At 42.1% G+C, this 72,089-nt stretch overlaps 3 pseudogenes; 1 reads left to right on the plus strand and 2 right to left on the minus strand.

The window, feature by feature from the left end:
* Positions 1–11,149: 11,149 nt before the first annotated feature.
* On the minus strand, positions 11,150–15,154 carry LOC129465070 (wee1-like protein kinase; annotated as a pseudogene).
* Positions 15,155–27,590: 12,436 nt separating this feature from the next.
* On the minus strand, positions 27,591–28,134 carry LOC129464950 (large ribosomal subunit protein uL23-like; annotated as a pseudogene).
* Positions 28,135–52,954: 24,820 nt separating this feature from the next.
* Positions 52,955–54,897, plus strand: LOC129465071 (endogenous retrovirus group K member 5 Gag polyprotein-like; annotated as a pseudogene).
* Positions 54,898–72,089: the final 17,192 nt, after the last annotated feature.

Here is a 72,089-nt window from a genome sequence, read left to right on the forward strand (position 1 = left end):
AGGTGCCACCACAGGAATAGCTGTCATTATCATTGCCTCCTCAACTTACCACAACCCATCTCTGGAACTGACTCATAAAATAGAAACCACTGCTCAAACTCTAACAGAGATACAGCAACAGGTTTATTATCTTATGGCTGTAGTTCTCCAGAAATTGTAGAGGTCTTGACACACTGACTGCAGCTCAGGAATAAATTTGCCTTGTGCTAGGAGAAAAATGCTGTTTCTAGGTTAACAGATTAAGGCAAGTCCAGAATCATGTAAGAGATTTTATACACCGGGCCTCTTCCCTTCAGAAACATGCCACTTAGGTCTAGTTCTCCCGGGGTGCCACCCGGTCCCAGACCTCATTACATCTCATTTTGTTGGGATCCCTGGCCTTTGTCTTCCTTTTTCTCCTTTTTGGGGCTTGCTCACTAAATCTACTAACCAAATTTGTTTCCTCTCACCTAGAAACTCAGAGTTCAAATGGTCCTCCAACAGGAATATTAACCTACTTTTTTCCCTGCTGGAAAACGGTGTCCCTACACCTTTTCTCTGGACATGCAAGTCAAACCTGAGAGAACATGGAGGATATCTGTCCCTGACAAAGAACAAAAGAATGAGACACTGATGAGTTCTTTATCTCACGTCAGCAGGAAGAAGTTACAGAAGACCCACAGTGCCCCTAAACTCAAAGATTTTTAGGGTCTCAATCTATTGAGGGGAGAATGTTAGAGTAGGCAGTTAGACATGAGCAGGAAAAAAAAAAGCCCCTGGGGGAGGAAAATCTCATGCTCCAAAGACAACCCAAAACATGTATGCTAAATTGAGCAGAGAGGACGGGAAATACCTATGAAGAAAGAATACCCTGAAACACCCCTTAAGACACCCTGTAATTGCTCATACTGTGGTTAAACTGTCAGACTATAGCGAGTACCTGCTGACATGTGTACATCTTTGCATACATAGATACCTGAAAATGGGATTGCTGGATTGTATGATAACTTCATTTTTTTTTTTTTTTTTGAGACAGGGTCTGTTTTTGTCACCAGGCTGGAGTGCAGTGGTGCAGTAATGGTGAGTGCAGTGGTGCAGTAATGGTGAGTGCAGTGGTGCAGTAATGGTGAGTGCAGTGGTGCAGTAATGGTGAGTGCAGTGGTGCAGTAATGGTGAGTGCAGTGGTGCAGTAATGGTGAGTGCAGTGGTGCAGTAATGGTCACTGCAGCCTTGACATCCTGGGCTCAAACAGTCCTCCCATCTCAGCCAGCCAAGTAGCTGGGACTACAGGTACATGTCACTACACCTGGCTCATTTTTGTATTTTTTGTAGAGGTGGGGTCTCACTATTTTTCCCAGGCTGGACTCAAACTTCTGAGCTCAGATAATTCTCTCACCTCAGCCTCCCAAAGTGTTAGAATTATAGGCATGCTCCACCACACCCAGCCATATTTGATTTTTAATATTTTGAGAAACCTCTATCCTAATTTTCTTGGAGGCTGCATTATTCTCTTCTACCAACAGTGCATGGGGGTTCCAAATGCTCTGCATCCTCGACAACATTGACTCCTTTTGTGTGTTGAATAGTGGCCATGCTAATGGGTGAGAGGTAAGAGCTCACTGGGATTGTGCTTTGCATTTCTCCCAAAAAATAATTTTGATTAAACTTTCAAATGCCTCTTGGCCATTTGCACAGCCTTTTTAAAGAAATGTCTTTGGAGACCTTGATTCATTTTATTAAAAATCAAGATATTCACTATTGGTTGTTGTGTTTTAGAAGTCATTTATACATAAGGGATGTTAATTCCTGTTGAATGGATTACTTGCAATTTCTTCCCCATCTCCTGGTTACATTGGTACTCCACTAAGTGTTTCCCTTGATGGGCAGAAGGTTTTGAAAGGTTGATATAGTACCATTTTTTATTCTTTTCCTGTTTCTTCTGCTTTTAATGTAATATTCAACAAATTTGCAAAAATTAATGTTATTATGCTCCTCCCTATATTTTCTTCTGAGCGTTGAAGAGGTATATGTCTTGCATTTAGGTATTTGGTCTGTGTAAAATATTTTCTTTGCATGCTATCAAAAGGAAAGGTCCAAGTTCATTATCTTCTATTTAGGTGTTGAATTTTTTCACACCATTTGTTGGAGAGTCTGACCTTTTCTTCACTGTTTGGTCATGATAACCTAGTAAAAAATTATTTGATAATATTCCCAAAAGTTTATTTCTGGGTTCTCTGTTCTGTTCCATCAACCATTTGTTTGTCTTTATGCTAATATCACAATGGTTTTATTTTTGTAGCTTTGGAATCGGTTTTGACATCATGAGGTGTGGTACCTCTAACTTTGTTTTTTTCTAAAGCTGTGTTGGCTATTCATGGTCCCTTGTGATTACATATGAATTTTATGATTTTATCAAATATCTCTGTAAGAGAAGTAACATTGGAATTTTAATAAGGCTGATATGGAATTTGTGCATCAGTGAGTAGTACTGACAGCTTAACAATACTAAATCTTCTGACTGAGAAATGTATGTGTATGCATTTGTGTCTGTGTTTGTAAGTGTTTGGAATTGCATCAGAGATCATGTAAGGTGCAAGAGAAAGAGTACAAAGTGTTTCTATGGCCTGTCTCTGGACTCCTGCACATTCCGAACCATGGAAGGTAGGCAAACCACATGATCTCTAGCTGTTTTATCTTTTTAGATGTATCATTGTCAAGTTGGTATGGCAATAAAAATGTCTTTCAAAAGTTGAAAACAAATGTCCGTCTTTGGCCCAATCTCACACACAAACACCCAGAAAGTTGGAAGTTAAGGAAGGTAAATTCTCAGTGGTGAAATTGTAGGTTATTTTAATTTGCTTTATTGAATTGCTTTTTATTTTCTAATGTTTGGCATTGTGTCATTTAATTAAAATAAACATCATATATGTTTTATCCTTGCCTTTATTTGTATATCCATGTAAAATGAAGAAAGAAAGAACAAAGGAAAGGGAGAAAAAAAGAAACAAAAAGTAAGAATTTGAAAACTAAAAGAGAGGAAGAAATGAAGCAGAGAAAAAAATAAAATTTTAAAAGTGCTATTAATTAGAGCCAAGAAAGCATCTGGATAGTGTCATCACTGTTTTGCTATACAAGGCCCAAGCCAGCAGGGCCTCCTGGGAGAGACAGATATTGGAGACTGCAAATAACTCTTAAACATTTTCCATTTTCATCGCTTTTCATTCATTGTGTAAGTTACATACACTTTTTTTCTCAGCTGAAACTAATTCCAGTTGTCTAAAATATTTTACTTTGTTATTATAATCCAGGTTCAAAAAATAAAAATAAAAGTGTTTTCTAGGCTGGTTGCTTATTTGTACATTAGTCTAGGCAGAATGATCAGTCTAGACAAGAATAATTTATTAGCATTCTGAACAGGGATCCTGGCCAAGAGGAGGAATTCTCCAGAAAGGAGCCAGTGATCTCAGTGTAAGAAAAACTCTTGGTCGGGTTCAGTGACAATCACAAGCAATTTCACTCTGACCAGATGAGACTCTGGCTGGCAGTGTGGAAAAAGAGCCCAACTTTGGGAGAATCAAACCAGGACCTTCCAGGTATTCATTCATTTATCAAGAAAGCATTGATGATGTAAAGTGATGTGCATCACACTGTGTTTAGGGCAATCAAAGTTAAATAAAAATGCATAAGGCATATCCACCCTTCTGGAAACACATTCTACTTGGGTGCGTCTGAATGCCTGCATTTGGTGTTGCTATTCTGGGGAATGTGATGATATTATTGTGATTTTAGTAGCATTTCCTAATGAGTAATAATATTGAAACATTTTACATGCCACTTAGAATTTGTCTATTCAAATGCTTTATTCGTGTTGTATTGGTAAATTATTGTATTATTATTAACTCATAAGCGTCTCTTAATATATTTATTCCTAGACCCAAATCAGATTTAAAACTTAAAATATGTTTTGCCATTAGGTAGTTTGTCTTTTGTATTTATTATGATTCTGTTCAAAAAGCAAATGTTTTTCTGTTTCATGAAGTAGTATTCTTTATTTTTCTCTTGTTTTGAGACAGGGTCTCTGTCACCCAGTCTGGAGTGCAGTGTTACGATTGTGGCTCACTGCAGCGTCAATCTCCTCTCCTGAGGAGCTGGAACTACAGGCCTGTGCCCCAATGCCCAGCTTTTTTTTTTTTTTAATTTTTCATAGACATGAAGTCTCACTATGTTGCCCAGGGTGGTCTCAAACTCCTGGGATCGTGTAATTCTCCCACCTCAGCCTCTCCAAGAGCTAGGATTACAGGCATAAGCCATTGATCCTGGCCTAAGATTTTCTTATTCTTGATTTTGCTTTTGTGTAATATCTAAGATATTTTTTGCCTAACCCAACATTATAAAACTTTACTCTAATTTTTGTCTAGTGAATATGATAATTTTAACTTTTATAATTAGAGATATAATCAATTTTTAATATTTTCTTTTGTGTGGTTTGAGTTGGGGGTTCAGCTTTATTTGTTTGCATGTTGACAACTGATTTCTCAGCATCATTTGTTGAAGAAACTTCTGCTATTAAAATTTCTTGGCATCTTTGGCAAAGTTAATTTTACCACAAATTAATGTATTTATTAATATACCATCAATTCTATTCCTTTAATCTATAAAAATCTATTTTTTTCACTGTATTTCCAACTCTTAAGTCCAGGGGTACATATGCAGGATGTGTGGGCTTGTTACTTGGGTAAACGTGTGCCATGGTGGTTTGCTGCACAGATCATACAGTCACCCAGGTATTAAGCCCAGTATCTGCTAGCAATTCTTCCTGATCCTCTACCTCCTCTCACCTTCCATACTCAGGCCCCAGTGTGTGTTGTTACCCCCGTGTGTACATGTGTTCTCATTAATTAGCTCCCACCTGTAAGTGAGAACATGCAGTATTTGGTTTTCGGTTCCTTCGTTAATTTGCTAAAAATAATGGCCTCTAGATGTATAGATGTCACTGCAAAGGACGTGACCTCGTTCCTTTTTATGGATGCATAGAATTTCATGGTATTTATATATCACATTTTCTTTATCCAGTCTGTCATTGATGGGCATTTAGATTCATCCCATGTCTTTGCTATTATGAATGGTGCTGCAATGAACATATGGGTGTATGTGCCTTTATAATGAAACAATTTATAACCCTATACCCAGTTATGGAATTGCTGGGTCAAATGGTATTTCTTCCTCTAGGTCTCTGAGGAATTTCCACACTGTCTTCCACAATGGTTGAACTAATTTACACTCTCACCAATGGTGTAAGAGCATTCCTTTTTTTCAACAACCTTACCAGCATCTGTTGTTTTGTGACTTTTTTGTTATAGCCATTCTGACTCGTGTGAGATGATATCTCATTGTAGTTTTGATTTGGATTTATATTTATTTAGTTAGTTTTGAGACAGAGGCTCACTCTGTTGCCAAGGCTGGAGTGCAGTGGCATGATCTTGGTTTACTGCAACCTCCACCACCCAGGTGTAAGCAATTCTTCTGCCTTAGCCTTCTGAGTAGCTGGAATTACAACAACCACCACCAGGCCTGGCTAATTTTTTGTATTTTTAGTAGAAATGGGGTTTCACCATGTTGGCCAGGCTGGTGTTGAACTCTTCATCTCAAGTGATCCGCCCACATCAGCCTCCCAAAGTGCTGAGATTACAGGTGTGAGCCACTGCGTTTGGCCTGCTTTTTTCTAATGATCAGTGATGTTGAGCTTTTTTCCATATGTTGGTTGGCCACATGTATGTCTTCTTTTGAGAAGTGTCTGTTAATATCCTTTGCCCACCTTTAAATGGGGATGTTTGTTTTCTTCTTGTAAATTTTTTCAAGCATTTTATAGGTGCTGGATATTAGACCTTTGTCAGATGCATAGATTGCAATTTTTTTCTATCTTGTACGTTGTCGGTTTACTCTGTTGACAGTTTCTTTTTCTGTGCAGAAGCTCTTTAGTTTAATTAGATCTCATTTTTAAATTTTTGCTTTTCTTGAAATGGCTTTTTGCATCTTTGTCATGAAATCTTTGCCCATACCTATGTCCTTAATGATATTGCCTTGGTTTTCTTCTAGGGTTTTTATAGTTTTTGGTTTTACATTTAAGTCTTTAATCCATTTTGAGTTGATTTTTGTATATGGTGTAAGAAAGGGATTCAGTTTCAATTTTCTGCATATGGATAGCCAGTTCTCCCAACACCATTTATTAAACAGGACATTCTTTTCCCATTGCTTGTTTTTGTCAGGTTTGTTGAAGACCAGGTGGTTGTAGGTGTGCAGTCTTATTTGTGGGTTCTCTATTCTGTTCCATTGGTCTATCTGTCTGTTCTTGTACCAGTACCATGCTATTTTGGTTACTGTGGCCCTGTAGTGTAGTTTCAAGTCAGGTAGCATGATGCCTCCAGCTTTGTTCTTTTTGCTTAGAATTGCCTTGGCTATTTGGACTCTTTTTTGTTTCCATATGAATTTTAAGATAGTTTTTTTTCTAGTTCTGTGCAGAATGTCAATGGTAGTTTAATGGGAATAGCATTGAATCTATAAATTTCTTTGGGTAGTATGGCCATTTTCATGATATTGATTCTTCCTAGGTATGAGCATGGAATGTATTTCCATTTGTTTGTGTCACCTCTGATTGATTTGAGCCATGGCTTTTAGTTCTTCTTGAAGAGGTCCTTCACTTCCCTTGTTAGCTGTGTTACTAGGTATTGTATTCTTTTTGTGGCAGTTATGAATGGGAGTTCATTCTTGATTTGGCTCTTGACTGGCCTGTTTTTGGTACATAGGAATGCTAGAGATTTTTTTTTCATTGATTTTGTATCCTGAGACACTGCTGAAGTTGCTTGTCAGCTTAAGAAGCTTTTGGGCTGAGACAGTGGGGTTTTCTAGATATAGGATCATGTCATCTGCAGAGAAGATAGTTTAATTTCCTCTCTTTTTATGTGAATACATTTTATTTCTTTCTCTTGTCTGATTGCTGTGGCCACAACTTCCAATACTGTGTTGAATAAAAGTAGTGAGAGTGGGCATCCTTGTCTTGTGCTGATTTTCAAGGCAAATGCTTCCAGCTTTTGCCTATTCAGTATAATATTGGCTGTGGTTTGTCATAGATGCCTCTTACTATTTTGAGGTATGTTCCTTCAATACCTAGTTTATTGAGTTTTTAACATGAAGGATGTTGAATTTTATCAAAGGCCTCTTCTGCATCTATTGAGAAATATGTGGTTTTTGTCCTTAGTTGTGTTTATGTGATGAACCACATATATCAATTTGTGTATGTTCAACCAACCTTGCATCCCAGGGATGAAACCTACTTGGTCGTGGTGGATAAGCTTTTCAATGGGCTGTTGGGTTCAGTTTGCCAGTATTTTGTTGAGAATTTTTGCATTGTTGTTTATCAAGAATATTGGCCTGAAGTTTTCTTTTTTTGTTGTTGTATCTCTGCCAGGTTTTGGTATCAAAATAATGCTGACCTCATAGAATGATGCCTACATTTGCACATCTGAGCTCCAAACCAAGTGCTGTCACTCAGCTACAGAGCTTCTCTTTCTCAGCCTCAGCTTTTTCTGCTATAAAATGGAACTATGGAAGGCACCAAAAATCTCAGGATAAGGGCAGAACTGCACTCTAAATGCAGGAGAGCCTGGCATGTGGAAAGCATTCATTGACTTTTAGTTGAAGCACATGAGTAATATGTTGCATTTCATTGTGTCTCCTCCATGGTGTTTCATTCATGGCTCCAGATCCTGGGGGCTTCTGATCAACCCTTCTGCTAAGTGATGGATGACTAGATGAATGAATGGGTGGATGAACGTATGGATGGAAACATGGATGGATGGATGAATGCCCAGGAGAGCAGAAAGAAGTAAACAGAGTCAAAATGAGAATGAGGAGATTATTGAAGGATGAAGAGTTGATGCATGACATAGAGGCATGGTCTCCAACCCTCCTATCCCCACCCAGCCTCACCATCACCTGCCTTGGGGTAGCAGTGGCACGTGCTTCAGATGATGTCCCCAGTCACCATGACAGCTGCAGAAGGTGCCATAGACCTGAGGCTGATCATGGCTCATGAGAAACGTGCTGAGAGCCAGCAGAAAAAACCCAGCAGCACGATAAAGTCGATGCTGAAACTCTTCTCCTCTGCCATGGCTGCCTGGCCAGGCCATGACTATGCACTCCTGGCAGAGAGGGTGCATGTCATCCAGCATAAACATCCAGACAGGCTCAAAGGGAGGGATGAAGCTCTGCAATTGCTGCCAATTGAGGCTTAAAGTTAAAGGGAGAACAAGACCCCCTCAGGTCCAGACCCAGTGCCTGGGCCCACAAGTTCAGATGGCAAGAGGCAGCACAATTCAGTGAACAATTGCACCCACCCACCCACTCACCTTCATTCCTCACCCTCCTGCCTTCCCTGCAGGCTAAGCAGTCCTGCAAGGCATGTATGAATCGGAATGAAAGAGTATGCAGGAAAGAGAGAAGGGAAGGTTACCAGGGCTGGGCCTCAGCCAAGGCTTTGACATCACCTTATTTGCCTACTATAGGGATGAACTAGGTGGACAGGTGGCCATATTATTACACTATATTAATACATATACACCTTTCAGCCCTGGGAAGCAGCATACAATTCTGCAGCCAAGAGACGTTAGAATGCTGCTGGAGGATTCCAAGATCTCACAGGCTGGACTTCAGAGTCCTGAATTTTAGACTTTTCAAGGACGTGTGCCCATCTGGGGTTCAGGCATAATAGCCTATATTAACTGATGGTGACTGTGTGCATGCCACCATAACATGTTACACTATTAACTCACTTAAGGGACTCCGTGAAGCAGGTACTGCTATCTTCACTTTACAGAGGACGTTGAGCACAGGCAAGTAACTTGTGCATGGTCACACAGCTGGAAATAGCAGAGCAGCTGGGATGTGAACCCAGAGTCTGTGTACTTAGCCACAGTGCAGTCCTGCTTAACTGCAGAACAAGCTTACGTGTGTGAGCTCTGATGGCAAGGCAAGTTGGCTGGGTTTAGATCCTGGCTCCTCTACTCTGGGGCAGAATGGTTGATCAAGTTATCTGCTGTGCTTCATTTTCCTCCTCTGTAAAATGGGCATAATAACTGTGCTTCCTAGGTTTGGAGCTGTCTTTGAGCCTAGCCTTTCTGTGTTTCCCTGTACCCTTCACATTCTGTGCACCATCCAGGCCTGCTTTTAATGAGCTCCTCCCATTCCCCACCATGGCTCTGATAAATTAATGTCTGTGCAGCATGTGAATGACTGATAGCAACTAACTCAACTTCCTTGCAGCCTAATCCATCCAGAAAAATGCCTTCCTAAGAATAGTATTCTAATTTAGGATTTTAGTCCTGGGGACAAGCTGATGAGAGAAATAAGATTCCTTTACAGGATTACAGGAAAATAAGAACTATCAGTATCTCTAAAAGAGAATGTTCACTTGGAGTATTGATGGGGTTAAGTGGCTGATGCAGGATAAAAGGCTTTCATTTGGCTCAGTGACTTGCTGGGTTTGGGGATTTTCCTCTTCTTGGTCATCACCTCCTGCCTCCTGCCCCCCACACGGTGGTGCTTGTTCCCCTAACCCCACACCTGTGCTCACACCAAGCCTTCTGCCTGGTTGTCCTACCTACAGACCTGTTTTTTTTTCTTTTTCTGGACAATTAAGCTCAGAGTGATCTTTAACATGCCAGTCAATATTAATAAAACACAAGTCAAAGACAAGAGCAAACATATTTTAGATCAAAATTAGTGAGAAAACAATGGACAAATTATATTTCTTTTTGCAAAATCTGCTTGCCAGTATTACTAGTCAAATGGCTAATCACAGATACAATGTATTTTGTGAAAAACTTAGAATGCCAGAAGTAATTCTAGCATTTCAAACAGCTGTGTAGAGGATTACCAAGATCAGTTTATATACAGAAACACTACAGAAAAACCTGGCAAAACATCGAACATCAGACTAACAGTACAATCGGATACAAAACTGGGGAGGAAGGAGGAGGTGCGTTTGTTTGTTTGTCTTTGAGACAGAGTCTTGCTCTGTAGCCCAGGCTGGAGTACAGTGGTGCAATCTTGGCGCACTGCAACCTCTGCCTCCTGGGTCCTGATTCAGGCAATTTTTGTGCCTCAGCCTCCCAAGTAGCTGGGATTACAAGCATGTGCCATCATGACCAGCTAATTTTTGTGTTTTTAGTAGAGACAGGGTTTCACCATGTTGGCCAGGCTGGTCTTGAACTCCTGACCTCATGATCCACCCACCTCGGCCTCCCAAAATGCTGGGATTACAGGCATGAGTCACCATGCCTGGCTGGTATTTTTTTTTTTTTTTTTTTAGAGTCAGACAAGTATAATACCAGAAAAAATTACCAAACTCAGTAAATATTATTTGGCATTAATACAAAATTCCAAAGATGAGGGGAAGGTGCATTTTTTTAATGCACCAGATTTAAAGTTCAAAGGATAAAAGGCCAATAGTTGTTTTCATCAAGAGCAGCTGTACATTTCACATAATTGTTTCAAAAGGAAAGGCTATTAACAACAGTGATTATTTAATGCTGCAAGTTTACAGCAAAGACAAAACTAAATAGCAAATTCACAAGGCAATACTTCCACAGAACTATCATCCCATGTCCCATGCAATGCCTAAAAAGTGCTCTCAATTGGATATACAAGTATAATTAACATTAAAAAAAGAAATATAAATTTGACGCACAGATACATTAAAGGCTGAGTAGTAATGAGTGGTTTTAGCATTGCCTTGTTGAGAGAAGAATATGTTTGTCATCAAGCACTTGAATCCTTTCCCCAGGTCACTACAGGAAAACATATCTTCATTAAAGTGCAACAGCACACTGAGAGCAACACACCACCACAGCGGTTAATTTTGGAAAGGCTGCTGTAACCTCCACTAGTGACTGACATTTTACAGAAGACAGATTAGTAAGTACACAAAAGCCTGAAAAAGCTATGGTCAAAATACAGCTTTCAATTGTAATTCAAAAATAAAAGTCATAATCAGTAAAACTACTGACACCAACAGAGAGAGTAATTGCAAATTGAATTCTAGCAGTGATTTCAACCTAGCTTGCTTTTGTCACAGTGTTATTTTGGTGGGGTGGTTAGGTAGGAAATGAGTAGCTTAGTATACTGGAAGGCTGATAGAGCACTTGATTTTCCTTCTAATAATTCAAGATGTTGTGTTCCTCTGGGTGGTGGACCTAGTGACCTCTGATCAGTGAAGAGTTCTTCTTCCTCAGCTGCAGCTTTCGCTATCTGTGTTTTCATGATTTATTTAGGTAAAAGTGTATTTTCGGACTTCTCAACGTTCAGTTCTATACATAACTGTTCTCTCTCTAGAAGCAGGCAGCAACACTGAATGCTTTATCAGGGCAATTGCTGAAGGTCTTCTCTCTGGATCTGGATGAATCATAAATTTGAGCAACTCTGTAAATTCTTGGAAAAGCCTGTGTGGTATCTGAGGTAGTCTATTCTATCTGATTCCATGCCACTGGTCTCCGTTCCTGGGAAGAGATTCAGCACCAGCAGCACATACCACTGTGAGGGCAAGTACAAGATATCTGCTTTTAGTAGATGATATAGTTCTTCTGTAAAACTTCATTTCCAAAAAAAGGACTATCATCCTGTTCAGTCTGTGGACTAGAGATCCTTGTTACATGCCAAAGATTATCTATTTTAAGTATAACTTTGTTGGATGCCCAGTGACATGCTTTGGCTGTGTCTCCACCCAAATCTCATCTTGAATTATAGCTCCCATAATTCCCATATGTCGTGAGAGGAACCTGGTGGGAGATAATCCAATCATGGGGGCAGTTTCCCCAATATTGTTCTCCTGGCAGTGAATAAGTCTCAATAATTCTGATGGTTTTATAAGGGGAAACCTGTTTCACTTGGTTCTCTCATTCTCTCTTATCTGCCACCACGTAAGATGTGCCTTTTGCCTTCTGACATGATTGAGAGGCCTCCCCAGTGATGTGGAATGTGAGTCCATTAAACCTCCTTTTCTTTATGCATTACCCTGTCTTGGGTATCTCTTTACCAGCAGTGTAAAAATGGACTAATACACTAAATTGGTACAGGTAGAGTTGAGTGCTCCCATAAAGATACCCAAAAATGTGGAAGCAACTTTGGAACTGGGTAACAGGCAGAGGTTGGAACAGTTTGGAGGGCTCAGAAGAAGACAGGAAAATGTGGGAAAGTTTGGAACTTCCTAGAGACTAGTTGAATGGCCTTGAGCAAAATGCTGATGATGATATGAACAATGAAATCCAGACTGAGATGGTCTTGGACAGAAATTAGGAACTTGTTGAGAACTGGAGTAAAGGTGACTCTTGTTATGTTTTATCAAAGAGACTGGTGGCTTTTTGGCCCTGTCCTAGAGATTTATGGAACTTTGAACTTGAGGGAGACGATTTATGGTACCTGGTGGAAGAAATTTCTAAGCACCAAGCATTCAAAATGTGACTTGGGTGCTGTTAAAAGCATTTAGTTAAAAAAAAAAAAAAGACAAGCAAACATAAAAGTTCAAAAAATTTGCAGCCTGACAATATGATGGAAAAGAAAAACCCATTTTCTGAGGAGAAATTCAAACCAGCTGCAGAAATTTGTATAAGTAGAGTAGCCAAATGTTAATCACCAAGACAATGGGGAAAATGTCTCCAGAACATCTCAGAGGTCTTCATGGCAGCCCCTCCCATCACAGGCCAGAAGGCCTAGGGGGACAAAACGGTTTAGTGGGCCAGGCCCAGAGCCCTCCTGCTTTGTGCATCCTAAGGACTTGGTGCCTTGTGTCCCAGCAACTATGGCTGTGGCTAAAAGGGGCCAAGGTACAGCTTGGGTTGTGGCTTCAGAGGGTGCAAGCTCCAAGCCTTGGGAGCTTCCACATGGTGTTGATCCTGCAGCTGCACAGAAGTCAAGAATTGAGGTTTGGGAACCTCTGTGTAGATTTCAGAAGATGTATGGAAATGCCTAAATGTCCAGGGAGAAGTTTGCTGCAGGGGTGAGGCCCTCGTGGAGAAACTCTGCTAGGGCAGTGTGGAAGGGAAATGTAGGGTCAGAGCCCATGCACAGAATCCCTACTGGGGCAGCACCTAGTGGAGCTGTGAGAAGAGGGCTATCATCCTCCAGAACCCAGAATGGTAGATCCACCAACAGCTTGCACCATGCACCTGGAAAAGCCACAGACAATGCCAGCATGAGAACATAGCCAGGAGGGAGGCTGTACCCTGCAAAGCCACAGGGGTGGAGCTGCCGAAGACCATAGGAACCTACGTCTTGCATCAGAATAACCTGGATGTAAGACATGGAGTCAAAGGAGACTATTTTGGAGCTTTAATATTTGACCCACCAGATTTTGGACTTGCATAGGGCCTGTAGCCCCTATTTTCGGGCCAGTTTCTCTCATTTGGAACAGCTGTATTTACCCAATGCCTGTACCCCAACTGTGTCTAGGAAGTAACTAACTTGCTTTTGATTTTACAGGCTCATACACAGAAGGGACTTACCTTGCCTCAGATGACACTTTAGACTGTGTGTTTTTTGCTTTTGTTTTGTTTTTGTTTCTTGTTTTTTTGAGACTGAGTTTAACTCTTGTTGCCCAGGCTGGAGTGCAATGGCATGATCTCAGCTCACCACAACCTCCACCTCCTGGGTTCAATCGAGTCTCCTACCTCAGCCTCCCGAGTAGCTGGGATTACAGGCATGTGCCACCATGCCTGGCTAATTTTGTATTTTTAGTAGTGATGGGGTTTTTCCATATTGGTCACGCTGGTCTCAAACTCCCAACCTCAAGTGATCTGCCTGCCTTGGCCTCCCAAGGTGCTGGGATTACAGGCATGAGCCACCACACCCAGCCTGGACTGTGGTCTTTTGAGTTAATGCTGAAACGAGTTAAGACTTTAGGGGACTGTTGGGAAGGCATGATTGGTTTTGAAATGTGAGGACGTGAGATTTGGGAGGGGCCAGAGGTGGAATGATATGATTTGGCTGTTTCCCCACCCAAATCTCGTCTTGAACTGTAGTTCCTATAATTCTCATGTGTTGTGAGAGGGACCTGGGGGGAGTTAATTGAATCATGGGAGCAGTTTCCCCAATACTTTGTTAGTGAATAAGTCCTCCTGAGAGATCTGATGGTTTTATAAGGGGAAACCCCTTTCACTAGGTTCCCTCATTCTCTCATCTGCTGCCATGTAAGATGTGCCTTTTGTCTTCTGCCATGGTTGTGAGGCCTCCCCAGCCATGTGGAACTGTGAGTCTATTAAACCTCTTTTTCTTTATACATTACCCAGCCTCGGGTATGTCTTTATCAGGAGCCTGAAAACGGACAAATACCCCCAGTCATCTTCATCCCCTTCCTCAGAGGCTGCACTGGGGATTGAGGTTTGAGACATGGAAATATTACCGGTTTCATGTCCATGTGAATCAAAGACATCGAATGAATATACCTCAAGCACTGGCCAACTTGCAGAAGGAGATCCTTCACCTCTGCTTGTTAAAAGTAACTCATGAATCTGTAATTTTTACTTGTAGCATCAACTGACCTTCCACCATCACAATATCCACTCTGTGTAAGCATATGAGCATCTGCCCAAGCAGACAAGTAAGTGTCAAACTATGCAAATGCTGTCCAAGCACTGTTTGAGCATAAACTTCTCTGAAAGCGTTCTGCTCATCAACAGAGCTGGGCAGTGACTTTTCTGATCACTTAATGCACCTATCCAGCCTCTCCACAGGCGGCCCATGGGGTCTGCCAAGGGTGCTGCATCAGGGTGGCCTTGGCACTGTCCCAAGCCCCATTCCCTAGCCCATGCAGTGCCATGAGGTCAGACTCCTGGGTGCGTCCTGGGCTCTGGCCCACCCGTGACGCCAGCTGCCTGTGGGGCCAGACCCAGCGACACCCCGTGGGGCTCTGCGGCTCAGGGGGTCGCCCAGAGGTGCGGTCCCACCTTTGCCCTCGACGCCCACGTGTCTGCCCCGGCCCTGGCTTGGCTGACAGCAGCCGGTCCGGGTGGGGCTCAGGCTTGGGGCATGCCCCTCTCACCTTTCCGGAATCCACATCCTCGCTGCCACTGCCGGGTCCTGCCAAGACCCCTGGTGGCCCCGGCTCCAGCGGCTGCAGCATCACCATTGCAGGGCAGACCCTGGCCAACCTCAAAGCGACTGTGCGGTGGGGCCAGTGAGGACTGGGTCTGTGCAATGCAGCCAGGGTGGGGGTGGCGGGCCACCAGGAGCTGCTCAGAACCAAGGGTCCTGGGGCCATCCTGCCCCACACAGCTCCGGGTGGGCTTGGGGAAGGAGACATACTCTCATCCTACCTTGCCCCACCTGGCAGTGCTCTGAGTCCTGAGTCCCCCACCCCCATTCTACAGACACGAAGCTGAGGCCAAAGACGGGACACTCACTTCCTGAGTATTTGCTGCCTGCTGCATGGACACCACCAACCTATTGTTTACAGCGGTCAGCGACCAGGACCCCCAGGTCCCCACTTCCTGGAAAGGAGGGTGTCCTCAGCATCAGTGACCTGCACCAAAGCGCTCCCCACTCGGGGTCACCGCCCCAGCCGGTGCGAGGCCTGCAGGGCTCTGAGGATGCACGACTGACTCCCCTAAACCTGCTTTTCCCACATCGGAGGGCTGCACGCCCAACTCAGCTCTGTGAGGATGGACTGATGTTGGCATGCGGGCTGCAGCCCCGAAGGGAGGATTTGTGGAGGGGCAATTTGTGAGCCTGGAGGAAGTATGGGCCATGCATGTGTGTGTGTGTGTGTGACTCTGTGTGTGTGAGTGTATGACTGTGTGTGACTATGCATGTGACTGTGTGTGTGACTGTGTGTGACTATGTGTGTGATCCTGTGTGTGACTGTGTAACTGTATGTATGACTGTGTGTGTGTGACTGTGTGGGTATGAGTGTGTGTGTATTCATGTGTGAGTGACTGTGAGTGACTTTGCATGAGTGTGTGTGTGTGACTGTGTGGGTGGTGTGGGAGACTGTGTACACGTGTGGCTGTGTGTGTGACTGCATGTGTGTCTGTGAGTGTGTCTGTGAGACTGAGAGACTATGTGTGTGTGAGACTGTGTGTGTGACTTTGTGTGTGTATGAGTGTGAGTGTGCACGTGTGTAAGAATCCTTCCATGGGAGGGCATCAGAGGTGTCTTAGTAGAGCAGCAGTGGACAGCAGCATCCATGCAGAAGGGGCAGCTTGTGGACAGAGTCACAGGCTGGTTAACTGGTGACAAATTCCTGAAGGTGCCTGACAAATTCAAGGAGAGCCTGTTCCCAGATCAGCTGAGGTCTGGGTTTTGTGTTCACCTTTCCCACTGCTCCAATGAGGCAGGACAGTGGGGCCAGATTTCACTCAACCATGGTCAAGGGCTCCCCTACAAACTGGGGAGGACTAACTCCCTTCCCAGCCCAAGGACGCAGAAGGTTAGAGCAGCCTGTCCAGTGGGGATTTGAGCTCAGAGAGGGGAAGCCACTGTCTCAGAGTCACAGAGCAGGTCAGTGGCAGGCCCAGGTCCTGGATCCTCAAGCTCTTTGTCTCTGAAGATATATTCTACCCCAGAGCATGAGAGTTATGTGAGCACTGACTCCTTGGCAGGTGAGGTCATTTTGCCCGTTCTCTCTTTTCACCTTCATTGTGTGTGTGGTTTGTGTAAATGTCCCCATCGCATGGTGGAAAACTTAGGCTCAGAGAGAGGCAAAGGCCTGTGCAAGGCTACAGAGCTCAGAAGTAGCTGAGCAGAAACAAGGACCAGACAGACTTTCCTTTGACTTTGCTCTGGTCCATCTGGAGGTGGGGCAATTTGTTGGGGGACCAGAGGCCATCAGCAGCCCTCTTGGTGGCCATGTGGGCTCGGGGGAGATGTGCATGAAAATGCTGGAGGCCATGATGCTTTCACCATCACTCATTTCTAAAGGGGCAAGAATCTTTGCATGGCACAGACCCCTCATTTGCCAAAATGACCCTCCCCTCCCTGCCTCTGGCCCCAGAGGTGAGTCACAGGTGGGTGAGGGTGGGGTCAGGTATGGGCAGGGTGATGTTGCTAGCACACTCTTCTGGCCCTGCTTCAACCCACACCACTTGGTCTAGACAGGAAACGGTTTTTCAGGCAAAACCCAGATATATTGTATCAAAATATGGATTTCAAATAATATTTTCAGGTGATTCACATGCACATTGATAATTTTAACTGCCAGTAATTCTGTAAATGAAAGGGAAAAGAATATATAGATATATTGATTGTCAAAAGTACAGTAAAGACTATGTTTCAATGCATATACATCTTATCTCACAAAAAATAACTAAAAACAATAATAAAGAGGGGATAGGGAATGAGTTGAAGTAGAAATTAAACAGAAATAGGGCATAATTAGTAGATGTTGAGGCTGAGCATCATCTCATACTGAAGGGGTGGCCTGCCCCTCCACACTTGTGGGTGGAAAAGAGACACAGAGACAAAGTATAGAGAAAGAAAAGTGGGCCCAGGGGACTGGCGGTCAGCATTCGGAGGACCCACGCTGGCACCAGTCTCTGAGTTCCCTCAGTATTTATTGATCATTATCTCTACCTTCTTGGAGAGGGGGATGTGGCAGGACAATAGGGTAATAGTGGGGAGAGAGCATGAAAACATGCGAACAAATGTCTGTATCATAAACAAGGTTAAGAAAAAGGTGCTGTGCTTTGACGTGCACATATATAAACATCTCGGTGCATTAAAGAGCAGTATTGCCGCCAGCTTGTCTCACCTGCAGCCTTAAGGCGTTTTTCTCCTATCTCAGTAGATGGAATATACAATTGGGTTTTACACTGAGACATTCCATTGCTTAGGGACAAGCAGGAGACAGATGCCTTCCTCTTATCTCAACTGCAAAGAGGCCTTCCTCTTTTACTAATCCTCCTCAGCACAGACCTTTTACGGGTGTTGGGCTGGCGGATGGTCAGGTCTTTGCCTTCCCACGAGGCCATATCTCAGGTATCACCTGGGGAGAAACCTTGGACAATACCTGGCTTTCCTAGGCAGAGGTTCCTGTGGCCTTCCGCAGTGTTTTGTGTCCCTGGGTACTTGAGATTAGGGAGTGGTGATGACTTTTAACAAGCATGCTGCCTTCAAGCATTTGTTTAACAAAGCACATCCTGCATAGCCCTCAATCCATTAAACCTTGAGTCGACACAGCACATGTTTCTTCGAGCACAGGGTTGGGGGTAGGGTTATAGATTAACAGCATCTCAAGGCAGAAGAATTTTTCTTAGTACAGAACAAAATGGAGTCTCTTATGTCTACTTCTTTCTACACAGACACAGTAACAGTCTGATCTTTCTTTTCCCCACATTATACTATTTTGGTTATTGTGTATAAGTTAAAATATTCTCTAATAAAACACTTGTATAAAAAGAAAAACTATAACATTAGCTTTTAAGATCATGGTTAGGTTTGGGGAGGAGGAAAAAAGGTAGTGGTTTGTGGGCAAAAATGGGTAGTTCTATAGTTACACAAATGTATTAGCTTTGTTACAACTATTGAGCATTACATTAATATTTTATTGTGCATATATTTCTGTATGCATGTTATACATCAATAAAATTTTAAATATTAATTATTTAATCTTAATATTTCAGAATAATAGCAATGCTTGGTATCGTTTTGTTTGAAAGTGGGGCATTTACACTCAGTCATCATGAGATGGATATTAATATTCCAAGGTATTTACTCATGGTCTGATCCTTGGGCGTCCCCCTCAGTCTTTCATTTTTTATTTCAATTGAGTAAGTAGCATGGTTTTAGTTTTGGGGAATGTAAGTTTCTTACAGCAAAATCCTTCCTCCACAACAATATTCACCTAGCACTGTGGGCTGCACATAGTGTGCACTCAGTGTGTGTGGAACTGGTTTGAATCAGGAACAAAACAAGTAGCAGAGGTCAGTTTTGCAAAGGAAAGAATGTGGGTAATACAGGTAAGACTGAAAGGCCACAACTCAACAGCAAACACTTTTTACATTAATGAGAAACATTTTCAACTGGTTCTCCTAAAGATGTTGGTTTACAGCAGATATTTGGGAGTATGGTTGCATATTGTAATCACCTGGAAAGCTTTAAATCACACTGCTGCCTGGGTCTCACTCTAGAGATTCTGGCTTAATTATTCCCTTGCAACTTGGGTTTGGGAACATTAAACACCACCACCCACATTCACAGCAGGTTATTCTAATGTGCACACAAGGGTGAGAAGCATTGATTCAGGGTCGAATGCATCGGTTGTGTGTGATTTCTATGTGTGTTCTAGGCATTTGCCGTATAGCTGCTCCTAGATGGGGGTCTTAGAAAACATCTTGGCCCTTCAAAACATACTCTGCTGGTTGGCTAAATTGCAACAGGGAAATATATCAGCAGCTCTATCTCTATGTCGCTTGCCTTCAGAGCAAAATTTGTTTCAGGCACAGTAAGTTGATTTGGTCTATATTAAAAATCACAAGTATCCTACCAATACAGAATAAGGATACAAAGGGTTTGCAGATATGTGGGGTGCATTATAGGTGTTTTCGTATTTATCCTATGATAAGAAATTTAAAATGTAATGTTGGGCCTTAATTTCCTAAACTCAATGCTTAGCCATTTCCTCAAATCGTTTCCAGTTTTTCCAAGAGACTTCAGAAACATTCCCTAGAGTGAATTATTTCCAATGGTGAAGAGTACTGGAAGGATGGAATGAGATTCTCAAAAAAAAATTCTTGCTTCTATTTCAGAAATGTCACTCTTTAGCCGCTTCAAGGACCAGGAAACCTGGCTGAGTAGTGTGGTCTATGGGAGTGCATAGGCTTCAGAGACAACGTTGATCCTGAGTCCAAGCCAGCTGCTTAGTAGATGTGGGACAGTTTTATAAGCCTTAACCTGCAAGAAAAGACAAAACAAAATTGATTGCAAAAACAGAGATTTAAAAAATTTTTCTTAGTGTATTCACGTTCTTGGAAACGGCTTTTATAGTGATTCCCATCAACAGACAGATTCTGTTTCCCAAACCTTGAATCTTTCTTGCTTTATTTGCACAGGCCAAAGCTGTGCATATGACAGTGTGCCAGTTTGGGGCCTAGGCTCAAAAGGTCTTAAGTGCTTCTGTTATCTTTTTCAGAATTTTTCCATGTCCATGAAAACAAGCCCCTTTTAACTTTCTGGAGGAAAAAATAGCATGCTGAGAAAAGCCAAAGTGTGCCGGTTTACAGACAGCTCACGCCCAGAAGCAGAGCCACCTAATTCACCAGCAGCTGACCACTCACACCTGAAGGAGCCAAACTGAGCCCAGAAGAATGGCCCAGCTGAGCCCAGCCTAAATTTCCAACCAGCTCAACCCCTGAGAGAGAAGGCAGTCAGAGGCTGGTTAGGAGAATAGGGAGGGAGGCTCTGGGGAGAGGAAAAGCACCTGCGGGACTGCACCTGCCCGCCCCTGTAGCTAGTAGGAAGAAATGTGGTTAAGAACTTCCTCTTATGCCAGGATGTTGCTCAGATGGGACTATCCCAGCTTAGGCATAGGCAAAATAAATAAACCTAAATTTTCCTTGTCTTCACCCGGCTCATTGTAAAGTCATTAACATGATATTAGCATTGTGGTTTTAGCTTCTCCCCTGTAATTTTCCCTTAGGCACTCATGGATAATAACCAAAATGGAGTCACTGTGGCCAACCCCAGGCATGCGCAGATGCAACACCCTTGGTGAGGAAATTGACCTGTCCCATTTGGGTAGAACCCACAGAAGACTTCCTCGTTCTTGCCACATAAAAGACCCAGAACTCAGCCCCATTTCTGGCAACCTGCTTTCAGGTCCCCTTTTGCTGCTGAGAGGTTTCCTTTTGCTTAATAAATCCTACTCTGCTTTCTTACTCTCTGGTGTCCATGTGCCTCATTTTTCCAGGTCATGGGATGACGGCCTGAACCTGGCTGAACTGAGGAGACCACCACACTGGCACCAAGCAGCAACTAGGAGACCGTGATATTCACGTGGACACTCAGCTTGCAGCCCCTGCTCTCTCTAGGGGCACTATCCCACCCACCCTTGAGCCTGAGAAGAAAAGTTGGTAGAGAGGCTGTTCCCTCACTTCCAGCAGAAAAGAGGTGTCCAGGCCCTCACTTCCCTGAGGTTAGAGCCCTCATGGCTGCACTCAATGTGGCGGCCACCTGTCATATGTAGCTACTGGGTACCTGGAATGTGGCTGATTTGAAGTAATATGTGCTGCAAACAAAAAATGCACAGTGAGTTTAGAAGAATTAGACCAGAAATATACTTTATTTCTAATTACATATTGATTATGTATTAAAACAATAATATTTTGGATAGAGTAGGTTACAATTATAAACAATTTCACTTGTTTATTTTTATTAGTTTGGATATGGCTAATAAATTGTAAATTCACAAACAGCTAACATTTTATTTTTTAGAGACTTGCTTCTCTCTTCAAATCTCAGGTTTCCTACTCAAAAGACCAGAGGCCAGAAAGGTTATGAAATCTAAAATTTTTAAATAATTGTGATTATATTGTTTCCGTTTGTGAACAAGTGTGTCTCTGTGTGTGTGTGTGCGTGCGTGTGCGTACACAATTTATAAATGGATGTAACCTTATACAACAGAAGGTTAAAAATGAACCCCGAACAGAGCCAGGCCTAGCACAGAAAGAAAGCCCGGCCTGAAAGTACCTGGAGACACGAGTCTGTCACTCTTGCCTCAATAAGTGTATGGTCGAATTTCTGTCACTCGAATTCTGTCACTCAAAGCTTGAGGGCGTAGAGCTAGTAGTTGTATCCAATGAGGGCGCTGGACTGAGAACTGCCCAATAAGGCAAAGGAGGCGGCGGCATCCGGGATCTGGCGCGGCTTTTGCGTCTGGCTTCTGCCTGAGTTCTGTTAGGGCCTCACCGCCCTGCTTCCATCCCTCAGGGAGGCCTCAGTGATTCGGCCACAGCCTCAGCCTCCCTCGCTCTGTGACCTGCGGGTATTGGATGATTCGTAGCTAAGACTCTACGACATCCCTGAAGCCGGGAAATGGTGAGTGTGCCTGGCAGGGCGTCCGGAGGCGACTGGGGAGGCTCATCAGAACCGGCGGGAAATGGCGGCGGTGGGACCGAGTCTGCCAAGGGAGTCCCCGCTGCCGCCGCTCAGCCCTCGGTCCTCAGTCCCTTCCGGTGAGGGACCCGCCCTCCTGTCGGGGTCCCCGCAAGGCGGCTCTGGCCCAGCCTGCAGCCCTCCTTGTGCAGCTTTGTGCCCGCAGCCCCGCACCTTCCCCGGGCTGTGGGGCGAGGACGAGCTCATCTGGAAGACGCCGGCGCCCCATGCGCGATGCCGGCGAGGGAGGAGCTGTGGGAGGAGCTGTGGTCCGGAGGGTCCGTCCCTACTTGACCCTGTTCGGAATGAGATCAAGGCCCCATCAAAACATAGAGTTCATGTGAGCAGACGGGGACTCATTAATGGGACAGCGCCGGCGGTGGCTCGTGGTTTGGGGTCTGCCGGCGGGTCTTGAAGGAAAAGCTTTTGTGAGGTGTGTGAAGAAGCGAAGCAAATCACCCGCCCGCTCCAACTTGCCCGCCAGTCCCCTTGCCCTGTGCGCCTCCTCTGCGTGGCTGTTCCTGGGTGGCATCTTTTAGAATACACTAGTGTGGGCTTCCCTGAGTTCTGTGAGTAGTTCAGCCACATTATTGAACTTGAGGAGGGTGTGAGCGCCCCTGGTTTGTAGGCAGGCGTTCAGAAATGAAGACGGGTGTCCAGAGGCAGGGACTGGCGTCTGCAGGGGGTGACTGCGAGAAGAGCGCTGAGCTTGTGGGGTCTGCGCTGACTCTGGGTGGTGTCGTGAGTTGCTGGGCACCGCCTTGGGGTTGGAACATTGACTGGTGTTGAGGAAACTCCGCAAGTTTTTTTGTCAAAAGAAAGACATGGCTGAGCCTGGGCTGGGGGGAGTCGCCGGTGTCCGCGGGAGACCTGGCCGGGTTCTGCACATGCACTGTCCTGCTGCGCACTGTTCTGTTCCTCCAGGTCTCCTCCTGGGGAGATAGGGGACTGAGAACTTGGAGGAAAGGAGTTCTGAGAAACCCCTTCCCTGCACCCTGCTGCCGGCCGCCACCCAATGCTAACCCACTCCTGAGCACGCCCACTGGGCATTCCCACGGTCACACCCATCCTAGGACAGGGTTCTACCCTCAGGAATTGTGCCCATGGCAGCTTTGCTCCTACAGTTTTCTCCTAAGAATACACACAGTGCCCAGAAGACTCCAGGCTCATCTCAACCCCAGATCTGTAGCAGGAATCTGTTTTCTTCACCCACCCAGGCTTCTGGACCACCTGATCCTAATCTCCTCTGCCTTTATGGACTCAGGAATCAGTCAGTGCGTAGCCTTGCCTGGGCCTGTACCTGTAGCACAAACCAGTCCTTTCATCAATCCTGCCCTGCCCCCACCCAAGGCTCTTGATAGCTCCTTTCTCTCTTAGGCGCTTTTCTTCCCCACAAATCCTCTTTCCTGTACACACAGTTTGCTCAAGTGCATCCCTCATGTGCTACAAGAATTCAGACGTTAGTGAGTTCAAGACCATGCCTTTAGACCTGCCTGTTGTAGGACCAAATACAAATCAGAAGAGGCTTAATCCTTTCTCTTTAGAATGAGGGAAGAATTTTTGCTCTTCTCTCTTTTCTTAAAGCATTTAGTTAGAAAACTTTTATATTTAAACATTTTCTCTGCTTCTTTGAAAAATATGTAAGTCATTTTTGTCAGTTAACTAGGTCATTTGTCGTTTTTGACTCAAAACTGTCTTTAGGACCTGGGAACTATTGTTATGAAATGCGAATAGCAAGAATATACACCCTATGCCACAGTTTCTGTAGGTGAGTAGGAGGCTGCCTTCAGCAGGTACCTGGCTCCACATTTCAAAACTATGTCCTATAATGAAGATATGGGAAGTGTTTTTTGTTTGTTTGTTTTTAATGTTACCAATTAGAAAACCCAGATGACCTCCCAAATTACTAGTTGATGTTATTATAAACTGTGTATGACAAATGGTGCTGTCATGTCTTGTACTCGAGTACTAATGGTAACGTTCTTTCTGTATTTGCAAGCTATTAGTAGATTGCCTGTGATTTACATCATATTTTGGTTTGATTAAATAACAAATCATTATCTTGCTCTCCTATTATTGTGGAGACTGTTTTAGAATTGGAGATGATTTTGCTTTTAGTTATATTTTCCAAACACTGTCCAGAATTACCAGATAGTATACACAAGGTGCCCACCAGGCTTCCCTTTAGAGAAAACCTTCCTTCTAAGGATTCCAGCCACAATCCACAATCTTGTGGCAAAGTGCAGCAAAGTGCTCCACAAATCTGCAAACAAAAAGGTCTCTCTATTTGGGACCTACAGTCACTTCTAGAGCAGTTAGACTAGATTTCTACAAAAATAACTTTTCAGGACAGCCATCAGTTACTCCATTTCCATCCATGCTCCTGGCATCTTCAGATCTGACACTGGTTCAGACATCATGGGGCCCATACACCCAACCAGGATCACACATGTGCATTGATTAAACCTGATAACTTCAATTCTGTCCCTTCTCCCCTTGCCCAAATTCCCACAAATGTCCATAGCTCACCAGCCCTCCAGGACCTAAATGTGCAGTTCCAAATTCTGAATTTATGTCCTGGGATTTGAGAGAAAAACGGCACTTTTTTCTGAGAAATACAAGTTCTTTTAATTATCAGACCCAGAGACTTGTTAAAATGAGACCACAGTCCTACTGTTCCCCTCTTTGAACAATTTGTTTTTTGAAATTCCTTGCTATTGCCATCAGTGGCTATAAAGTAACCTAATAATACCACAATGGATACTATAACCCACACTCTATGGCTTAACAATATATAGCCAGCCACTAACCAATTTTAATTCTATAAATCAATAGGAATGTCTAACAACTTTGTATCAGTCCCCTCTCTGCCTTCTTTTTTGCCTTTAAAAATACACTTGTAACTGCTTCTAATTGGAGTGTATATTCAGGGCAGCTTTATATTCCAAGGTTGCAATCTTCAAGCTTTGGCCCAAATAAACTCTCTACTTATGTTTACCCCAGGTTTTTCCTTTTAGGTCAAAATATTCTTCAGAATGTGTTGAAGGAGCCTCCATGAGAGGCTCTCTCTGGTTTTACTGTGTTTGCTGTAATCCCCAAGAATGCAGAGGCACATTGATCCCACTTAGAATCTGCACATAAAAGCTGGCTTCTGCCTAGGAGTCACAAGACAGGGCCAGATTTTGGGTTGAAGACATAAAGAAAACTCACAGAAGGCATTTTCTGCATCATGAGAGGTCAACATAGTCTTCTTAAACCCCACTTTCAGAGTGGAGCCCCTTGAGTTTTCCAGGTCTTGTCACCTGTGTGAGAGGCTTCTGGTGTGAACAGAATCCTGTGGCAGAATCTGTAAGTGTATAACAAGCACCTTAGCAGTGGGAGGTCAGGGCCACAAAATATCCAGAGCCATAATCACAACCATAATCACAAGTATGCCATTCTGTATACTGGGGTACTGGAGTACTTTCATCTTTCTTCTTGTCTCAGAGTTAGCTGATCAGGGACAGTGCATATGACACCTGGATCTGGGATCTGCAGCTCTACCAGGGCAGTTCTGTTTTCTGTTTGCACTCCACAAAGTCAGTCTCGGTCTCTCTTGCCTGGATCACTATGGGGGCTTCAGCCCAGGGTCACTGAGGACACTCTCACCAGCATCAGTGAGTATTTGAGACATTTGAGGATGTCCTGTGCAGACTGGGGTCAGTCTGACAACAAAGTCTAATTCTGGTTCCATTTCAGAGAAAGAGAAATGACTTATCAAGGGTTTGTTCATCCCCTCACAGAATCCCATTGGTTCATAATCAGATAAGAGTTGCTCCAGTTTTCTGGTTCTGGAGACTCAAATTGATCAATAAGCTAATTGCTTCTGTTTTGTATGGTCATTAGAAAAAGAGACGAAGCAGTCATGATCCCTACCATCAAGGAACTTGCAGTCCAAAGCACATGAATAAATGGTTGAATTCAGCATCATGTGTTCAGTAGAAAGATGGAAACTGCATGGGCAGCTTAAGCTTCATTTGGGTTACTTCCCTTTTATTGTTTTGTGAGTTTTGATGCCTCCACCTGAAGGGCTATTCTGGACAGAAGAGAAGTTATTATTATTTGTATTGTTTTTAGCTTGCTAAGAATGAGTATTTAGCTTCTAATATAATTGGTCTAGAAAAACATTAGAGTTTTGGTTAAATTCCTTCTTATTGTATGTTGTAATATAGACAGGGAAGTATCTAAAATAGATTAAAATTACACAAACTCCGGGAATAAAATCTCTCTTGGGCAGGCTTAGAAAAAACAAAACTGAAAATACTTAGTGGCCTAGCGAGCAGAAGCCTAGGGCCCACTTTCTGTCCCAACCCTGCCCAGATCCACCCTCTGCTGAATCTTGTCCAGGTCTAATCCACACTGAAATCTCTCACAGAACTGCTTAGAGATCAGAGTTTGGGGTGGCTACTCCTACTGCCTCTCCAGAGGTGGTGCTCCCAATTTCCTGAAACACAAAAGCAGATAAAAGGGAAAAGCAATATACTTTTGTGCTTTAAATTCTTTTTTATAAAATTAAAACCAGTGTGTTCGAGAGACACCCAGCAATCCGTTTTCCATCCCTACAGTTTTAGTGTTTTGTTTTTTTTTTACAATTCTCTAAGTAAATACAAATACAAAAATAAATTCCTCTGAATTGCACTTAACACTTCCATTCTGTTTCTCTCCCATCTATTTATATTGAACTATTAGTCTATACATTTTTTAAAAAAAATCAATGACAGGGAAACAGAAGAAGAAATAGAAATGCTGGGTCTTGTATTTAAATCTTAGGAATTACGGGACACTTAGTACCCACCTCCCAGGATGTTATGAGAATTAACACACATAATGTGAGCTTCCCAGCAGAGTGCTCTGTGACATACTCCTGCACATAGTACATGTTCCATAAAGATCACATTAATGCATGTGCATGTTTTTCAAATGCAGACTTACTCAGACATTGCCACCATCTCCAGCCTCTGTAACCTTTGAAGGGCCTGCAGAGAATGCCATGTTTCAGGATGATGATCGGTGGTCTTCAGATGAAAAGAATTTGTGTTGGGATAAGGGACCCTGTTTGCTATGCCTGCTTTCTCTAGCTGAGTGGTACTGTAATGGATCTAGGAGGAAGAATATCAGCATTAACAGGAGACTTGCTATAAGAAGCTATATAATTCGTGGACCCTTTTCAAACCTGCAGAATTTTGTCACTTACAGTGAGGTCTAGAATAGCAAATAATTTATATGCACATTGAAGCTTGAAAGCCAGTGCTTAGCTAAGTGACTCTCAGCTGAGTCTTCTGATAGTATCACATGGACTGTTTGAAGAGAAACAGGATCTGTGGGGAGGGAAAAACTGACTGTCTATTGTTCTGGGTGGAAACATCCCTGTTTTTTAAATTAAAACATGATTCTACAGTGAGGGCAGGGTCAAGCATGAGGGCTTCCAGATTTTTTTTTTTTTTATGGTGAAAAGATATATATATATATATTTAGAATTAGGCAGCTGGACTCAGTTTAGATGATCCCAATTTTGTTGGCAACATCCAAAGCATCGTAATCAGGAGCCAGTCGAACATAGTAGAACATGCCTTCTTCTCTCCATCAGGCCGAATCAGGGTGTTGACCTTGGCCACATCAATGTCATAGAGCTTCTTCACAGCCTGTTTAATCTGGTGCTTGTTGGCTTTAACATCCACAATGAACACAAGTGTGCTGTTGTCTTCTGTCTTCTTCATGGCAGACTCAGTGGTCAGCGGAAACTTGATGATAGCATAGTGGTCAAGCTTGTTTCTCCTGGGAGCGCTCTTCCGAGGATATTTAGGCTGTCTCTGGAGTCTCAGTGTCTTGGGCCGCCGGAAGGTGGGTGACGTGCGGATCTTCTTTTTTTTGTGGCTGTGGACACCTTTCAACACCGCCTTCTTGGCCTTTAAAGCCTTCGCTTTGGCTTCGGCTTTAGGAGGGGCAGGAGCTTCCTTCTTCGCTTTCGGCGCCATCTTGTGAAAAGGCGGCTTCCAGATACTTAATGAGAGGTGAGTTCACCTTTTGTTCCAGGAGGTCACAGGGTCTACTCTGCTTGGTTTTCATAAGGGCAGGTCAGTGTAGCCCATACTTCCATTACAGCAACAGTAATTGCTCCCATGCCATCATTTTTCCTAAGAGTTATAGAATACTTTAGAGAACATGACTGTGTTGAAAGTTATTTTATCAGATAATTACAGTGAGAACTAGCTCCCTTAACTCATTTCTCCTGTAGTCAAATTAAGAACTCTGTCACTGGCCAGGTGCGTGGCTCACGCCTGTAATCCCAGCACTTTGGGAGGCTGAGGCAGGCGGATCACGAGGTCAGGAGATCAAGACCATCCTGGCTCACAAGGTGAAACCCTGTCTCTACTAAAAATACAAAAAAAAATTAGCCAGGCATGGTGGCAGGCGCCTGTAGTCCCAGCTACTCAGGAGGCAGAGGCAGGAGAATGGCATCAACCTGAGAGGCAGAGCTTGCAGTGAGCTGAGATGGCACCACTGCACTCGCCCCTGGGTGACAGAGCAAGACTCCATCTCAAAAAAAAGAACTCTGTTACTTGATAAATTCGTGTTTTCAGGAACTCTTAACATTCAGGGATGTGGCCATAGAATTCTCCCCAGAAGAGTGGAAATGTCTGGACCCTGTGCCCAGCAGAATTTGTTTTTTTTTTTTTTTTTTGAGACGGAGTCTCGCTCTGTCGCCCAGGCTGGAGTTCAGTGGCGCAATCTCGGCTCACTGCAAGCTCCGCCTCCCGGGTTCACGCCATTCTCCTGCCTCAGCCTCTCCGAGTAGCTGGGACTACAGGCGCCCGCCACCACGCCCAGCTAATTTTTTTTGTATTTTTTAGTAGAGACGGGGTTTCACCGTGGTCTCGATCTCCTGACCTCGTGATCCGCCCGCCTCGGCCTCCCAAAGTGCTGGGATTACAAGCGTGAGCCACCGCGCCCGGCCTCATGTGTAATTCCTAATATTCCTGCAGAGTTTTATTTTTTTCCTTTGTAGAATGTTTCTTGGGAGCTTCTGCTTTGCGCTAATTAATTTCAGTTTGTTTCTTCATGAAAAAATTGGGAGTTTGCTGATGTAAAAAAAATCTTGAAGATGTTTCACCTTTACCTAAACCTTCTCTTTTATTGAGGTAATTTTTGTCCTTCACTCTAGATTAGTGGTAATTTTATAAATTCAGTGTTGTAAAATATTGTTTTCCACATCTTAAAACCCAATTTTTTTTTGATTCAGTAGTACTGGGTAGTGGAACTTAGAACCTACAGATTTAAAACACTTAAATATTCTAAAGAGCCTATCAGGAAACAATTTTTGGATATTTTTTAGAATCTTCCATACTTTCTCTTTTCTTCTGGAAATTATTGCTGGAGAATCCTCAGCAATAGTCATGTTACTTTTTTTTTTTTAATAAAACAGGTGTTGCTCTCTTTAACTCAGACCTGATCACCTGTTTGGAGCAAAGAAAAGAGCCCTTTAATAGGAAGACGCATGAGACGGTAGCCAAAGCCCCAGGTAGGTGAGAGTGAATGAAGGAGAGGACACAGGCAAGGGGACCAAAGGTGAAGAAGGAAGTCAGGCCTTAAAATGTAGTTTGGAAAGCTCTTCTTCAATGCAAATAATTTCTGAAAAGGGTTCATTTTTTCTCATGTTCACAAATAGGGGCATCTTCAGCCCCATGCTGTTAAATCTTCTAAGAATTCTCCTTTTTCTTTTTTTTTGAGATGGAGTCTTGCTCTGTCACCCAGACTGGAGTACAGTGGTGTGATCTTGGCTCACTGCAGCCTGTGCCTCCCAGGTTCCAGCAATTCTCCTGCCTCAGCCTCCTGGGTGACTGGGATTACAGGCATCTGCCAATACACCTAGCTAATTTTTGTATTTTTAGTAGAGACAGGGTTTTGCCATGTTGGCCAGGCTGGTCTCGAACTCCTGACTTTAGGTGATCCACCTGCCTCGGCCTCCCAAACTGCTGGGATTATAGGCATGAGCCACTACACCCAGCCCTCTTTTTTCTTTAGACATCTCAATTCAAGTTTACAGGGAGAGCCATGTCCACTTTATCACTTATGAGGGGCTGCATGATCTGACTGCTGTTCCATTGCTTTTGGAGACATGGGAATATTTGTGTTATTGAGGAGCTCTATGTTAATGTATTTTTTTCAAATATTGATTTTGTATCATGCCTAAATATGTAAGGCAAGTAGTGGACATATTGGAATTTGGTTCAGAAATCCCAGGAACACTAGGGACAGATGTTGCACCTTTTCTGCTTAGTGATTTTTAATCCTATTGCAAATGTAATTCTACAAAAATTCTTTCTTAGCAATTTTATAAGAATGATAAGCATTTTCCTAAATATGAAAAAGGTATTGCTGATTGTACTTCAAAATGTTATCGTTTTAGTATAAACTGAGATTTGTAATTTAAACTCTATATGTGTAAATTTTCAATGTATAATATAGTTTAAAGCATGGTTTTCCAACCTTTTGGCTTCCCTGGGCCACATTGGAAGCAGAATTATCTTGGGCCACACATAAAGTACACTAACACTAATGATACCTGATGAGCTTTAAAAAAAAAGTTCATAGTTTTTATGATATCTACTGCAACAGATAAGCCAAATGTTCTTACATTCATAGGATTGGACACCACTAGATTAAAGTGTCTACTCACCTTCAAGATTTCTTAAATGCACTGTCATTAACTAGCTTAGAAGACTGCTAAGTGTATATTATTATTTCTTAATAACTATTATCTTATACTTTTAGTAAGAAGCCTACTGGGGGCTGGGTGCGGTGGCTCACGCATGTAATACCAGCACTTTGGGGGGCTGAAGTGGGCGGATCACCTGAGGTCAGGAGTTCAAGACCACCCTGGCCAACATGGCGAAACCCCATCTCTACTACAATTACAAAAATTAGTCGGGTGTGATGGCAGGCGCCTGTAATCCCAGCTACTCGGGAGGCTGAGGTGGGAGAATTGCTGAACCCGGGAGGCCGAGGTTGCAGTGAGCCGAGATGGCACCATTGCACTCCAACCTGGGCAACAGAGTGAAACTCCGTCTCAAAAAAAAAAAAAAAAGAAGCCTACTGGGATTCTGTCATTGAGATCTATCTATATCTAAATAAAAATGTGGGTCTCACACATACACCACTCATATAAGTTATATGTGTATTGTAAATTCTCACTTAACATTGTTGATAGTTTCATGGAAACTGTAAGTGAAGCAACATACTGTTTAAGAAAACTAATTTTGGCTGGGCACGGTGTCTCACGCCTGTAATCCCAGAACTTTGGGAGACCAAGGTGGGCAGATCATGAGATCAGGAGTTTGAGACCAGCGTGGCCAACATGGTGAAACCCCATCTGTACTAAAGATACAAAAAATTAGCCAGGTGTGGTGGCACGCACCTGTAATCCCAGCTACTTGGAAGGCTGAGGCAGGAGAATTGCTTAAACACAGAGGCAGAATTACTATACTTGAATTGATAGAAACAAGGGCTGTGTCTGAATGGCATATAGCAACACTGTTTTATTTAAAGATGCACTTTTCAAGAACCTATTTTGAACATTAAGTGAGTACTTACTGTACATCTGTGTTTTTGTGACATGGATTTTTCTGATAAAAATTGTATAACTATATATTTAATGTGTACAATGTAATGATTTATATGCATATACATTGTGAAACAAAATACAGTCAAGTTGATGAGCATATCTACTACCTCAATTTTTTTTGTAGTAAGAACACTTAGGATCTACTGTAGTAGCAAATTGTAAGCATACATTACAGTATTACTAACTATAAACACAACACTATTTGGCTAATCTAATGCTAATTTACATTAGATTTCTCAGACTTACTCAACTTACAACTAAAAATTTGTACTCTTTGAACATCTCCTCATATTTCTACCCTCAGGCACTAACAAACACCATTTTACACTCTGCTTCTATGAGTGTACTTTTTTAGATTTCTCGTCTAACTTAAAACAAGGAGTTTCTTTGCCTTTCTGTTCGGCTTGTTTCATTTAGCATAATGTCCTCCAGGTCTATCCATGTTGTAAATGGCTAGATTTCCTTCTCTTCTAGCGGAATAGTATTCTACTGTCTATATATACACACACACATACCACATTTTGGCTATTGTAAGCAATACTACAGTGAACATAGGGCTGAAGATCTTTCTTCAAGGTACAAGTTTTATTTCCTTTGGTAGGATGCCCAGAAGTGGTATTGCTGGGTTGTATGATATTTCCATTTTCATTTTTTATTGGTTTTTATGATGACTTTATTTATTTACATCTCACCAACAGCATACAGATTTCCCTTATATGTATGGTTTGTCTATTTTTGAATGGGTTATTATTATTATTTTGCTTTGAATTGCAGAAGTGTCTTATACATTTTGGATATGAACTTCTTATTAGATATATGGCTTGCAAATAGTTTCCTATGTTATAGGGTTAAATTTTTTTTTTCTTTGCTGTGTGGAAGCTGTTCAATTTGATGCAGTCCCATTTGTTTGTATTTTTTGTTGCTGTGCTTTTGATGTCATATCAAAAAAGTTACTGCCAAGACCAATATTAACAAGATTTTTTTTCTATTTGTTTTCTTCAGGAGTTTTAAGGTTTTATGTCTTACATTTAAGTGTTTCATTTTGAGTTAATTTGGGGGTATGGTATAAGCAAATATTCTACTTTTATTCTTTCACTTGTGGATACCCAGTTTTTCTGGCACCATGTATCAACAAGACTGTATTTTCTGCATTGTATATTCTTGGTGGCCTTTTCAAAGATTAGTTGACCTTGTATTCTGGTTTAGTTTCTGGGCTCCCTATTCTGTTCCATTGGCTTTTGTGTCTGTTTTTATGCACATACCATACTCTTGATTACTATAACCTTTACATAAAATTTGAAATTAAAGAGTATGCCTGCCTGCCTGCCTGCCTGCCTGCCTGCCTGCCTGCCTGCCTGCCTTCCTTCCTTCCTTCCTTCCTTTCTTTCTTTCTTTCTTTCTTCTTTCTTTCTTTTTTGAGACGATCTCCCTCTGTTGCCCAGGCTAGAGTGCAGTGGCGTGATCTCGGCTCACTGCAACCTCCCTGCCTCGGGCTCCCGTGATTCTCCTGCCGCAGCCTGCCGAGTGCCTGGGATTGCAGGCGCGTGCCGCAACGCCTGGCTGGTTTTTGCATTTTTGGTGGAGACGGGGTTTTGCCATGTTGGCCAGGCTGGTCTCCAACTCCTGACCTCGAGTCATCTGCCCGCCTCAGCCTCCCTAAGTGCTGGGATTACAGACGGAATCTCACTCACTCAATGCTCAATGTTGCCCAGGCTGGAATGCAGTGGTGTGATCTCGGCTCGCTACAACCTCCACCTCCCAGCCGCCTGCCTTGGCCTCCCAAAGTGCTAAGATTACAGCCTCTGCCCGGCCGCCCTGTCTAGGAAGTGAGGAGCGTCTCTGCCCGGCCACCCCATCTGGGAAGTGAGGAGCGCCTCTGCCCGGCCGCCCCATCTGGGAAGTGAGGAGCGTCTCTGCCCGGCCACCCCGTCTGGGAAGTGAGGAGCGCCTCTGCCCAGCCGCCACCCCGTCTAGGAAGTGAGGAGCGTCTCTGCCCGGCTGCCCCGTCTGGGAAGTGAGGAGGGCCTCTGCCCGGCCGCCCCATCTAGGAAGTGAGGAGCATCTCTGCCCAGCCGCAACCCCGTCTAGGAAGTGAGGAGCGTCTCTGCCCAGCCGCCACCCCATCTAGGAAGTGAGCGCCTCTGCCTGGCCGCCCCATCTGGGAAGTGAGGAACGCCTCTGCCTGGCCACCACCCCGTCTAGGAAGTGAGGAGCATCTCTGCCCGGCCGCCACCCCATCTGGGAAGTGAAGAGCGTTTCTGCCCAGCCGCCCCGTCTGGGAAGCGAGGAGCGCCTCTGCCCAGCCGCCCATCATCTGGGAAGTGAGGAGCGTCTCTGCCCAGCTGCCACCCCATCTGGGAAGTGAAGAGCGTTTCTGCCCGGCCGCCCCATCTAGGAAGTGAGCGCCTCTGTCCGGCCGCCCATCGTCTGGGAAGTGAGGAGTGCCTCTGCCCAGTCGCCCCGTCTGGGAAGCGAGGAGCGCCTCTGCCCAGCCGCCCATCATCTGGGAAGTGAGGAGCGTCTCTGCCCAGCTGCCACCCCATCTGGGAAGTGAAGAGCGTTTCTGCCCGGCCGCCCCATCTGGGATGTGAGGAGCGTCTCTGCCCGGCCGCCCCATCTAGGAAGTGAGCGCCTCTGTCCGGCCGCCCATCGTCTGGGAAGTGAGGAGCGCCTCTGCCCAGTCGCCCCATCTGGGAAGTGAGGAGCGCCTCTGCCCAGCCGCCCCGTCTGGGATGTGAGGAGCGCCTCTGCCCGGCTGCCACCCCATCTGGGAAGTGAGGAGCGCCTCTGCCTGGCTGCTGTGCAACCTTCCAAGTGTGAAGTGACAGCCTTTCTGCAGGTGTACCCAACAGCTCCGAAGAGACAGCGACCATCGAGAATGGGCCATGATGACAATGGCAGTTTTGTCGAAAAGAAAAGGGGGAAATGGGAAAAGAAAGAGAGATCAGATTGTTACTGTGTCTAAGTAGAAAGAAGTAGACATAGGAGACTCCATTTTGTTCTGTACTAAGAAAAATTCTTCTGCCTTGGGATGCTGTTAATCTATAATCTTACCCCCAACCCCGTGCTCTCTGAAACATGTGCTGTGTCAACTCAGGGTTAAATGGATTAAGGGCTGTGCAAGATGTGCTTTGTTAAACAGATGCTTGAAGGCAGCATGCTCGTTAAGAGTCATCACCACTCCCTGTCTCAAGTACCCAGGGACACGAACACTGCGGAAGGCCTCAGGGACCTCTGCCTAGAAAAGCCAGAGACCTTTATTCACGTGTTTATCGGCTGACCGTCTCTCCACTATTGTCCTATGACCCTGCCACATCCCCCTCTCCAAGAAACAACCAAGAATGATCAATAAATACTAAGGAAAATAAATAAATAAATAAAAATAAAGAAGAGTATGATGCCCCAGCATTGTTCTTTTTCAAGATTGTGCAGGTTATTTAAAGTTCTTTAAGGTTACACTTAAATTTTACAATTGTGTTTTCTTTTTTTTTTTTTTTTTTTTTTTTTGAGACGGAGTCTTGCTCTTTCACCCAGGCTGGAGTGCAGTGGCGCGATCTCGGCTCACTGCAGGCTCCGCCCCCCGGGGTTCACGCCATTCTCCTGCCTCAGCCTCCCGCGTAGCTGGGACTACAGGCGCCTGCCACCTCGCCCGGCTAATTTTTTGTATTTTTAGTAGAGACGGGGTTTCACCGTGTTAGCCAGGATGGTCTCGATCTCCTGACCTTGTGATCCGCCCGCCTCGGCCTCCCAAAGTGCTGGGATTACAGGCGTGAGCCACCGTGCCCGGCCGTGTTTTCTATTACTGTGAAAAATGCCACTAAAACTTTGATAGGGATCACATTGAATCTGTAGATCATTTTGGATAATATGATACTTTGACAGTGTTAGTTATCCTAATGGAATGTTTCCTTTATTTATGTCTACTTCAATTTGTCATCAATCTTATTGTATTTAATGTATAATTTTTTTACTTCATTGGTTAAATTTATTTTAATTAAATTTCTTATTTTTATACTATTGCAAATGGAAATTGTTTCTTCTTTTGGAAAGTTTGTTGCTACTGTATGGAAATGCAACAAATATTTGTATGTTGGGCCAGGTGCAGTGTCTCATTTCTGTAATTCCTACACTTTCAGAGTCCAAGGCAGATGGATGACTTGAGGACAGGAGTTTGAGATGAGTCTGGGCAACACAGTAAGACCATGTCTCAAAAAAAAAAAAAAAAACCCTACAAGTATTTGTATGTTAATTATGTATCCTGATACTTTAACGAATGCATTTATTAGTTCAAATAATTTTTCTTGTTTTACTCTAGGGTTTTATATATATATGCATGATCATATTATCTACAAACAGTAACATTTTTACTTCTTTTCCAAGCTGGAGAGCTTTGTTGTCCTTTTCCTTGTCCAATTGTTCTGAAAGAAACTTCCAATAATATGTTAAGGTAGAAGCTGTGGCCCTGCAGACAGGCCTGCATATCTTGGCCTCAGCTGTAGTCTCTGAAGCAGCCCTGTGTCTGTACATTTGAAGGATCTAACAATGATTACAGTTTCTATAAACTTTTTGACAGGTAAAGATCTCCCATTTGTTGGGTCCCCAGGCTGATGAGATTACCTCTGGGGTTGCAGAGGAGAAGGGTTGTAGCTGAGTCAGAAGAGTGCTTCTGGGTCTGCTGTGGGGTCTGCCTTTGATGGTTGTATTACCAGAGATTTGGACAGTCATGGATTCTTTCTGGGCCATGGAAACATTAAATATCCTTGAGGACATTAATCTATATGGCAGGCAGTAGGGTAGGGTTTGAAGTTTGTCTGCATATGATGGGCCAAATATCAGGTGTATGAATGGGTTTGGCTTCTACTGACTACCTGGGAACAGTTTTCAAAGTCTCTATGTGGGTCCCTGAGTCTGTACAACTGGCCATGGCTTGTGGCTCTGAGGGTTAGAACTGAGTCACGGGGCTGCTTCAGGGAGCACAGCAGAGGCCAAGATATACAAGCCTGCCTCCAGGGTTATGGCTGGGTGTGTCTCCCTGCAGGTCTCTTAATGGGAAGAACTACTTGTGGACCGTAGCTGAGAGGAGTTTGAGAAAGTTTGCAGAACTGCTTCGTAATCTTCAGTAACATCTGGCTCAGTGTGCCATTTCCTTGTCTGTAGCCATGTCTATGGGCCCTTGAGTTAGCCACCTGGGTGAGGGCCTGCTTTTTCTAAATAACCCTCCTTGATCTCTGGCTCCACTAAAGTTTCACAACCCTAACCGTAGGCAAGCATGTTTCTACTTCTATTTCCTAGTTTACTACTCAAAATATTGTATAAAAGTGGAATCATACACTGTCACTTTGTCAGTGTCTTATTTCACTTTAAATAATGGCTTTAAGATTTATCCTTATTGTAGCATCTCACAAGATATTTTCATTGAAGGCTAAAGAATATTTCATTGTATGTATAAACCACATCTTTTTAAATCATTCATCCATTGAAGGATGTTTGAGTTTTTTCAGTTTTTGGCTTTTGTAAATGATATGGTTTGGATCTGCATTTTCATTCAAATCTCATGTCAAATTGCCACTCCTAATGTTGGAAGTGGGGCCTGGTGGGAGGTGGTTGGGTCGTAGGGTTGGCTTCTCATGAATAGTTTAGCTTAGCCCCTTTGGTACTGTCTTTGCCATAGTGAGTGAGTTCTCCTGAGATCTCATTTTTCAAAAAGTATGTGGCACCTCTTCTCTCAGTCTCTCTTACTCCTGCTCCCACCATGTAAGATGACTCACCATCTCTTTGCTTTCTGCTATGATTGGAAGCTTTTTGAGGTCTCCCCAGAAGCAGAAGCTGCTGCACTTTCTGTACAGGCTGCAGAACCATTACCCAATGAAACCTCCTTTTAAAAATAAATTACCCAGGCTCAGGTATTTCTTTATAGCAATGCAGGAATAAAGTAATACAGTGAATATTGCTGCAGTAAACATGGATAAGCAAATATTTCTTTCAGGTATAGTTTGCATATTTTGAATAGATGCTCAGAATTGGGGCTGGGCACCATGGCTCACGCCTGTAATCCCAGCACTTTGGGAGGCCAAGGCGGGTGGATCACTTGATGTCAGGAGTTCAAGACCAGCCTGGCCAACATGGTGAAACCCTGTCTCTACTAAAAATACAAAAATTAGCCAGTTGTGGTGGTATGCACCTATAATCCCAGCTACTTGGGAGGCTGAGCCACAAGAATCACTTGAACCCAGGAGGCGGAGGTTGCAGTGAGCTGAGATCACACCACTGCACTCCAGCCTGGGCAACAGAGCAAGTCTCTGTCTCAAAAAAAAAAAAAAAAAAAGGAGTGGGATTACTGGGTCATATAATTATTTCATTTTTAATTTCTGGAGGAACCTTTATACATTTTTCAGATGGTTGTATCACATTTATTTCCACCAACAGTACGTAAGGGTTTCAAATCCTTCAAAAGGATTGGCATTTGTCATTGTTTGTTTGCTTGATATTGGCCATCCTAATTAATGCACAATAATACCTCATCATGGTTTTGCTTTACATTTTGCTAAAGATTGGAAATATTTTTCAATAACTGTTTGCTGTGTGCATTTCATCTTTGGAGAACCATTTTTATCTTGTTCATTTGTTAATCATGTTACTATTTGTTGATTTTCTTGAAGTTGTTTATTCTGGATGTTAGCTTCTGTCAAATATATGCTTTTTAACTTGTTTTCTTCTTAGGTGGGACTCCTACAAAATGTTTATTTTAATATGCAAAGATAAATTTAATGTAGTCCCATTTTTCTGAGTTTTTTAATTTGTTGCTAGATATTTGATGTTGTATGCAAGGAAACATTGCTGAGACCAAGGTCATAATCTTACTGTACTTTCTTCTAGAGATTGTATAGGTATAATTCTGACATTTAAATATTTAACTCATTCAAGACAGTTTTTGTATATGGTTTCGGGGAAGGACCCAACCTCAGTTTTTCCCATGTAGTTACAGAGTTTTCAAACACCATTTATTGAAGAGACTGTCTTTTTCTTGTTGTGCAGTCATAGCAACCTTGTTGAAGATCATTTGAGCATATACACAAACATGGTTTGGCTTTAAGTTCTGGGTTCTGTTCCATCACTATTTGTCTTCTTTCAAGTACCACACTGTTTTTATTTATGTAGCTTTGTAATCTGTTCTAAACAAAGGAAGCATTGTGCCTCTAACTTTGTTCTTGTTTTCTAAGAATGTTCGGGCTAACAGTGGTCCTTTGATGTTCCATGTAAATGTAAGAATTTTAAAAAAGATTTCTTTAAAAAGTATCACTTGGATTTTCATCAGGATTACATTGAATTTGAATATCACTGTGGGTAGTATTGTCATTTAAAAATATTAAATCTTCTGACAGAAGAATATGTTCAAGAGTCTGTTAAGTTTCACATAATTTTGGATTTCACAATTTTGCTTCTGCTTTGGATTTCTAGTTTGATTCCATGTGGTATGAAAGGATGCATTGTGTAATTCAATCTGTAATGCGTACCAGGCTTAATACCTTGATGACAAAATAATCTGTACAACAAACCTTCATGACACAAGTTTACCTATATAACAAACCTGCACATATACCTAGATCTTAAAAGTTTTAAAACATGAGTTATTTTGCATTCTAACAGGTTGTCTGTGAAACAACAACTACTCATTTTCTTCTCCACTTAGCCCCAACACAGTTTAGTCTACTTTCTGTTTCTAGCAGTTTAACTACTTTAGGTATCTTACATAAGTGGAATTATATAGTATTTATCTTTTTGTGCCTGGCTTCTTGCACATAAACAGAGTCTCAAAAATGCATCCTTAGGCTGGGCACAGTGGCTCATGCCTGTAATCCCAGCACTTTGGGAGGCCTGGGTGGGCAGATCATCTGAGGTCAGGAGTTCGAGACCAGCCTGGCCAAAGTGGTGAAACCCCATCTCTACTTAAAATACAAAAATTAGCCGGGCGTGGTGGCAGGCACCTGTAATCCCAGCTACTCAGGAGGCTGAGGCAGGAGAATTGCTTGAACCCAGGAGGTGGAGGTTGCAGTGAGCCAAGATTGTACCATTGCACTCCAGCCTGGGGGACAAGAGCAAGACTTTGTCTCAAAAAAAAAAAAAATGCATCCTTATTGTGGATATAATAAAATTTTCTGCTTTTAAGAAGCTGAATAATATTTAATTATTGGTACATTCCAAATTGTCTTTATTCATTTATTAAGAAAACTTGGCCAGGCACCATGGCTCAAGCCTGTATTCCCAGCACTTTGGGAGGCTGAGTTGGGCGGATCACGAGGTCAGGAGATCGAGACTATCCTGGCTAACATGGTGAAACCCATCTCTACTAAAAATACAAAAAATTAGCCGGACGTGGTGGCGGGAACCTGTAGTCCCAGCTACTCGTGAGGCTGAGGCAGGAGAATGGTGTGAACCTGGGAGGCAGAGCTTACAGTGAGCCAAGATCATGCCACTGCACTCCAGCCTGGGTGACAGAGCGAGACCCTGTCTCAAAAAAAAGAAAAAAGAAAACTTGGTTCTTTCCACATATTTGCTTTTGTAGATGATGCTACAATGAATACGGATGATGGATGTGTAAATTACTCTTCATTTGATAATATATGCAAGGGATTATTTACGTGCTCTATTCTGTTTCACTGGTATTGTCTTTTTTTGATCCAGTTATAAAGTATTGCAGTTACCGTAACTTTATAATAGGTTTTCAAAATCAGGATGTATGATGCTTCTCATGTTCCTCTTTTTGACAATTTTTGAGCACCTCTGGCCTCTTTAGTTCTCATATATCTTTAGGATTGCTTCTTTCAGTAATGTAAAATATGCATAGCTGCTGTCATCCAAAGTATACCACCTTTTCCTTCAGCACTTTGTGTCAGGAGAGACAAAACCCATCTTTGACAGCCCCCCAAAAACCAAAAATGTGGGCACATATTCTGTTTTATCTTTCTCTCCTGACGAAGCATAGAGTTGGGAGTTTCTCATTGTTGACCATGCTGTTTTGGCAGGAGGTAAGGCTGTGCCGGACATAATAAAATTTTAATAAAATTTTTCTTCTGTATGTTTTTGGCATTTTGCTAAAGTGAAGTAGTACACATTCTTAACTATGTTTTGGAATTCCCACAAAGGCAATGTGATCAATATGATGTTAAGGTCATATACCTATGAAGAAATGAGGACCAGGGATTTTTATTTTTAAGCCTTGCAATTTAAATTGATATTTTTATTATTTTAATTTTTAATTTTTGTGAATACACAGTAGCTATATATATATATATATATATCTGTGGGTTACATGAGATTTTTGATGTAGGGAAGAAATGCATAAAAATCACATCAAGGTAAATAGGTATTCATTATCTCAACTATTTGTCCTTCGTTTTACAATCTGATTTCATTCTTTTAGTTATTTGGAAATGTACAATTAAATTGCTTTTGACTATAGTCCCTCTGTTGTACTAGCAACTACTAAATCTTACTGTTTCCAATTATTTTGAACCCATTAACTTTCCTCACTTCCTCCCAGCCCCCTACTATATTTTCCAGCCTCTGTAACAATCATTCTTCTAGCTTCATGAAATTAATTTTTAGCTCCAACAAATGCGTGAGAACATGCAAAGTTTGCCTTTATGTGCCTGGATTATTTCTGTAAACATAATGATCTCTAGTTCCATACATGTTGTTGCTCTTTTTTATGATTGAAAAGTACTCCATTGGCAGGATGTGGTGGTTCACACCTGTAATCCCAGCACTTTGGGAGGCCGAGGCAAGGGGATCACCTGAGGTCAGGAGTTCCAGACCAGCCTGGCCAACATGGTGAAACCCCGTGTCTACTAACAATACAAAAACAAGGCCGGAAGCCGTGGCTCACGCCTGTAATCCCAGCACTTTGGGAGGCTGAGGTGGGCAGATCACAAGGTCAGGAGATCGAGACCATCCTGTCTAACACGGTGAAATCCCATCTCTACTAAAAATACAAAAAATTAGCTGGGCGTGGTGGCGGACGCCTGTAGTCCCAGCTACTCGTGAGTCTGAGGCAGAATGGCGTGAACCCTGGAGGGGGAGCTTGAAGTGAGCCGAGATCGCGCCACTGCACTCCAGCCTGGGCGACAGAGTGAGACTCCGTCTCAAAAAAAAAAAAAGCCAGGCATGGTGGTGGGTGCCTATAGTCCCAGCTACTTGGGAGGCTGAGACAGGAGAATGGTGTGAACCCAGGAGGCGGAGGCAGAGCTTGCAGTTAGCCGAGATCGCGCCACTGCACTCCAGCCTGGGCAACAGAGGGAGACTCCATCTCAAAGAAAAAAAAAAAAAGTACTCCATTGTGTATATGTACCATATTTACTTTATCCATTCATGTGTTAATAGACACTTAGGTTGCTTCTAAATGTTGGATAATGTGAACAATGCTGCAATAAAAATAGGGTTACAAATATCTCTTTGATGTTCTGATTTCCTTTCTTTTATGTAGCTACTTAAGAGTGGGATTGTTGGATAATATAGTAGCTCTATTTTTCATTTTTTGAGGAACCTCTAAACTCTTCTCCATAGTGGTTGTAGTAATTTACATTCCCACCAAGACAGTGCCAGAGTTCACTTTTCTCCACATCCTCATTGGCATTTTTTATTGCCTGACTTGGATAAGAGCTGTTGTAATTGGAGTAAGATAATATCGCATTGTCATTTGGTTTGCATTTATCTGATGATAAATGATGTTGAGCACCTCATCATATGCATTTTTGTCATTTGTATGCCCTCTTTTGAAAAATGTCTACTCAAATTTTTGCCAATTTATAATCAGATTGTTCAATGTTATCCTATAGAGCTGTTTGTGCACTTTACGTATTCTCATTATTTTTTTTCTGATGGGCAGTTTACACATATTTTCTCTCGTTTTATGTGTTCTCTCCTAACTTTGTTAATTGTTTCATTTGCTGTTTAGAAGCTCTTTAACTTGATGTGATTCCATTTCATTTTTCCTTTGGTTGCCTGTGCTTGTGGGATATTATTCAAGACATCTTTCCCCAGTTTCCTGGGCTTCACCTGTAGAGCTTCACCAGTGTTTTCTTGTAGGAGTTTCATAGTTCCAGGTCTTAGATTTGTCTCTAATCCATTTTGATTTAATTTTTTTATATGGCAAGAGATGAGTTTTAGTTTCATTCTTCTGAATATGGATATTCAGTTTTTGTAGCACAATTTATTGAAGACTCCTTTTCCCAGTATATATTCTTGACACCTTTGTCAAAAATAAGTTGGTTGTAGATATATGGATATCTCTCTGCATTCTCTCTACTGTTTCACTGGTGAGTTTCATGCTGTTTTAATTACTGTAGCGCTGTAGTATCATTTAAAGTCAAATACTGTGATTTCTCCAGTTTCTTTTTTCTTACAATGGCTTTGGGTATTCTGATTCTTTTGTGGTTCTGTTTACATTGTAGGATTGTTTTTTCTATTTCTGTGAAGAATGTCACTGATGTTTTTCTAGAGATTGTATTAAATACGTAGATTGTTTTGGGTAGTATGGACATTTTAAAAATGTTGATTCTTCCTATTCATGAACATAACATATTATTCAGTTTTTTTGTCTTTTTAAATTTCTTGTATCAGTGTTTTATAGTACTAATTGTAGAGATTTTTCACTTCTTTGCTTAATTCCTAGGTATTTAATTTTAATTTGTGGCTATTGTAACTGGGATTATTCTCTTGATTTGTTTTTACATATAGACCCACTTTTAGCATATAGACCCACTTTTTTTTTTTAGATGGAGTCTCACTCTGTCGCCCAGGCTGTACTGCGTTGGTGCAATCTCCGCTCACTGCAACTTCTGCCTCCTGGGTTCAAGCAATTCTTCTGCCTCAGCCTCCCACATAGCTGGGACTACAGGCATGGGCCACCACACCCGGCTAATTTTTGTAGTTTTTTTTAGCAGAGACGGGGTTTCACCATGTTGGCCAGGCTGGTCTCGAACTCCTGACCTCAGGTTATCTGCCTGCCTCAGCCTCCCAAAGTGCTGGGATTACAGGTGTGAGCCACCATGTCTGGCTGACTTTTAATCTTATATCTTGACTAACCAATTCTAGTAGTGTTTTAGTGAATTATGTTTTTCCAAATATAAGACCACATCATCTGCAAACAAAGATAATTTGACTTCTTCCTTTCCAATTTGGTTGCCTTTTTTTTCCTCTTTCTCATTGCTCTAGCTAACACTTCTAGTAGTACTATGTTGAATAACAGTGGTGAAAGTGTGTGTCCTTTGTGCCTCTTCTTTTGTCTTCTTCAGATGCAGACATCTTAAGAGAATGTTTTTGGGTTTAGGTTCCCAACTTTACAAGGTAATTTGTCCTCAGCCATCCCGTTGTCTTTTCATGGTCCTAGGCTTCAGAACTCTCTGGGGAAGATCCCAGATGCCCACGGTAGCCGTGTCTCTTGGAGTGGTTAGGGCATAACAGTTACTGCAGCATCTCATCATAGTGGACTGCCTGAGGTGTGGGGTGGACCCTCTCAGAAGCAGCTGGGTGCCCTGGTGCTCAGAGCACTCTTGTGGTTTATGCTTCATTCAAAAAGCCACATCCTTGTGGCATTAAGATTTTCTTTCTTTTTTTTTTTTTTTGAGACAGAGTCTTGCTCTGTTGCCCAGGCTGGAGTGCAGTGGGACAATTTGGGCTCGCTGCAACCTCCACCACCTGGGTTCAAACGATTGCACTGCCTCTGCCTCCTAAGTAGCTGGGACTACAAGCATACGCCACCATGCCTGGCTAATTTTTTGTATTTTAGTGGAGACAGGGTTTCACCATGTTGGCCAGGATGATCATGACCTCATGATCCACCCACCTCAGCCTCCCAAAGTGCTGGGATTACAGGCGTGAGCCACCGTGCCTGGCCAAGATTTTCTTTCTCCCAATCCAGTTTCCATTTTTTGGAGACACATTGCTGTTCAGCCAATGGAATTCTGATACTGAGGGGAAAGTCAAATAATTTCTATCATCTGGATTTTTTCAGAATTGTGAAGGGAGAAAAAGATAGTATCCCCAAAGACAATGAAAGTCCATTCTGGCAAGATGGTGCATGGATCTGCACAAATAAATAAATAAATAATAGGCACTCCAGACACACACAGGCACACAGTGCAGAGGCTCTTGGTCATTGAGTATTTCAAAGAGAAAGATGAAGGTGGGAGGACGTACATCATAAGACATTCAGCCCGATTTGACACTTGAGTCAGACATATCATTATTCCAGCCAGTACTGCCACTCCTTGGGTTTGTCATCTTGAAAAAATGTTTACTTATTTCAACTTCCACTTTTAGTAACTACAATGCATTTTATTAGTAGTGCTTGAAAAGTAGGAATGTGAATTTTAAAAATGTCTAGTGACATATTTGTTAAAAATTCTTTCATTTTTCCCTTGAGAGTGTAATAAGTTTTTGAGATCTATACATTTTAGGAGTGGCTTCATACAGAACCTCAGGGCTTAGTTATGGGAATATTACTGGATAAACAAAAGTAGGAAACAGTTCTCTTCCTTTATGGCTGTGGGGAAGTGAATACATTTTTAGAAGAAATTTTGGTAGATAAATTGGTGATTTACAGAGATGTGCCAAAATATCCATTTTTCTGCACGATAGAGAATTTGTGATAATAAGTCTACTCTGTATCTTGTTATCTGGATGTCTGAATTTAATGTTAAATTTTATGGAATAGGACTTGACATTCCTTAATGTTAATGTATGATTTCCTATTTGTTATTATGGAAATAATACCTAAATGACATGTTTATTGTCTGAAATAGATATTTTGGCTTTTCTTGTTGAAGTATAAAATGTAAGTGCCTTACAATCTCCTTTCCTCCTATAAACATAAGCAATGAGTTTGAGGAATTTTGCTGGATTTTTTAAACACCGAGTTCTTTTATATAAAACTAAGTGACTAATCTTGACTGGGAATCAGAGACCTAGGCCTGTTGACTGCAAGGTAAGGCCGATCTTGACCCTGCCAAAGGAGGTCATCAACAGCCCCGTAGTTTCTTCTTGGGAACATTTTCTACAGGTGTCCCAGCCTGGCTCAAATTAGACATGAAAGGAGCCTTTATGCTGAGAAGCTATAGAGCCCTGGAAAGCTGTGGATCCACAGGCAGATGCAGTGAGAGTTGGGATGGGAGGAGGGTTGTGATGTCCTCTGAGAGGGTGTAATTATTATTGTCATCAGGCTGTTTCTAGATATCATCAAATAAAACAAATTCCGATGTAGGTAACAAGTGACTTTATTTTAAGGAGTATTGCAATGGAAAAAGCACCAAGCATAAGATCCGCAAGCATCTCCAAAATGAGGCAGATAAAGGCTATTTTTCCTATGGAGGAGCAAACAAGATTAGAAAGAAGATGGGAGAGGGCAGAATGGAGAACAGCAAAATCAGATTCAAGATTAGAGAATGTTTCACCCTGAAGTCAGCCTGTTCTTGGGAGGGGCATCAAGAGGGTTGTATGCTGGCTCAGACTGAAGGTGGAGCATAGTCTAGGGGCCTGGGAGGAGAGAAAAATTGAGCAGTTTGGTTAACAAGTATTCTGTTCTGAACACTGAAGACAAAAATATTTAATTGTTTATGAGAGAAAAATGAGAATATAGAATCTGTGAATTTGTGATATATAAAGAGGGAGCATCATAAAAGTCATAATGAAAAGGGCATTTCTTTGCAGTAAGCTTTTCTTGCAGAACACAAAGGATTTGAGAGATGTTAGTTATAATTACCATGATTCACTGCCTGCCTCATGTTTTCCCTGCTTTCCTTTGTCCTATACATTTTTTCCTTTTGGCTTTTACTGGGTTGTATCCAATATAATAACCTGGTAAACATAGGTAAAGTGTTTTTGCCAAGTTCTGTGAGTAGTTTTATCAAATCCTTTAACTTGAGGGAGGGAGTTATGGAAGCCCATGATTTATAGACAGTTGCTCTGAAGTATAGATGGGTCCCTGGGGCTTGTGACTGGCACATGGAGTGGAAGCAGTGTTGTGGGCCTAAGCCCTGAGCTGGTGGGGTCTGTGCTGACCGTGGTGTTGTCAGAATTGTGTTGTTGGACACCCAGTTGGTGTTGGCGGATTCGTTGGTGTTCAGCAAACTCCATATATTTGGTGTTAGAATAAAGATGCCAGGCCAGGTGCGATAGCTCACGCCTGTAATCCTAGCACTTTGGGAGGCCATAGAGGGCAGATTGCTTGAGCTCAGAAGTTCAACGCCAGCCTGGGCAACATGGTGAAATCCCATCTCTACCAAAAGTCCAAAAAAATTAGCTGGGCAAGGTGACACACACCTGTATTCCCAGCTCCCTGGGGGTGTGCTGAGGCAGGAGGATTGCTTGAACCCTGGGTGCTCGATGCTGCCATGAGCCAAGATCACACCACTGCACTCCAGCCTTTGTTTACAAAGTGAGACCCTTTCTCAAAAACATTAAGATATCATAGCAGCCTTGGTTGGAGGGAGACACTGGGTCTGTTGTAGAATGGAGAGGCTTTTTTGTTTTGTTGTTGTTGTTTGCACACAAGCTGTCACACAGTGAATTGTCCTGTGATTCTAGGTCTCCTCCAGGGGTCGAAGGGGACTGAGGACTTAAAGTGAAGGGTTCTGAGGACAGACTCTTCTCTCCACCCTGCTGCTACAATGTGATTTCTGCACATTCACATACATACATGCTAAGCAACGGTATGGCCATGCTTCTCTCGTGACAAAGCTTCACTCAGGAATTGTGCTGAGAAAACCTGTTTCTAGAGTTTTCCACTAATAGGCCACATAAGTGTCCAGAAGATTCATGGCTTCTTTCTACCTCCCAGATCTTGAATCTGCACCAGTAACCTCTTTCCTGCAGTAGCCTAGGTTTCTGGATCACCTGACCATCTTATCTCCCTGCACGGACAAATTTATGTCAGAGCTGTCCTGCCTGGGCCAGTATCTGTAGCACTAACCAGTTCTTTCACCAACTGTGCACCAACCCTCACCCATGGGTTCTTGATAGCACCTTTTCTATTCTGCATTTTTTCCCCCACAAACCCTCTTTCCTGTGAAGACAGTGTGTCCATGTTTACCCTGCAGGTGCCTAAATTCAGGCCATGCTGGAAATCAGATGTCCATCAGTTCGAAGCAGAGTTTTCAGATGTGGTTACTGTAAATATAAGTGCAAAACAGAAATGAGAGACTTAGTCCTCCAACTGGAAAATAAAGGAAGAGCATTTACTCTCCTCCCTTTTCTAAAACCCTTTGATTTAGAAACTTTTTATATGTAGATTATTTCTCTGCCATTTATCTTTTTTGTTGTCTTTTAAGTATCTAATTTATTTCTATTAGAGGTCTAATTTTTATTATTTTATTATGCTAACATTGGGATTAGTTATTTTTCAAGTGTTTTGAGGATTAAAGTTTCATTATTTGAGGTCTTTTTTCTAATATAAAAATATATTACTATAAAATCCTTAGAACATCTTTTGTTACATTTCAGTTTTGATATGTCCTGTTTCTATTTTCAGTTTTCTCAAGATACTTTGTGATTTTTCTTTCTTTTTCTTCTTTGACCCAGTGGTTGTTCAGAAGCATGTTGTTTAATATACACATATTTTTAAGTTTTTTACTTTTCCTTATATTCATTTCTAGTTTTACTAAATTGTGATTTAAAAAACATGATTTCAATCTTTTTAAAAATGAAAAGACTTGTTTGTTTTTGTTGTGGGCCAGATTTATGATGTGTCCTGGAGAATGTTCCATGTGTGTTTAAGAATATAAATTATACTGTTGGATGAAGTGTTCTATACATGTCTGTTAGGTGCAGTTTCATAGTGCAATGCAAATACATTGTTTTTTCACTAGTTTTCTGTCTGACTGATGTATTAAGTAGGGCAGTAAAGTCTCCTATTATATCTGTCTGTTTCTTTCTCCAGTTTTGTTAATATGTGTTTATATATTTATGTGCTCCAATGTTTGGTACATATATGTATTTAATTATGTTTTGACAAATTAGACTCATAATATAATAAAGTTCTTTTTTTCTGACAGATTTTTTCTACAAGTCTATTTAGTGTGATGTAATTATAGCCACTCCTACACGCTTTTAATTATTATTGGCATAGAATATTCTTTTTCATCCTTGTACCATTAAGCTATATATGTCCTTAAATCTAAAATAAGTCTCTTGTGCACAGCATATTGTGGACTTTTTAAATCTATTCAGACATTCTGTGAATGTTTTCATTTATTTTTTGCTTCAATAACAGAATATCCCGGAGTTGGTAATATATAAAGAATAGAATTTACTTAGCTCAGAATCCTGGATGCCAAGAAGTCCAAGAGCATGTCATTCCCATCTGATGAGAAACACATTTCCACATCACAACATGACCAAAGGCTTGAGGATGATGGAAGGTGTACACCAGAGCTCACTTTTATAATACAACCACTCTCATGATGACTAACCCACTGTGGAAATGATGATACTAATCCTTTCATGAGAGTAGAGCTCTCATGAGGCGAGAGAGCCAAGATGGCTGAATAGGAACAGCTCTGGTCTACAGCTCCCAGCGTGAGTGATGCAGAAGACGGGTGATTTCTGCATTTCCATCCGAGGTACCGGGTTCATCTCACTAAGGAGTGCCAGACAGTGGGTGCAGGACAGTGGGTGCAGCGCACCGTGCGCGAGTGGAAGCAGGGCGAGGCATTGCCTCACTCGGGAAGCACCAGGAGTCAGGGAGTTCCCTTTCCTAGTCAAAGAAAGGGGTGACAGATGGCACCTGGAAAATCAGGTCGCTCCCACCCTAATACTGCGCTTTTCCGATGGGCTTAGAAAAACGGCACACAAGGAGAGTATATCCCGCACCTGGCTCAGAGGGTCCTACGCCCATGGAGTCTTGCTGATTGCTAGCACAGCAGTCTGAGATCAAACTGCAAGGTGGCAGCGAGGCTGGGGGAGGGGTGCCCGCCATTGCCTGGGCTTGCTTAGGTAAACAAAACAGCCGGGAAGCTCGAACTGGGTGGAGCCCACCACAGCTCAAAGAGGCCTGCCTGCCTCTCTAGGCTCCACCTCTGGGGGCAGGGCACAGACAAACAGAGTAGAGTGCTCATGACCTAATAACTTCTTAAGGGCCTCATTTCTTAATTTTCTCACAATGTCAGTTAAATTTTAACATGAATTTTGGAAGGGACACTCAAACTATAGCAATGTGTTTTTATTGGATAACTAAATCTTTATATATTTAAATGATTTACTGATTGATAAGAACTTATTGCCATTTTCTTACTGTTTTCTGACCATTTAGTAGTTTGTTTTTAATTGTTTCATGCTGTCTTCCTTTGTATTTTCTTGATTTTTGTTGTTTTTGTTGTTATATGCTTTTTCTTTTGTGTATAACCACTACAGTGTTTTTTGTAATTTCCAAGAAACTTATGTAAAACATCTCAGTTATAAAATCTAGCTTCAGATAAGAATTTAGCTTTTTGTTTTGTATAGATAGGGTCTTGCTTTGTTACCCAGGCTGTAGTGCAGTGGTACATTCTTAGCTCATTGCAGACTTGACCTCCCCAGGCTCAAGCAATCCTCAGTCTCCCAAGTAGCTGGGACTACAAGCACATGCCACCATGTCTAATTTTTTTAGTATTTTTTGTAGAGACAGGGTTTTGCCAAGTTGCTCAGGCTGGTGTTGAACTCCCAGGCTCAAGCAATCCACCTGCCTTGGACTCCCAAAATACTAGGATTACAGGCATGAGCCATCAGGCCCAGCTGCTCCTTTTTTTAAAAGACTAAATAGCTTTCTGAGATCTTTATTTAATTTTATTTATGTACTTATTTAAGAGACAGGGTCCTGATACATTGACCAGACTAGTTTTGAACTCCTGGCCTCAAGCAAAAGTTAGCTTCTATGTATAGAAAAATTAAACAATTTTACTCCCTTCAACATAGTATTTATGTCACACTCTACATCTTTTTATGTCGTATACCCTGTAACAAATTATTGAAGCTATATGTAGTTGTAATAATTTTTTCTTGTAGCTTTTATACCAGAGTTAAATGTGATTAATTCATTCACCATAATTACAGTTTTATAGCCTTCTAAATTTGACTATGTATACATGACTTTCAGTAAGATTTATAATTTTGTTGTTAGTTTGGATTCCATTACAACTTAAATTCTCATTAGCATTTGTTGTAAGTCAGGTATAGTGATTAAAAATTTCAACTTTTTTTTAATCTGAGAAGATTTTGATACTTCATTTCTAAAGAACAGCTCTGTCAGATATAGTCTTCTTAGTTGTCAAGGTTTTTTCTTTTTCTCCCTTCATTTGCATTTTAAATATGTGGTTTCACTCCTGTGTGGCTTGCATGGTTTTTGCTGGGCAATCTGCTGATAACCTTATAGGAGTTCCCTTGTATGTGAAGAATCTCTTTTCTCTTGCTCCTTTAAGAACCTCTCTTTGTCTTTGAATTTTGGCAGTTTAATTATAATGTGTTCTGGACAATTTTTGTTAGATTCTTCTTGCTATAGACATTTTGAGCTTTTAAATTTAATATCTATATTCCTTCCAAGATTGGGAATAGTTTAAGACATTATATCTTTAAACAATTTTAAAATTTTTTTCTTTCTCATGAACCTCCTAAAATATTTACATTCTTACCATTGATTATGAAATATGGGGGCCAAATACTTTATTCACTCTTGCATACTTTTTTTAAATTCTAACTAGGAACTTTCAAATAACTTACTTTTACGTTTGCTGATTTTTTTTTTCCCGTATAATGGAGTCTCCTGTTAAAGCTTTCTCTTAAATATTTTAGATCTCCTATTGTGTACTTCAGCTCCAGCATATCTAACTGGTTCTGTTTTAATGGTTTCTCTTTCTTTATTATAATTGTGATTTTGTTCATACATTGTTGCAAAAAAATATAGTAATATGTGGTTTTTTTGCATCTCATTGAGATTCTTTAAGATAATTATTTTGAATTCTTAGCCATTTTTTAGATCTGTGTTTTATTGTAAGTGGTTACTAGAGCATTTTTAGTTTCTTTTGGTGATGTTATGTTAGCCTGATCCTTCATGATCTGTGATGCCTTGTTTTTATGTCCTTGCATCTGAAGGAGTAAATATCTCTTGCAGTCATTATAGATTAGTTTGGGGTGGTAAATATTTTCTCCTATTGGATCTCTGTGCTGATGAGATTTCCAGTGAGTTTGCAGTAAGGTGCATTGGATCTGGATCACAGTGAAGTTCATGCTTGGCAGACCTGCTACTAGGGCATCAGACTTGTGGATTCTATTTTCTGGGAAGACTGAACTTTCTTCAGGATCTTGATCAGTGAGACTGGTGCTGAGAAAAAAATGTCACCAGTTATATATGCAGATGACAGAGCTGATACAATCCATGTGAGCAGGTGTGGCTTCTGTTGTGTGGCTTTTGCTGGGTTTTTGAAAAATCTTCTAACCCAGTCATTGGACAGATTCCTAGATGAGAAGTACTGACCCTTGGTCACAGCTGAGAGGGTGTGGAACTGATTCATAGGGCTGCTTCAGGATACACAGCTGAGACCAAAGTCTTCAGGTTTGTTTCTGGGTTCACAGCATTTCTCCCTCCAGATTCCTGGGTGGGCAGGACTGCTCCCAGACTTTAGCTGACAGGGACTGGAGATAGGTTTTGGGACTGAAGCTGGGTTTTGGGACTGGAGGTAGATTTTGGGACTGGAACTGGGTTATAGGACTGCTTCAAGATTCACAGTGGGAATAAAGTCAGCCAGCATGCCTACAGGGGCACATATAGTGTGCTTCTTGGCAGGTCCCAGGTTAGGAAAAACTGCTTCTCGACTCTGGTTTCGTGGACTGGGAGCCAGATTATAGTGCCACATCAAGATCCACCATTAAATAAATATTGGCAAGCCTACATCCAGGGGCACAGATGGATGTTTCTGTCTGTGGGTTCCTGCATGTGCAGGATTTCTTCCACACCATGATAGATGTGTGCAAGGGGCTAATTAGGAGACCACAGAGAGGACCAACATCTAAATTCCTTTCACCTGAGACACAGGACATTATGAATCCTCCTTGGTGTCTTGGCAGATGGTGCTAGTGGCATAAACAAAGCCAAATGGTCTACAGCTGTATTTACAATGACAATTAGTCATATTTTATTTTGTAGCTGGGACTATGATGGGCAAGCATGCCACTCAAGCAGACCTCAAGCTGTGTGCCCCGTGCCAAACAGCACCATACCAGCAACCCACGGTGGTGGCGCTTAATCGTACCTCACCACCTAGTGGACAATGTAGCACACTGCATGAAATCATTGATAAAGCCAGAAAACAGGGAGATCTTGAGGCATGGCAGTTCCCGGTAATTTTACAACCGGTACTGGCCGGGAAAGAGACTCAAGTAGGAGTGCCTACCCGAGCTGAGGCTAGATATGAATCTTTCACCATGAAAATGTTAAAAGATACGAAGAAAGGAGTTATAAACAATATGGACCCAACTCCCCTTACATGAGAACATTATTAGATTCCATTGTTCATGGAAATAGACTTATTCCTTATGATTGGGAAATTTTGGCTAAATCTTCTCTTTCACCCTCTCAGTTTTACAGTTTAAAACCTGGTGGATTGATGGAGTGGAGTACAAGAACAGGTACGAAAAAATCAGGCTACTAATCCCACTGTTAATATAGATGTAGACCAATTGCTAGAAACAGGTCCAAATTGGAGCACCATTAACCAACAATCAGTAATGCAGAATGAGGCTAGTGAACAAGTAAGGGCTACTGCCTCAGGGCCTGGGAAAAGATTCAGGACCCAGGAACCACCTGCCCTTCTTTTAGTTCAATCAGACAAGCCTCTAAAGAGCCATATCCGGACTTTGTGGCAAGGTTGCAAGATGCAGCTCAAAAATCCATTGCAGATAATAACGCCCAAAAAGTTATTGTAGAATTAATGGCCTATCAAATGCAAATCCAGAATGTCAGTTGGCCATAAAGCCATTAAAAGGAAAAGTTCCAGCAGGAGTTAATGTAATTATAGAATATGTGAAGGCTTGTGATGGGATTGGAGGAGCTATGCATAAGGCAATGCTAATGGCTCAGGCAATGACGGGGGTCACTTTAGGAGGACAAGTTAGAACATTTGGGGGGAAATATTATAATTGTGGTCAAATCGGTCATCTAAAAAAGAACTGCCCAGTCCTAAATAAACAGAATATAATAAGCTATTACAGCAAAAAATAAAGAGCCACCTGGCCTGTGTCCAAGATGTGGAAAAGAAAAACATTGGGCTAATCAATGTCGTTCTAAATTTGATAAAAATCGGCAACCATTGTCAGGAAATGGGAAGAGGGGCCAGTCTCAGGCCCCACAACAAACTGGTGCGTTCCTTATTCAGCTGTTTGTTCCTCAGGGTTTTCAGGGACAACAACCCCCACAGCAAATACCACCACTTCAGGGAGTCAAGCGAGTACAACAAAACAACAGCTGTCCCCGCCACAGCAGGCAGCACAGTAGATTTATGTCCCACTCAAATAGTCTCTTTACTCCCTGGAGAGCCCCAACAAAAGATTCCTACAGGGGTATATGGCCCGCTGCCAGAAGGGATGGTAGGCCTTATTTTAGAGAGATCAAGTCTAAATTTGAAGGGAGTCCAAATTCATACTGGGATAATTGATTCAGATTATAAAGGGGAAATTCAGTTAGTGATCAGCTCCACTGTTCCCTGGAGTGACAATCCAGGTGATAGAATTGCTCAAATACTGCTTTTTGCCTTATATTCAAATTGGGGAAAAGAAAACAGAACAGGAAGGTTTGGAAGTACCCACCCTGCTGGAAAAGCCACTTATTGGGATAATCAGATCTCAGAGGATAGACCCCTGTGTACAGTCACTATTCAGGAAAAGCAGTTTGAAAGATTAGTGGATACCGGGGCTGATGTCTCTATCATCGCCTTAAATCAATGGCCAAAAAATTGGCCTAAACAAAAGCCTGTTACAGGATTTGTCAGTGTGGGCACCGCCTCAAAAGTATATCAAAGTGCCATGATTTTACATTGTCTAGGACCTGATAAGAAAGTACAGTTCAACCCATGATCACTTCTATTAAAATCAATTTATGGGGCTGAGACATGCTGGCATGCAGAGATTACTATGCCAGCCTCCCTATACAGCCCCACGAGTCAAAAAAATCATGAGTAAAATGGGATATCCCCCTAAAAGGGGACTAGGGAAGAATGGAGACGGCATTAAAGTCCCAATTGAGGCTGAGGGAAATCAAGAAAGAAAAGGAATACAGTATCCTTTTTAGGAGTGGCCACTGTAGAGCCTCCAAAACCCATTCTGTTAACTTGGAAAACAGAAAAACCTGTATGGGCAAATCATTGGCCGCTACCAAAACAAAAGCTAGAGACTTTACACTTATTCGCAAAGGAACAATTAGAGAAGGTACATAGTGAGCCTTCATTTTCGCCTTGGAATTCTGTTTGTAATTCAGAAAAAATCCGGCAGATGGCGCATGCTGACCGACTTAAGAGCTGTTAATGCTGTAATTCAACGCATGGGGGCTCTCCAACCCGGGTTGCCCTATCTGGCCAGGATCACCAAAGATTGGCCTTTAATTATAATTGATCTGAAGGATTGCTTTTTTACCATTCCTCTGGCAAAACAGGATTTTGAAAAATTTGCTTTTACTACACCAGCCATAAATAATAAAGAACCACCCACCACATTTCAGTGGAAAGTGTTGCCTCAGGGAATGTTTAATAGTCCAACTATTTGTCAGACTTTTGTAGCTGAAGTTCTTCAATCAGTTAGAGACAAGTTTTCAGACTGTTATATCATTCATTATGTTGATACTTTGTGTGCTGCAGAAACAAGAGACAAATTGACTGTTACACATTTCTGCAAACAGAGGTTGCCAACCCAGGACTGACGAGCATCCGATAAGATTCAAACCTCTACTCCTTTCCATTACTTGGGGATGCAGGTAGAGGAAAAGAAAATTAAACCACAAAAAATAGAAATAAGAAAAGACACATTAAAAACATTAAATGAGTTTCTTTTTCTTTTCTTTTCTTTTTTTTTTTTTGAGATGGAGTCTCGCTCTTGTCACCCACGCTGGAGCGCAGCAGCGTGATCTTGGCTCACTGTAAAAACATTAAATGACTTTCAAAAGTTGCTGGGAGATATTAATTAAATTTGGCCAACTCTAGGCATCCCTACTTATGCCATGTCAAATTTGTTCTCTATCTTAAGAGGGGATCCAAAATTGAACAGTAAAAGAACATTAACTCCAGAAGCAACTTAAAAAATTAAATTAGTTGAAGAAAAAATTCAGTCAGCACAAGTAAATAGAATAGATCACTTGGCCCCACTCCAACTTTTGATTTTTACTACTGCACATTCTCCAACAGAGAATTTTGAACATCATTATTCAAAATACAGATCAAAATGGAGTTTTTATGTCTTCCTTTTCTACATAGACACAGTAAACGGTCTGATCCCTCTTTCTTTCCCACATGAAACATTTTCAAGCATACAGTCTAGTGGTGTTAAGTACGTTTACTTTTTTTTTTGCAATGGATCTCTAGATTAATTTTATCTTACAGAAGTAAAATTTAATGTTATAAACAATAAACTGCCTTTTTTTCCTTTTTCTTCAGCTCCTGAAGAACACCGTTTTACTTACTGTTTCCATAATTTTGGCTGATTTCCATATTCTTATTAGTGTAATTATATAATGTCTGTTTCTTTTTGACTATTTTATATAACGTAATGTTCTCAGGCTTTATTTGTGTAAGATGTGTCAGAATATCTTTGTTTTAAAATGAAATAATATTTCATTGTATGTATATGTCACATTTTAAAAATCTAATACTGATCTCTATAGGGACATTTGTGTTGTTTCCGGGAATTGACTTTTGTAAATAATAATGAAGAACATGCATGTGTAAATATCTGTTTAAAGTCCTGCTTTAAATATTCTAGGAATAGTTTGGATATAGTGATGTAGTCCTATGTGTATGTCCATATTTTTGTCTCCTGAGCCTTTGATGTCATATCCAAAAAGTGACTGCTAAGACCAGTTGCATGAAGACTTCATCATCTATGTTTTTATTACATTCCACATATGTGTAAGATCATGTGGTATTTGTCTCAGTGTATCTGGTTTAATTTCTGTAACATATGATCCTGCAGTTTGAATTCTTTTTTTCTTACATGGTCATCAATGTTTTATTCTTAGAATCAAAAAAACCATCTTAAATTACGATGTTTGTTGCTTAATATATGTCACCCTGTGGTACATTTTTTTCTATAATGGCTGTACTAACTTACAATCTTACCAGCTGTATATGTTAACTTTTCTGTACATTCTCACTTGTAGGGACCAGCCCCTCAGGGTCAGTGGGTCTCTCCCTGTGTGCGGCGACGAGAGAGTGTAGAAATAAAGACACAAGACAAAGAGATAAAAGACAGCTGGGCCCGGGGGACCACTACCACCAATGCGCAGAGACCGGTAGTGGCCCCGAATGTCTGGCTTCGCTGTTATTTATTGGATACAAAGCAAAAGGGGCAGGGTAAAGAATGTGAGTCTTCTCCAATGATAGGTAAGGTCACGTGGGTCACGTGTCCACTGGACAGGGGGCCCTTCCCTGCCTGGCAGCCGAGGCAGAGAGAGAGAAGACAAAGAGAAAGACAGCTTATGCCATTATTTCTACATATCAGAGACTTTTAGTACTTTCACTAATTTACTACTACTATCTAGAAAGCAGAGCCAGGTGTACAGGATGGAACATGAAGGTGGACTAAGAGCGTGACCACTGAAGCACAGCATCACAGGGAGACGGTTAGGCCTCCGGATAACTGCGGGAAAGCCTGACTGGTGTCAGGCCCTCCACAAGAGGTGGAGGAGCAGAGTCTTCTCTATACTCCCCCGGGGAAAAGGTGACGTCCTTTCCTGGTCTGCTAAGTAGCGGGTGTTGTTTCTTGACACATTTTGCTACCGCTAGACCATGGTCCGCCTGGCAACGGGCATCTTCACAGATGCTGGCGTCACTGCTAGACCAAGGAGCCCTCTGGTGGCCCTGTCCAGGCATAACAGAAGGCTCGCACTCCTGTCTTCTGGTCACACCTCACTATGTCCCCTCAGCTCCTATCTCTGTATGGCCTGGTTTTTCCTAGGTTATGATTACAGAGCAGGGATTATTATACTATTGGGATAAAGAGTAATTACTACCAACTAATGATTAATGATATTCATAATCATATCTAAGATCTATATCTGGTGTAACTATTCCTGTTTTTTATTATACTGGAACAGCTCGTGTCCTCAGTCTCTTGCCTCAGCGCCTGAGTGGCTTGCCGCCCACATCTCCCCCCTTTTTATTGACTAGGATCGCCATTGCCATCATTGCTTGTCGTTGACTTCGGACTTGGTTTCGGATTCCTTGGAGGCATCTGCACATTAAAAGACTACAGAAGCGTACCAATATTAACGATGCCAGAAACAACAATGATCCTCCAAAGGGTTTGAGCCATTCGAAGGGATTAAAATCAGTTAATTGTTTAGTTATGCCTTCAAATATGTCTGAGCCAGGAAGTGGATAAATGGGCTTGTGAAGCCTCAAAAGTTTGCTCTTTAAGTTGTGAAATATCCAAGGTTAAGTTATCATCCCAGGCTTTTAAATGTCTTGAGACCTTTTCCCAGCTATATTGATCTTGATTATAAGCATAAGGCGTTATGCAGTAATCAGAAGTATTCCACTCACACTGTAATTGCATACGGTGTTCCAAATTCATAACTATCTCCCACCCATGTTACACTTTGGCAGAGATCATTAATTTGATTAGCTAATTTTTGATCAGTTTGAGCCTGAGAATTCCAAAGTCTGGAGGAGTTTTTTTGCCATGCTTCAACATAGCGGTTTGAACAGAATTGTGAATGGCAACTCCAGCAGTTGCTGCTGTTGCAGTAACCGCAATTAGTCCTGCAAGGACTGCAATAAGAGTAAAAATAAATCTCTTTGTTCTTTTGAGGATACCTTTAAGAACCTCATTGGCTATGTGAATAGAGGGGGAAGATTCCCATGGACGATGTAAAGAAACTGGTATCCATACCCCCTCCCTAGCCCTTACTAAGAGAATACTTGTAGTGGGATTAAAAGTTGCATCAATGCAAGTGAGCAGCTTACAGTTATCACATTCTATAGTTTGTGCATTAGGAATAATAATTATATTTCCAATCAACAGCATGTAAGGGGGTTTGACACAGCTCCTGATGGGTATCACCCATTCAGAAATGAGGGTGATGTTGAATGTGGGTGTTTTGGTATTAGTACGAAGGAGTTGATAGGTAGCCTTCCATATCCTTATTCCTGTCAGGGCTGCAGCTAATTTCCATAGTTCAGGATGTTCCGGGGTGACATAGGGATGAATCATCTTTGGTCCAGGAGGAGCGATGCCTGCATCCTTCCATTTAAACGGGTAAGGAGACACCGATTGTCTCAGCATGTAAGACTGCCATCCATGCTCTTTATAATTTAAGGAATAAATAAACTCCGAGCATAAGGTAGTTTTGCCAGAGCAATCTTGCCAATAATATCCTTTTGGAGCCCAATCAATAACAATACCCGTGGCTAGACTTTGAACTATAACGGCCTTAGGAGCATTACAATCATCCCATAAAATTGAAATCACTTTAAAAGGCCCCTTTGTAGGTTCCTTTGGACAGTCTTGCAGTCCTTTTGTTTTATTAGCTTTGGTAGTGAGAGGAATTCTCTATCCCTCATGTGGATTACGTTTGACAGTGAAAAGTTGAAAAGAGTTAGTACTGAACACATTATGCAATTGATAAGAATCATTTGTAAAGGACGGTACAGTCCACATCCAATTCTGGTACAAATAAGCTAAACAGCCAGGCGTCTTCCCAATGCATAGTGGTGGATATTTATAACCAATTGACAGATTTAAGTGCATACCTTCTTCTTCCGGTTGAGCTGGAAACCGATCATCATTAGGGACCGGCATGAATGCACTATTGTTAGTGTAAACTTCTACTGGGGAGTCCATCCAGGAGACAGACCGAATTAGAGGAGGAAAAGGAACATATGTCCGATAAGTATAATTTTGAATTGCCCCAACTGGTGGTATACTTACCGCTGCACTGACTACCATAAAGGCAGCCAGAATTATATTACGGGTCGTTTTTGAGATTCCTTTTTCTGTTAAGAAATTTTCTGTTTGATGAGATAAAACCTTTATTTGACCCCATGTTGGTGGAGTTGAACGAGAGGTGTTGTAGGTCACACGGCGAGATTTTGCCTCAATGTCGAGGTCCTGAAGTGTATGTGTTAGGCGGTGAAACTTGCTCTTTTGTTTCCAATGGGTCTTTGCCTTTAGTTTCTGGGAGCGTTTCATCTTTGGAGTTATGGTGCAATTTTAATTGTCAGGAGGGCACCCACACGGGCTGTAGTCCTTTTCCTGGGGAAACACAAGCAAAACCCCTACCCCAGTTATGACCGTGCCTAATTCCCATGTGTTAGTTTTTACGTCCTTCCACCGTACCCGCATTCCTTTTTGTGGATCAAATTTATTTCCAGTGAAATGTTGTTCTGCAGCTGTGAAAGGCTGATTTCTTGTTAAGTTTAAGAAATTTAGTGTGAAAAGAGCCAGATTTAATTGGGCATGAGGAGTAAGAGCATCTCCGTTTTATTTAGTTGCTTGTTTTCGAAGTTGATCTTTGAGTAGTTTTATTGGCTCATTCAACTAAAGCCTGTCCTTGAGAATTATAGGGGATGCCAGTTGTGTGAGTCATTGCCCAGGTCTGAGTAAACTGTTTGAAAGCAGCACTAGTGTGGCCGGGGCCATTATCAGTTTTTAGTTTCTCAGGACAGCCCATAACCGAGAAACAGGAAAGGATATGTCATTTAACATGAGCTGTACTTTCTCCTGTTTGACAAGTGGCCCAAATAAAATGAGAAAAGGTATCAATAGTTACATATATAAAAGAAAGCTTGCCAAAAGGAGGATAATGAGTCACATCCATTTGCCAGAGAGCGTTCTGTGAAAGTCCTCTAGGGTTAACTCCTGAAGACAGTGGCTGTAAAATTAACACTTGACAAGTAGGACAGTGACATACAATGGTTTTAGCTTGTTTCCATGTAAGGGGGAACTTTTTTCGGAGTCCCGCAGCATTGACATGGGTTAAAGCATGAAAGTTTTCTGCATCTGTAAAAACGGGAGTAACTAATGTATCAGCTCTGGCATTTGCTGTCGAGAGGGGTCCAGGGAGAGGTGTGTGGGCCCGAATGTGAGTAATGTAGAAAGGAGAAGACCTTGCTCTGAGCACAGACTGAAATTTTTGAAAGGAAAAAATAGGTCATCATCGGGCAAAAATTTGATTAAGTCAGTTTCAATGTTGCGAGCAACATGTACTACATATGCTGAGTCAGAGACGATATTAAACTGGTTCAGGAAAGTCTTCAAGGACAGCCATAACAGCAAGCAGTTCAGCTTGTTGTGCTGAAATAGCTCCTGTGTTAAGAACACGTTCTCTTGGTTCTGTATATGCTGCTCGGCCATTAGAGGAAGCATCAGTGAAAACAGTGACAGCTTCAGGTAATGGGGTGTTTCTAGTAATGTTAGGTAAAATCCAAGAAGTGAGTTTAAGGAAATGAAATAATTTTACATTAGGATAGTGATTATCAATTATACCCGGGAAACCTGCCAAATGTACTTGCCAAGCGATGCAAGTAGCAAAAGCCTGTTGAACTTGTAATCGGGTAAGGGGAACAATGATTTTTTGGGGCTCTGTTCCTGAAAGATGAAGGAGACGAGAACGAGCTTGACAAATTAAGGTAGAAATTTGATCTAGATATATAGTTAGCATCTGTAAAGAGTTGTGTGGAAGAAAGCACCATTCAATTAAATTATGTGCCTGAATAATGAGTCCTGTTGGAGAATGTTCAGTGGGAAAAATTAGTATTTCACAAGGTAAATGTGGATTCACTCTGGTAACCTGAGACTGTTGAATGCATTATTCTATAAGTTGTAATTCAGAATCTGCCTCAGCAGTCAAAGACGTTTTACTGCATAAATCAGGATTGCCCCATAGTGTTGCAAAAAGATTAATCAGAGCGTAAGTAGGAATGCCTAAGGAGAGACGAATCCAATTAATATCTCCAAGTAATTTTTGGAAATCATTTAGAGTTTTTAAGGAGTCTCGTCTGAGTTGAACTTTCTGAGCCTTAATGACCTTGTCCTGTAGCTGCATTCCTAAATAGTAATAGGGGAATGAAGTCTGAATTTTTTCTGGAGCGATAACCAAGCCAGCTGCTGTGACTGCTTGTTGTAATGCAGAAAAACAAGATATCAATACAGAACGTGAAGGTGCTGCACAAAGAATATCATCTGTGTAATGAATAATATAACATTGGGGAAATTTATCTCTAACTGGCTTTAATATGCCTCCCACATAATATTGAAAAATAGTAGGGCTATTGAGCATACCTTGAGGTAGAACTTTCCAATGGTAACGTGCTGCAGGAGCGATATTATTAAGGGTTGGAACAGTGAAAGCAAATTTTTCAAAATCCTGAGGGGCCAGAGGAACAGTAAAGAAGCAGTCTTTAAGGTCAATGATGATAAGTGGCCAATACTCAGGAATCATAGTGGGGGAGGGTAAACCAGGTTGTAATGTCCCCATAGACTGAAGGACAGCATTTACCGGTCTAAGATCAGTAAGCATTCTCCACTCACCAGATTTCTTTTGGATAACAAAAACAGGTGAATTCCAAGGAGAAAAAGAAGGTTCAATGTGTCCCAGTTTTAATTGTTCAAGAACCAAAATATGAAGTGCCTCCAGCTTATTTTTTGGAAGAGGCCACTGATCTACCCAGACAGGTTTTTGAGTTTTCCACATCAAAGGGATGGGGTCTGGAGGCTTGATAGTGACCGCTTCTAAAAAGAATAACCAAGTCCTGTAGAGTCTGCTTTAGGAGTAGGTATGATAGGCTCAGTGATGCCTTGTGCTGATTTTCCTAAACCCATACCTTGAACGAATCCCATTTTAGTCATCATATCTTTACTCTGCTGGCTGTAATCGCCTTTAGGAAAAGTAATCTGAGCCCCCCATTGATATAAAAGATCTCTTCCCCACAGATTAACAGGAATGGGTGTAATAAGGGGGCGAATAGTTCCAGTCTGTCCTTCAGGGCCTGTGCAATGTAAAATTGTGGCGCTTTCATATACCTCTGAAGCCTGACCGACACCCACTAATGCTGCGGAGGCATGCTCCTTTGGCCAGTGTCAGGGCCATTGATGTAAAGCTATAACAGAAACATCAGTACCTGTATCAATCATTCCCTCAAACTTTTTTCCCTGAATATGCACAGAGCACACAGGACGAGTGTCAGAAATTTTGCTGGCCCAGTAGGCCGCTTTACCTTGATAATCTGTGCTACCCAAACCTCCTTTTCTTGAACTAGAACTGGATCCCAAAGGAATGTAAGGAAATATCAGGAGTTGAGCAATGCGGTCCCCTGCTGCTGCATTCCAAGGGACTGCAGAGCTAATGACAATATGAATTTCACCTGAATAGTCAGAATCAGTTACACCAGTATGTACTTGAACACCTTTTAAATTTAAACTTGAATGTCCTAGTAGCAAACCTACACTGCCAGCCAGCAAGGGACCAAAAACACCTGTAGGAATAGCAATAGGTGGCTCTCCAGGCAACAAAGAATTATCTCTAGTACAACAGAGATCTACTGCTGCTGAGCCTGTGGTGGCAGGGGACAAGCATTGTACTGAGATTCCTGCTGGGGCTGAGCCATTAGATCCTGTGGGACAAATTGCTGAAGTGGGAATTGGGGCGGAGGTTGAATAGAGTGAACTGGGAAGGCTCCCATCTGGCTGGACGCCCGGGGCTGAGAGTTGAGGAATGCCCCATTGTTTAAAGGGGCCTGGGGCCGGCCCCTCATCCCGTTTCCCTGATTTTTAGAAGGTCGTAAAGGATTGCCATTAATATCAAATTTGGAATGGCATTGAGATGCCCAGTGAAAGCCCTTTCGGCATCGTGGGCATACAGTAGAAGGTGGGGTGTCCCGCTGCTGAAAAGTTTTTTGTTGTTGTTGGTGATGTAAGGGACGGCGACCTGCACGCCGAGGGCAATTTCTTTTTGCATGTTCCTTCTGGCCGCATATGAAGCATTGGCCAGAGAATTGTCCAGGCATTCGAATAGAGGCCATAGCTTGTGCCATAATCATTGCTGTATGCAGAGTTCCCCCCACCCCTTCGCAGGCTTTAATGTAGGAAGTGAGTACATGACCACCTGGTGGAATTTTGCCTTTGATGGGGCGAATAGCCGCCTGACAATTTGGATTTGCTTGTTCATAAGCCATAAGTTCTACAACAAGTCTTTGGCCATGGCTATCAGGAATAGCCTTTTCTGCTGCGTCTTGAAGACGAGCAATAATGTCTGGGTAGGGCTCATGTTGTCCCTGTCTGACGGCTGTGAAAGATGGGCATAATTTACCATCATCTTGAATTTTGTCCCAAGCATCTAAGCAACATATTTGCAGTTGTTCAACAACCTCATCATTTAGTATAGTTTGGTGTCGGATTGCAGCCCATTGACCCATTGCCAGTAACTGGTCAGCCATAACGTTAACAGGAGGATTAGAGCCCTGATTAAGACAAATGCATTCCTGGACAGCATCAACCCACCAAGTCCTGAATTGTAAATACTGAGATTTAGATAAGACTGACTTTGCTAAAAGTTCCCAGTCATAGGGTACCAAACGTTTATCTTCTGCTAAGGCTTTTAATGTGGAACGGACAAAAGGAGAATCGGTGCCATATTGTTTCACTGATTCCTTAAAATCTTTGAGGAATTTAAAAGAAAAACTTTCCCAAGTAACAGGGTGTAGCTGGACCTGGCCTGGACGAATGGGGTCAGGCTGAACTACCGCCTGAACAGCGGGAATGCCAGGTATCGGCTGTGCCCCAGGAGCAGGCAATTGCAGAGCCTGATTATTTCCCTGAGCAGCCTGATTTTCGGGCTGAGGGGCTTGATTATCAGCCTCTTGATCTTGTTGAGCTGCGGGGTCAGCCGCCTGCTGGGCAGGATAAAAAACAGGCTGTGGGTGGTTTTGCACTCTTGGGGTGGCCGGTACTGGAGGTTGTAAAATTACAGGAAATTGCCAGGCTTCGGGATCCCCATATTCCCTTGCCTAAATTATAGCCCTCATAAGCGGAGTGTCATTTTCAGGGATGTATGTAATTTGTTGTTTATGAGCGGCAATAGTAGTATTAGCAACAGCAGTTGTGACTGGACCAGGAGCAGGAAAAGGTGTAGAATTTTGAATAAAAGGAGAATTGAGAAACTTAGAGCCAGATTGAGACCAGATTACCTGCTGAGCAGGTCTTTCCTGGGCCTGAAAACCAGGCTGCCACGGCAAGTGCAGACCAGGCTTCACAGGGGCCTGTGACTCTATCCGAGTCTGATTTATAGGAAGTGGACCAGGCTTCAAGGGAGCCCGTGACTGTAACTGAGTCCGATTTGCAGGAAAGGATCCAGGCTTCAAGGGAGCCTGTGACTCTGAGTCCAATTTTCAGAGAAGGAGCCAGGCTTCCAGGGAGCCTGTGACTCTGAGTCCGACTTTCAGAAAAGGATCCAGGCTTCAAGGGAGCCTGTGACTGTAACTGAGTCCGACTCTGAGTCCGATTTTCAGAAAAGGATCCAGGCTTCAAGGGAGCCTGTGACTCTAACTGAGTCCGATTTTCAGAAAAGGAGCCAGGCTTCCAGGGAGCCTGCGACTCTAACTGGGTCCGATGAGAAGAAATAGGATTGAGGGCCTCCTTACCGGGCCAAGAATTGTGAGCCTCTTTTCCTGGCTGTTCAGATAGCAGAGCCTCTGTACCAGGCTGCATAGGAACATAATTTATAGACTCATTTTCAGGCTGCCTGATCTTATCCGCTATTTGCACAGCGGCAGCATTAAAAGAGGGAGGAGAGACAGGAGGGTCTGGCCGCAATGGCTGTTGATATGTTTCAGCTAAGTTTTGCTGCCTGGGGGAAATGAGTGCATTTAGGTCAGTTAAAAGCTCATCGTAAAGCGACAATGGGGGTGCGGTAGCCTCTGGTGTGGGTGGCGGCGGCACAGGCACGTCAGAGTGAAAGTCCTCCTGTGAAATAATGTTCTCAATTTGTGCAGTATCCTCAGGGGAAAGAGAACTGAGAACTTCCTCGACCTCCTCAGAGGAGGTAGGAGGGATCAGTCTCCATTTTGTCCTCCTGAGTCTGTAAGGAGTCTAAGACAGAACGAACCGAAGCCCAGATTGACCAAATGGTGGGTGGAATAAAATGTCCCCCTTTATGAGCAATTTTGAATTGTTTGCCAATCTCATCCCAATCTTGAAGTTCTAAAGTTCCCTCGGTTGGAAACCAAGGGCAAAGAAGATCTACAACCTCAAATAGTTCAATTAACTTTTCAGTAGAGACTTTAACACCTCCTTCTTTAAGAAGAGTTTTTATAAAATTTAAATAAGCCAAGTACTTTATACTGGCCTGTCCCATGGTGTCCCCAGAATACTCTGAGTGCTGTAGCTTACCACCAAATTTATTGACCGCAATCCTCAGGAATCTCTCGTTGAACTCCTCTGCTGATCCCGCACTGGGTGCAACTTCACACAGCAAGGGAGACGCCCACGTCGGAGCGCCAGATGTAGGGACCAGCCCCACAGGGTCGGTGGGTCTCTCCCTGTGTGCAGCGATGAGAGAGTGTAGAAATAAAGACACAAGACAAAGAGATAAAAGAAAAGGCAGCTGGGCCCGGGGGACCACTACCACCAATGCGCGGAGACTGGTAGTGGCCCTGAATGTCTGGCTTTGCTGTTATTTATTGTATACAAAGCAAAAGGGGCAGGGTAAAGAATGTGAGTCTTCTCCAATGATAGGTAAGGTCACGTGGGTCACATGTCCGCTGGACAGGGGGCCCTTCCCTGCCTGGCAGCCGAGGCAGAGAGAGAGAGAAGACAAAGAGAAAGACAGCTTATGCCATTATTTCTACATATCAGAGACTTTTAGTACTTTCACTAATTTACTACTACTATCTAGAAAGCAGAGCCAGGTGTACAGGATGGAACATGAAGGTGGACTAAGAGCGTGACCACTGAAGCACAGCATCACAGGGAGACGGTTAGGCCTCCGGATAACTGCGGGAAAGCCTGACTGGTGTCAGGCCCTCCACAAGAGGTGGAGGAGCAGAGTCTCCTCTAAACTCCCCCGGGGAAAAGGTGACTCCCTTTCCCGGTCTGCTAAGTAGCAGGTGTTGTTTCTTGACACCTTTTGCTACCGCTAGACCATGGTCCGCCTGGCAACGGGCATCTTCACAGATGCTGGTGTCACCGCTAGGCCAAGGAGCCCTCTGGTGGCCCTGTCCAGGCATAACAGAAGGCTCGCACTCCTGTCTTCTGGTCACACCTCACTATGTCCCCTCAGCTCCTATCTCTGTATGGCCTGGTTTTTCCTAGGTTATGATTATAGAGCAGGGATTATTATACTACTGGGATAAAGAGTAATTACTACCAACTAATGATTAATGATATTCACATATAATTATATCTAAGATCTATATCTGGTATGACTATTCCTGTTTTATATTTTATTATACTGGAACAGCTCGTGTCCTCAGTCTCTTGCCTCGGCGCCTGGGTGGCTTGCCGCCCACACTCACTAACAACTCTTTTTTGCCTTTCTAATTACAGTCATTCTAACTGCACTGAAGTCGTATCTTATTGTGGCTTTGATTTGCATACCTCTGATAATTAGTAATGTTGAGCATCTTTGCATGTTCTTCTTGGCCTTTTGTATTTCTTGTTTTGAAAAATGTCTCTTAGTCTGGGCGAGGTGGCTCATGCCTGTAATCCCAGCACTTTGGGAGGCTGAGGTGGGTGGATCACCTGAGGTCAGGAGTTCGAGACCAGCCTGCCCAACATGGCGAAACCCCGTCTCTACTAGCTACGCATGGTGGCAGGCACCTGTAATCCCAGCTACTCAGGAGGCTGAGGCAGGGGAATCGCTTGTACCCAGGAAGCGGAGGTTGCAGTGAGCTATCGGGGGAACCAGCCCCCAATATTTCAATGTAGGTTCTTTTCTATTTTCCCTAATTGTCAGCCGGTCTGAGAAATAAAGGGAAAGAATACAAAAGAGAGAAATTTTAAAGCTGGGTGTCTAGGGGAGACATCACATGTCGGCAGGTTCCGTGATGCCCCCCGAACCACAAAATCAGCAGGTTTCTATTAGTGATTTTCAAAGGGGAGGGAGTGTATGAATAGGATGTGGGTCACAGAGATCATATGCTTCAAAGGCAATAAAATATCACAAGGCAAATTGGCAAGGCAAGGTCACAAGGTCAGGGCAAAACCAGAATTGCTGATGAAGTTTCATGTCCCACAGTGCATACATTGTCATTGATAAACATCTTAACAGGAAACAGGGTTCAAGAGCAGAGAACCGGTCTGACTAGAATTCTCCAGGCTGGATTTTCCTAATCCTAGCAAGCCTGGGGGTGCTGCAAGAGAACAGGTCGTGTTTCATCCCTATCTAAAACTGCATAAGGCAGACACTCCCAGAGTGGCCATTGGGCCTCCCTCTGGGAATGCATTATTTTCCCAGGGCTATTATTAATATTCTTTACTAGGGAAAGAATTCAGCAATATTTCTTTTGCCCGTTTTTGGCAATAAGAGAAATATGACTCTGTCCTGCCCGGCTCCCAGGCAGTCAGACCTAATAGTTATCTCCCTTGTTCCCTGAACATCGCTGTTATCCTGTTCTTTTTTCAAGGTGCCCAGACTTCATATTGTTTAAACACACATGCTTTATGAACAATTTGTGCAGTTAACGCAATCATCACAGGGTCCTGAGGTGACATACATCCTCAGCTTATGAAGATGATGGTATTAAGAGATTAAAGACAGGCATAGGAAATTACAGGAGTATTGATTGGGGAAGTGATAAATGTCCATGAAATCTTCATAATTTATGTTTAGAGACTGCAGTAAAGATGGGTGTAAGAAATTATAAAAGTATTAATTTGGAGAACTAATAAATGTCCATGAAATCTTCACAATTTATGTTCTTCTGTGGTGGCTTCAGTTGGTCCCTCCATTCAGGGTCCCTGACTTCCTGCAACAGTGAGCCTAGACAGCGCCATTGCACTCCAGTCTGAGCAACAAGAGTGAAACTCTGTCTCAAAAAAAAAAAAAAAGAAAGAAAGAAAAATGTCTCTTAAGGTCTCTTCCCCATTTTCAAATTATATTTGTTGTTTGTTATATATTCTGTAAGTTTACCTCTTGTATATTTTGCAAATATTTTCTTTCATTCTATAGATTATCTCTTCACCCTGTTAATTGTTTTCTTTGCTGTGCAAAACATTCTTAGTTTGTTGTAATCCTTTTTGCATATTTTTGTGTGTGTTTTGAGGTCTTAAAAATTCTTTGTTCTGCAATATGTGGTAAAACATTCCTCTATGTTTACTTCAAATAGCTTTATAGGTTTAGGTTTCCTATTTAAATCTTTATTTGTGATTGAGTTTTTTATATCATAAGAGGTAGGGGCCAATTTCATTTTTTTATTATGTAAATAATCAATTTTTCTAGCACCATTTATTGAAAAGACAGTCTTATTCCAAATGTGTGTTCTTGATATCTTTGTTGAAAATCCCATGGCTCTAGGTTCATGGATTTATTACTGGGCACACTGGATACTTTGACCTGTTTGTCTGTTTTTATGTCAGTATCATACTGTTTTGCTCATTATAGCTTTATAGTATGTTTTGGAGCCAGGTAATGTGATGCTTCCAGCTTTGTTCTTTTGGCTCAGGATTACTTTTACCATTTGTGGGTCTTTGGTGGTTCCCCATAAATTTTAAGCTTGTTTTTTCCATTTATGTGAAAAAAGTCATTGGTACTTTGATAGAGATTGCATTGAATCTGTAGATCATCTTGTGTAATATAGCCACTTTTATATTTTTTCAATTGATGAGCAAAAAATCTTTCAATTTCTCATGCCTTTTTCAGTTTTTTATCAATGTTATATAATTTTCAGTGTAGACAGTGTTTACCTTTTTAATTAAGTTTGCTGCTAGACATCTAGACATCCTTATTTTTATTGTGTATGTAGGAGTATTTGGCAAAACTCAACATGCCTTTGTGGTTTAAGAAACTCAATAAATTAGGTATAGATGATATGTACCTCTACACAATAAAGGCCATGTATGACAAATCAATGACTGATATCATCCTAAACAGGAATAGCAGAGCACTTTTTTTCTGACATTCGGACAGGACAAGGATGTTTTCATTGTGTATGACAATATTCAACTGTGTACACCGTAAGACTGTGGAGCATGGCTTGGCATGGTGGCTCACATTTGTAATCCCAGCACTTTGGGAGGCTGAGGTGGGTGGATCACTTGGCATTAGGAGTTCAAGACCAGCCTGGCCAACATGGCAAAACCCTGTTTCTACTAAAAATACAAAAATTAGCCGGGTGTGGTGGTTGGCACCTGTAACCCCAGCTAGTCAGGGGGCTGAGGCAGGAGAATCACTTGAACCTGGGAGGCGAAGGTTGCAGTGAGCCAAGATCCTGCCACTGCACTCCAGCCTGGGTAACAGAGCGAGACATCATCTCAAAAAATAAAAATAGGCAGGGCGCGGTGGCTCAAGCCTGTAATCCTAGCACTTTGGGAGGCTGAGGTGGGTGGATCACAAGGCCAGGAGATCGAGACCATCCTGGCTAACATGGTGGAACCCCATCTCTACTAAAAATACAAAAAATTAGCAAGGCGTGTCACCGGGCGCCTGTAATCCCAGCTACTCTGGAGGCTGAGGTGGGAGAATGGCATGAACCCAGGAGGCGGAGCTTGCAGTGAGCTGAGATCCTGACACTGCACTCCAGCCTGGGCAACAGAGCGAGACTCCATCTCAAAAAAAAAATCTACTATAGTTATATCGTTGTGTCTTGCTTTGTCACTGTTTGATTTTTATATTTGGAACCCTAATGTCACACACACACACACACACACACACACAATTTATATATGTATACACACATTTGTCATGGGTTCCCAGTAAATGAACCTTTTTATTGTTGTTTAATGTCCTTCTTGGTCTCGTGCTTTTAAAGTATATTTTATGAAATACGACAGTTTTGACTTAAGATGTACTTTGCGTAATATAATCTTGACTTTTTTTATTATTTGCATGAAATGTTTTCTTTCATCTTGCCTTTTTCAGTCTCCTTAATCATTAGATCTCAAGTGATTCTTGTTGAAAAGCAAGTTGGATCTTGTTTTTTAATTTTTTAAATCCCTTTATTTGGTGGCATCTATTTTGAATCAAAAGTTTACTTCACAAATAATTTGCTTAATTAGAAAGACTTAGTGATTTTTTTGTTTTACTTGATTATTATACCTTTGTCCCTTATTTTCCTTCTCTGTCTTCCTCTGTGTCTTTTTTATTTTTTATATTGATAGGAATTCTTATACTTTTGTGTATCTATAGATACTTTGTGGTATCTTGAGGATTACATAAAATTTCATAAAGTTAAAATAATACATCTTAAACTGGTAAGAACTTCAGTTGCATTTGAAAATTCTTCCTCATACATTTGCCCTCAACTTTGTTATTGATGGGATTAATCATATTTTGTTGTATATTAACAGATTATGATTGTTTATTTTTATGCTTTTATCTTTAAAACTTTAGAGATTAAAATGTTTTCTGCAATATTATGGTACAGAACCTTATATTTGTGTATGTGCGTATCTTTTTCAGAAAATTATGTATTTTCATATGATCATGTTTTGTTTTCTTGCATTGTTATTTTCAGTGGAAGATACTTCAGAATTTTTTTGTAAGGCAGATGTGCTTTTTCAGCATTTGGTTATCTTGAAAAGTCTTTACCTTTTTTTCATTTTTAAGACAGTTTTGCTGGTTATATTATTTCCAATTAGAAGCTATTTTTCTTTCAACACTTTTTATCACAATTCCTTCTGGTCTGAAAAAAATTTATCAACAGATTCACTGCTTATCTCTTAAGACCACACTTATGACACATCACTTTTATCTTGAAGCTCCTAAGATTCTCTTCCTGTCTTTGACTTTTGAAACTTTGCTTATATATGTGCCTGGCTATAAATCTGTGTGTGTGTACCGCAGTTAAATTCTGTTCAGCTTCATTTTTTATATCCTTTTTTTACTTCTGAAAACTTCTCTCTTTATTTTTGTATTTTTCACCTCCATGATGTCTTT

The sequence above is a fragment of the Symphalangus syndactylus genome, chromosome 16, assembly GCF_028878055.3.
Source record: "Symphalangus syndactylus isolate Jambi chromosome 16, NHGRI_mSymSyn1-v2.1_pri, whole genome shotgun sequence".
NCBI lineage: Eukaryota > Metazoa > Chordata > Mammalia > Primates > Hylobatidae > Symphalangus > Symphalangus syndactylus.